Consider the following 72089-nt stretch of genomic DNA (forward strand, 5'->3'; position numbering starts at 1 on the left):
CACACACACACACACACACACACACACACACACACAGAGAGAGAACTGGATCACTGGGCAATGTTTAGAGTTGTCTACTGGTTACTACAACAACAAAGATTCATAGCATATCATTGAACTCCATCTGTTTTACTTCTAAACTATATGTGGCATCCAAGTATTATAAGCCTCATATTAATTCTAGAATCTGGAAGTCTGGAATGATTTAGAGAGTTTCCATTCCTTATTAATCAGTGGTAAAACTGTTATATTGGTTTTATTTGCTATTCTAGAAGGCATGTAGATCTAAAAAATAAATTAAAAAAAAATTAAAAAAGAGTCCAAATCAAAATATCTTGAATTTTAACTAAGTAGATCTAAATGCCACATCAAGACCTGCAACTTCTCCTATCTGTCACCAGAGGTCATGCTTTCCACAATATTATGAATCATCATTTTCATCACGACTGGCTCACATGGAAGCTCCTCTGTCTGAAGGTTTGGGTGGCAGCGAGGGAATGTTGTGAGGCAGCTGATCGGCCACAGTCTTTCCATATTCCACAGCACAAACTCTGACATGAGTGTGACACATTTCTCGTTGCCTTTCCCCTATTGAAATGTCCTCTGGATGACCGCAGTGATGCTAGGTCATTGTCATGGTGAGTAAATTATGAGAATTATGGATGAGAACAAAAATGCTTTGATTGTGAGCACATAAAACATAGAAAAATGACACATGGGAAGTTTTTAAGACGAGGCTTTACTAAAACATTCTGATTGGTCCAGGATTTCATCTCGGTCACTCACTGCATAAGAAAGCAATTATCTGGTAAGGGAAAGTATTTGTTTTGGATTGCAGAGTGGGTGAAGGGGACATATGGAGCAGATAATGAAAGTGAACCGCATAGTAGGCTACTACAGTATGCCACTTTTGTTCCTAAAACGTGGCAAACTTTACCAAAATTAAATGTCGATAACAGAGCATACAGGCACTAAGATAATCTCACACAGCTCTAGGTCACAATTAATATCCGTCAAGAAGAGACAACTGTTGGGAAAACATAGCCTACTCATTGGATTCTACTGCCCCCCTTTAGTATGCGTCTACTGCCCCCTTTAGCATCCGAAATAGCATACTTTCCTATCCCTACTATATGGGTAAAAAACAGCATGTGACAAAACTTTTGTCACAAAAGAAGTATTTCCGAATTCACAGTACTCATAAAAGACTAGGCAAGAATGACCTACTTTTTCTGGTGCGATTCTGAAGTGCATCTTTTACTATCCCATTAGGCCTCAGGAGAGGATTTATGAAAGGCAATGAATGTAGTAGGCCTACGTCCAGATTGTATTCATGCTACACACATTTAATACTAGAACATACTTTTTTTTTTTAGCGGTCATGAATAAATTATTCAAAATAAGTACCTACTAAAGACAGTATGCAATTTCATATGCAACCTTTCTTTCTCCTTTGCCGGTGTCCTGACTCCTGACTTGAATCCTATTCCTACCATAGACCATAAAAAATTATTCCTACCCGTCAAAGTGCCCTACCTGGGCTTACTGATAATTACAGATCTCACATCAATATTTAATATTTATTGGAAAAATATATGCATTGTTTTAAGAGTAGGTTTAGGGAGGTATGGATGTTAATAAAGCCTCAAACCACATAAATATGACGCTGGTAGCTCAGCCTTATAGGTAGCATTTTTCTTTGTCGAATTGTGCTACCTACTGTTTTAATGGGAGGTAGCCAAATCTGACAAAGTAGGACAAGTCGATAGAACACCTGCTTGCAGAACTTTGGAGTCCCACAATTACACAACGATAAAATCTATCCTATTCATTATATCGACATTTTGGGTAATAATAATAATAATATGTATTTTTTTTAGCAACAATTACCAGCAACTGCTATATTTGGAAGACCATGCACAACACTACAATGTGTCCATCACACAGGCTGAAAATTGGATTGATATAATCTTCAGGTTGTTTACTGAGGTCAGCAGTGGCATGGTGCACAGCAGAAGAGAAGATTATAACTGTAACTCAGTTCTGGATGGGCCGTGATGATCGTACTTGCTGCCCATATTTGGATTTATTTCTAGGCAGATTTGCAAATAACAAGAAATAACTGATCACACTGATTTTTGCATGTGGTTATATTGTTTCCATCGAGAGGACTTGCAACGAGTTATGGAAATGAGCAATCAGACATCACTTTGCCAGTTAGAGTAGGTAAGTCAAATCCAGTGGTTAGTTAATTAGTTAAGTATTGGTAATGCTAGACTGCGGTTTTTAACACTGACAACAATAACACTAAAATGAATCGTACATTAGGTACATATATTAGCAAATCTAGGTAATGAATGTCATTGGTTGTTGTTTGTACTACTGTCAGCTTTTTTTACTTGTTCACAATTAAAATGATTTACTTGTTCATTTCTGTATTTCAGCTGTGATGGTCATAGTAAACTCAAGTAGCAGCACAAACATACTTGGATAATCACTTTTAAAGTCCTGTAAGTTTCATTTGGACTCTGTTTTGATTAAGATACCCAGTATAATGTTGGACATTCAGTAATGGTTGTATTTTTGGGTGAACATGATAATAGTAATGTTTTATTTTGATAATGCTGAGGTGACCAGCCTAAGCATTACTGAATTATACTGTACTCTTAACAGGATTTCAGCAATCCTCTCCCTTCAAATCCTACACCACTAATAACCAGCACAAATGTATAGATTTAATCTTATGCACTTTCTTCATTAATGCATTTTTGCTGTTCTGAAAGCATTTTTACCACATACAATGCTAATTAGTTTACAGTCAGTTTACCTATGTTTATTTTTCTTAGTTTGCTGTTGCTGATGGAATGATTGACATTAAGGGCATTTCTCATGTGACAGTGAAGGAGCTCCACTGTGTGCCAACCCACCAGCTACGTGGCTGACCCGTTACTTTGCAATGCAACGTTCATCCAGTGCCTTTCACAGCTTACTTCCAGCATTGGCCACCAGAGGACTCCAAACCCCTGACCAAAGACCCAATTTCTCTAATAATCATAAACATACCTATTTATGTTTCTGGCTACTGTGGTCCACTGTAAGCCTTCTGTGCCTCTTCCCTGCCACCTCTGCTGCCACTGTAAGGATTGGGGTGGTGGGGCCTTGGTCATGTGACCCCCTCTTTACCAAAGCCCAGCCCGGCGTGGCTGCGCGGTTAGCTGTGGAGCACATCAACAAGGACCCCTTCCTCTCACAGGGCATCACGTTCGATTATGTCATCCTGGAGGAGGACTGTGAGACATCTCAGTCTTTTGCCCGTTTTCTTGGTTACTATAAACAGGCATCTGGGTTTATAGGTCCAGTTAACCCAGGCTACTGTGAAGCTGCTTCTCTCTTAGGAAAGAGTTGGAATAAGGCAGTGTTTTCCTGGTCTTGTATTGGAAATGAGCTGGAAGACACCCGCAGTCACCCTACGTTCGCCCGAACCATGCCCCTCCCCTCCCTTGTGCTGCTGAGCTTCATGCACCACTTTAGTTGGGCACATGTTGGCATAATTTCATCAGCTGAGGATGTCTGGGTGGAGGCGGGTTTAAGGCTGGCCAATGCCCTGCGTGGTCATGGAATGCCTGTTGGCATTGTGGCATCTGTTCGTAATGACCACACCAGCGTGCGTAATACCCTGGTCAAGGTCAAGAAAGTGCCGGAGCTTCGTTGTGAGTTTAAAACACTGCTAATGTCAGATTATGTATTGATAATGTATCTGCTCTCATGTTAAACTGTAACATTTACTATTGTTTTGGACACACTAGTTCCATGTTATTCCATAATTTACACTCCAAATGAGTTTACTTCACAACTTTGCTTTGATACTGATACTTTCTCATTATTTACACTACTTTTCAAAAGGTAAGTCGGTAAGATTTTTTTAATGTGTTTGAAAGAAGTCTCTTATGCTCACCAAGGTGGCATTTATTTGATCAGAAATACAGTAAAAACATTAATACTGTGAAACATTGTAATAAAAAAAAAGTTTTCTATTTTTACATATTTTAAAATGTAATATATTCCAGTAATGGTAAAGCTGAATTTTCAGCATCATTTCTCCAGTGTCACAAGGTCCTTCAGAAATCATTCTAATATGCTGATTTGCTGTTCAAGACACATTGAAATTCTTTTTTCAGGATTCTTTGATGAATAGAAACATTTTATACATTTGAAATAGAAATCTGTAACATTATAAATGTACATAATATCACTTTTGATCAATTTAATGTGTCTTTGCTGAATAAAAGTATACATTTCTTTAAAAATTTAAAAAAAAAAAATCTTTCTGACCCTAAACTTTTGAATGGTAGTGTAAAGTGAGATCCAAATGTCTAAGACCACTAGTGAAAGGCTTCTATTTATTTATTAATTAATTTAATATAAAACTTTTAACTACAAATTATATTTGAATTTGATTTAATCAATTATAGATTAGAATAATAAATATATATATATTTGTCAGCAGTTTTACTGAAAAGAAGTTCACATGAAAAATTTGCTCCTTTCTTGATTAGCATTACCCTAAAAACAGTTTATCATAAAAGTCTTTGGGGGACAAACATATATTCAGTGTAATCTCAGACAGTTGGATCCCACTGTATTAATATAATGATATAAAATAATATACAATACGATTTTACAAATGATTGCTTGTTTTCCACTGTGTGATTTGCTGATCTCTTCTTCTCAATGCTTTTGTTTGCAGTGGTCATCCTCGTTATGCACTCGGTGTTGATTGGTGGAGGAACCCAGAAGATGCTATTGGAGACAGCTCATGACATGCGGATGACCGACGGCTCGTTGGTGTTTATATCTTACGATACTCTCTTTTACAGACTGCCCTACCATCACATTACCCAGCCATCCCTGCGCTACAACAGCAAGCTGCTACGAGCCTACGATGCCGTGCTCACCATCACTATTGAGTCCCCAAAGGAACAGTCTTTCTACCAAGTTTTTGAAAAGGCCCAGGAGCAAGGAGAGCTGCCCAGGCACCTTAAACCACAGCAGGTACAAAGATGCTTTACAATGGGGCGTTAAACGGTTTCAAAACTATGCTAATAGCTAATGCAAAACCTTCACATTCTACAGGTGTCCCCATTGTTTGGCACAATCTACTCCTCCATCGTGTTCATGGCTCATGCTGTGCAAAGTGTCAGGGCTTCCGGTCAATGGATGTCTGGGGGGAACATCGCCCAAAATGCCCGAAACCTGCTATTCAAAGGTGTTAGCCTACAAGCAAACTCTTCTGACTTTGGCATGCTGGACTATGTGGTGCTGGACACAGATGGCTTTTCTTGGGAGTTGAAGCCTACATATCGTATAGAGATGCAGACAGATATGGTGCGCTTTCTGGGTCGGCCGATTCATTTTCCTCATGCCGGGCCTCCGAAAACTGATTCCAGCTGCTGGTTTACACGTGGGATCATCTGCCGTGGAGGTGAGTGTGTATGTACATGATACCGTGTTCACTAACACATCGAAATGCATGCATTTTATGTCATATGTAACAATCACCCTTTGTGTTACAGGTGTGAATCTTTTCAATATAGTTTTAATCTTCCTGTCTGGTTTTCTGTTCTTCTTCTTCTCGATTGGCTGTTCTTACTGCATCAGGTAGGCCTATTCATCAACGAATTATAACCTACATTTATCATAAAGTTTGTTTTCAGAGTGTGTAGACTGCAACAGTTTCTTTACAATATTTCTAAACTTTCTCTATAGGCGTAAAATTAATACGATCCGACTGGTGCGGGGACCGAACAAAATTTTACTGACTTTAAATGACGTCACTTTCATCAACCCCTCCCTGAGCAATAAGGTCAGTAACACATACATGTGCACACAAACAAACAAACATTCACATGCTCTGATAATTAATAATTTAACCCCCCATAAAAACAGAAGCTGAGCTTGGATGACAGCAAGGCCAGTGACACGAGAATGAGCAATTCAGAGCGAAGCCTCAAGTCTCCGTTCTCTAGCCAATCGCCAGCCACGCATGAAAATTCAAATATCGTCATTTATGAGGTAAAAGAACAACTCAATAAGTTATCCAAAATGGCTGATTTTCCTTCTTACTTTAAAATGAGTTCAAGATAGAGTGTTGATTTAACATTCTCATCCGAAATATCCCTCCCCAGTCCACATAGACCATTTATGAAAACAAAGCTGCAAATACGAGTCGACATCATTAGAAAGTGTCACGGTTACGATCATGTTGTAACCATTAACCGTGACCGCCCACATTTACATATCAATGTGATTTCAGTATTCAGCAGCTTGAACAACCTTGTTGAACAACAGTGTGAACTACACTACCGTTTAAAAGTTTAGGGTCAGTAAAATGATTTAAAAAAAATATATATATTTTTTTTTCAGCAAGGATGCATTAAATTGTTTAAAAGTGACAGTAAAGGCATTTACATTGTTACAAAAGATTGATAATAATAATAAAGAAATGCTTCTTGTGCACCAGCATATTAGAATGATTTCTGAAGGATCATGTGACACCGAAGACTGGAGAAAATTCAGCTTTGCCATCATAGGAATAAATACATTTACATTTTAGAATATATAAAAATAGAAGAAAAAAAACGTACCGACCCCAAAGTTTTGAACAGTATTATGCATGGAGATTATTCAATCACAAAAGAGGTCATTTACATATAGAAATCTTAAAAATCAAAACAGCATTATTTTCTAAGGGCCATATGAGTGGTTAAAAATGGTCATGTAAAACTAGATTATGACTTCATGTTTAAGTAGACTTCATAGAAAATTTTGTGGAACACTTGTAAGTCTTCTTTAATGTATACTACTTTGAACATTTACAATGTTTCTCATCCGGCAGGGTGATTGGGCATGGCTGAAACGGCTTCCGTATGGAAACTTCCGGAGCATCACTCCTAAAACCTGCGATGTTTTTGAACTGGTTGGTTTTGCCACTGATTTTACATAGTCAAACTTTAGGTGTAGTACTCTTTCTGTTGGTAGAACCACATTCTGTGTTCTCTGTTATTGATTATTACAAATTATCATACAATTGTTCTTTATACTCCAGATGAACGATTTGAGGCACGAGAATATTAACACCTTTCTAGGCTTCTTCCACGACTGCGGAGTCTTTGCCATAGTAACAGAGTACTGTTCGCGTGGCAGCTTGGAAGATCTGTTGGTCAACGACGATGTCAAACTGGACTGGATGTTCAAGTCCTCTCTCATTCTGGACCTCATCAAGGTACTCTTAACTAAGAATGTGATTAGTTGAATTTTTTTATTACGAAAATTGCCTTAACATTGAAATAAAGCAAGCACACATTTATAATGTCTTCTGAATTTATACCTAAATCGTGTCACAAAAAGAGACAATGAATTATAATATGAATATTATATATACATTACCAGTCAAAAGTTTGGAAACACTACTATTTTTAATGCTTTTGAAAGAAGTCTCTTATGCTCATCAAGCCTGCAGTTAAAAAAAAAAAAAAAAAAAAAAAAAACTGTAATATTATGAAATATTATTACAATTTAAAATAATGGTTCTCTTTTTTAATATACTTTAAAATGTAATTTATTTTTGTGATGCAAAGCTGAATTTTCATCAGCAAGTACTCCAGTCTTTGGTGTCTTATGATCCTTCAGAAATCATTCTAATATGATGATTTGATACTCAGTTATTATCAATGATGGAAACAGTTGTGCTGTTTAATATATTTTTTTGGAATACTTTTTTCAGGATTCATTGATGAGTAAAACGTTAACAGCATTTATTCATAAAAACAGCATTTATTCAAAATAAAAACATTTCTAACAATATAAATCGTTACCATCACCTTTTATCAATTTAACGCATTCTTGTTGAATTAAAGTACTAATTTCTTAAAAAAATAATAGTTATTGTTCCCAAACTTTTGAACGGTAGTGTATATTGTTACAAAAGATTTCTATTCTAAATAAATACAGTTCTTTTTAACTTTTTATTCATCAAATAATCCTGAAAAAAGTATCTCAGGTTATAAAAAAATATTAAGCAGCACAACTGTTTCCAACATTGATCATAAATCAGCATATTAGAATGATTTCTGAAGGATCATAAGACACCAAAGACTGGAGAACTTGCTGATGAAAATTCAGCTTTGCATCACAAAAATAAATTACATTTTAAAGTATATTAAAAAAGAGAACCATTATTTTAAATTGTAATAATATTTCATAATATTACTGTTTTTTTTTTTTTTTTTTTTTTTTTTAACTGCAGGCTTGATGAGCATAAGAGACTTCTTTCAAAAGCATTAAAAATAGTAATGTTTCCAAACTTTTGACTGGTACTGTGTATATATATATATATATATATATATATATATATATATATATATATATATATATATATATATATATATATATATATATAAAAATATATATATATATATAAAAATATATATATATATATATATATATATATATATATATTTTTTTTTTATATATATATATATATATATATATATATACACATAATTATATGTATTTTATATATATATAAACTTTTTGTCTACTGAAATTTCTTGGAAAGATATTTTTGCAGTGTTTCGTCAGCAGAACAATCCAGAAACACTCTATGTCTATAGAATGTCTATCCCTCACAGCCTCGCTTTCATTCTCGTTAGAAATCAAAAATGGCACTGCTGTGAATAAGGTCTATAACATAGTCTGACAGGAGAGGAAAGTTTGTTTTTCTGAGATGAGAGACTTTTTATTTCGTAACAAGTTACGAAAATAACATTAGAATAATGACACTGACATATAACCTGATAACATCTCATCTGACCGCAGATACTGAATCAGGACAATGCGTTTTTTGCATGGGGACACTCTGTACTTAAACTGAGGATGACAGAAGAGTCAACAGCTTTCATGCACGTCTTTCAAAATAAAAGTCTTGATTCAGAAAAAAAATATGTTGTTTCTTTGACTGGACACTCCACGACCCACTTTTAGCTCACGACCCACCAGTTGAGATACACTGCTCTAGTGTGTACATTTTTGTTGCATAAATTAATTTGCAGTTACATAACATGTATGCTTGTGTGTGTGTTTATGACTGGCATGCAGGGTATGAAATACCTACACCATAGGGACATTTGTCATGGAAGGCTTAAATCCAGGAACTGTGTGGTTGATGGGCGTTTTGTGCTCAAAATCACAGACTATGGCTACAATGAGGTGTTGGAATCTCAAAAGTTTCCTTATGTTGAACCGCCAGCTGAAGGTAAGGTTTATTGTGAGTCTTTTCTTATTATTTCTATGCATTTCCATATTCTTTTTCTTCTCCATAGCATGTTAATGGATTTTTTTAACCCCAATAGACCTGTTGTGGACCTCCCCTGAGATACTGAGAGGGTCCCACCCTGGTTTGTATGGCACTCACCATGGTGATGTGTACAGTTTCGCAATCATCATGCAAGAGGTGGTTATGCGAGGGCCTCCGTTCTGTATGCTGGAGCAGTCTTGTGATGGTAAAGTCACATGACACCACCATCTATACCAGGGTTTTTTATTTTTTTCAAACTTTTTGATGACACAGACACACAATTATGATGATCCCCTTTCAAGGCCCCCCTTCCTTAAATATAAAAGCTGCTGTATGTTATCATGCATAAATATTTTATAAATGTTTGTAAAATATCTGGAAAATATTTGCTTTCAAATAATTTAACACTGTATTAATGTACAAGTTATAGTAATACTGTACCTGTACTGTAACTATTATTTGACTGTATTGTTGTGTGAAGTTATTATAGTTATTTTACAATGTGTAAGTCTTTAATATATCTGGATCATGCAGAAATCATCCAGAAGGTCCGGAAGCCTCCTCCAATGTGCCGGCCCATCGTGTCTGCGGACCACGCTCCGATGGAGTGCATTCAGCTCATGAAGAATTGCTGGAACGAACAGCCAGAGAAAAGACCCACATTTGAAGAAATCTTTGACCAGGTGAACATCAGCAACACTGCCAGACCATCACCGTAAAGTCACATGATATTATTTCTATTCTCTCATAGAAATCAACAGTTCTGTAAAAAATAAATCCAGAAATTCATTGTATAAAAAATGCTTTGACAGTACTTCTAGTATGGCCTGTATATTTTACAACTAATCATATATTTCATTTCACTTACCAGAATCTCTTTTTTACTGATAACCACCATAGTTTTACAGGTGGTAAAATAGTATCAGAGTTCATCATAAGTGGTCTGTCCATAAAATACTCATACAACATCAAGATAACACACAACACTAAAAGAAGGCCATAAACATTAACTAAACAACATGAAATATAACACAAATCACCCTCTAATGTACACGATTCATAACAAAAATGAGAAGAAACATCTTTTCTTAAATAAAATGTAATCATATATGTAATGTCACATAGGAACTTCTGGGAATGTCCTTTTGTTTTTCACTGAAAAATTACATGGTAATTCATAGTTTTTACTTCCAAAAACAATAAATTAGACAGTATTTTACAGTAAAATTACATATGATGCAATGTTCAACATTTTACATTTTTTATATGGTAAGTTAACTTCCATTTTTCTGTAAAATTACAAATATTTTTACAGAGCAATTGTTAAAGGTTATAAGATTAAAAACAGAGATTACTGACATAGGTTCCTGAATAACTACAATGCAATGGAGACAAATAGCAGAATGCTTTGGTAAGCTGTTGGGATCACTTTAGAGCTCAGTATTCTTATATTCTCTGCCTTTCTCTGTATCCCTCTTATCTCTCTACAGTTCAAGAATGTTAATAAAGGGAAAAAGACCAACATCATAGACTCCATGTTGCGAATGTTGGAGCAGTATTCCTCCAACCTGGAGGAGTTGATCAGGGAAAGGACAGAGGAGCTGGAAATAGAGAAACAAAAGACTGAGAAACTCCTCACACAAATGTTGCCCCCGTAAGTGACCCATACACAGTCACAGTAATGACTTTACCATCACACTAAGAAATAATTAGGGAACCACTTTCATTCCCTTATTTGAGTAAACTTGTGCAGTTTTAAAGTGTCTTTTGTTCTCGTTACCTAATCCTCTGTAGGTCAGTGGCAGAGGCTCTGAAGCTGGGCACTACAGTTGAACCCGAGCATTTTGACAGTGTCAGTCTCTATTTCAGTGATATTGTTGGCTTCACCACAATCTCAGCCAACAGTGAGCCTATTGAGGTGGTTGACCTCCTCAATGACCTTTACACAACATTTGACGCTGTAATCGGCAATCATGATGTCTATAAGGTAACTTGCATTTATGAAATAGCTTTTTTTATTGTTTAATCACTGTATAAGCAAATGTGTTTGCTTTCACAGAGATTTCCTTTGTTTTGTTGTAACCATGTAACATTATTGTCATGAATATCATAATCTTGCAATTTACTATGTCTCTGTCTCCATTGCGTGCAGGTGGAGACCATTGGTGATGCTTACATGGTGGCATCAGGTGTGCCCGTGCCCAATGGAAACCGACATGCAGCCGAGATTGCAAACATGGCCCTGGACATCCTGAGTGCTGTTGGTACCTTCAAAATGAGGCATATGCCTGATGTACCGGTCCGCATCCGAATAGGACTTCACTCAGGTCAGGCGGATCCATGCCATTTGGTTTAAGATGAAATGTAAAAAATGTTGAACATTTCATTTACGTTATATATGCTTTCTTATTAGGTCCCTGTGTGGCTGGTGTAGTGGGTTTGACCATGCCGCGGTACTGTCTGTTCGGGGACACGGTTACCACTGCTTCTAGAATGGAGTCTACTGGATTGCGTAAGCATGTGACACTTGGACTGTTTCTAATTTCTAAGTACGCAAAGATCGGACTTGCGTTCTCGCGGAGACCAGTCTTGCCAGGGTAGCTTAAAAGAACGAGCTCGGAAGGACACAGAACGCATCTTTGTGAGAATTGAGATGCGCTGTGATCTTGTTGTTCATCTGACTGTTCAGCAGTGGGACAGCACCATCCAATGCAAAATGAATAAAACATAACATCACAGATGTCATAACCTATTAAAATATGTACTTACTTTCTTTTTGAATTTACATTAGTATTTGTGTAAATGAGTATGTATATTTAATGTTACGCTTTGTCAACTTTAAGATTCTTTTAAATATGCCAATTAAAAAGTACTACAGGCTTTCTCTAGGCATTCATAACTTTATTAAAATGATGCCAGATAAAACGACAAATGTTTACTTTCACGAGCCATCACGTATTTGCAAGCTTTCAGCGGGAAACTCTTTGAGAGTGAGAACCATGAGAACAAACTTACTGGCTTCCGTACGTCGTCCGCCCACAATGACTTCTGGGATTTTTAATGGTTCGATTCTCTTAAGTCTGCACTCATTGCATCCTCGATATCAAGAACACATCTGGGTACTTTCATGCATTCTCTGTTCTTGGATTCTTGAGTATTGGAATTGAACTTTGACGCTTGATGATGATGTAGTACAAGAACACAAGGACGCAAGATATATTATCTTACGCTTATAGGGTTAGTTCCCCCAAAAATGACATTTTTGTCATTAATTACTCACCCTCATGTCGTTTCAAACCCTTAAGACCTTCGTTCATCTTCGGAACACAAATTAAGATATTTTTGATGAAATCTGTGAGCTTTCTGAAATTATATTAGGCAGCAACATCATTGCAACTTTCAAGGCCCAGAAAGGTAGTAAAGACATCGTTAAAATAGTCAATGTGACTACAGTGGTTCAACCTTAATGTTATGAAGCGACATCAGAACAGTAGGGGTGGGGGAAAAAATCGATTCTTAGATGCATCGCGATGCGGACGTGGACGATTCTGAATCGATTCACAAACGTCAAAAATAGATTTTTTAAATGTTTTTTTTTCTCTAACAACGTAATATTGACGGAACGCAAAAGGTGGAACTCAGGGGACGTGCAGTGCCCGGACAGCCTGTTGCGTGCACATAACAGAGACGCATGATGGCTGAGCGCGAAATTCGAACGGCACCCTCTTCGTTAAAAGCTAACGTATGGAAAATTGGCAATTTCATTGTGACCTATTTTATATTTTTTGTATGAGAGCTGCTTTCTGTATTGTTTAGTTTTCACATCAATATGCTGTAAACCGATCTGTTATATGTACGTTATACGTAGGTTTACTGTACTGCCCTCCAGTCACAGTGTGTATCAGTGCAATGCCAGTCACAAAAAGTTACATTCTGACTGATGTTCATTCACTTTTTTTGTATAAGCTGTTTTTGATTGTGGTATACAGCAAAAATTTCAAGTCATAACTCTTTATTATTTAGTTGTGTATAAGAGCGGCTTTGTATGTTACTAATTATTCAGAATAGTCCACAAGCATTCTTTTTTAATGAGAGCTGCTGGTACATAATTCTATATTTTTTAACGAAAGCTGATTTTGATTTTGCTACAGCAAAATGTTTATTTATTTTTTTGTCTGAAGGATTATATTGCTCTTTGCACATAACAGGAGGATGTTGGTTAGAAGTTCATTATTAAAGGGATAGTTCACCCAAAAATGAAAATTCTGTCATCATTTACTCACCCTCAAGTTGTTCCAAACCTGTATGAGTTTCTTTGTTCTGCTGAACACAAAGGAAGATATTTGGAAGAACGTTTGTAATCAACAGATCTCGGTCCCCATTGACTTCCATAGTAGGAAAAATATATACTATGGTAGTCAATGGGGACCGAGATCTGTTTGGTTACAAACGTTCTTCCAAATATCTTCCTTTGTGTTCAGCAGAACAAAGAAACTCATACAGGTTTGGAACAACTTGAGGGTGAGTAAACAATGATAGAATTTTCATTTTGGGGTGAACTATCCCTTTAAATGCTAGAGATTCAGAATATGCTGAAGTTTGTATTCATTTACTACAAGTATGCTGCTAGTACAGGCACACATTTATTTTCCTGTTGGTTCTTTGCAATGTTGGGACATATGCTGGCAAATGTAATCTTACAGTTGACTTGCCAAATTTGGTTTATTAACCAAATTAATATAGAAAGTATTGGAAGTAAATTCTTTATGGGTCATCATAAATACTTTGCTTTAAAAGTACCAAGTGGTCACACAAAAAAAAGGTGCATCGATAATCGTTTTAGCATTGCATCGCAGCCCTCTGAATCGTAATCGAATCGAATCGCGAGGTGCCTAGAGATTCCCACCCCTACAGAACAGCGGCTCATTATTGGCTGGCTCCTGCGTCGGCATCACACATATGTGTCGTGGTGCTCACGTGAAAAGCGTCGGCCAATAGTGAGGCGGTATTCTGACGTAGAACCCGGAAGCGCTGCACTGTGTTTACTACGTGATCAGCGTAGCAGACTGACATGGAGGAGAAGAGATTGTTGAATAAAGTCGTTATTTTTGTTTGTTTTTTTCTGTACAAAAAGTATTCTCGTCGCTTCATAACGTTAAGGTTGAACCACTGTAGTCACATGGACTATTTTAACGATGTCTTTACTACCTTTCTGGGCCTTGAAAGTTGCAATGACGTTCCTGCCTACGGCTGGTTCAGAGACCTCACGGATTTCATTAAAAAATATCTTCACTTGTGTTCTGAAGATAAACTAAGGTCTTACAGGTTTGGAACGACATGAGGGTGAGTAATTAATGACATAATTTAAATTTTTGGGTGATTTAACCTTTCAAAAACAGCTTTAGTTTCACCATGAACAATTCTGTTTCTGTATTTCAAAGATCAGTCATGTATGTCTCATTAAATTAAAGTGATTAAAATTATTAACATCTCTATAATCAATGAAATTCAGTGACTGTATTCAATTGTATAATTTCCTTTGACTAGCAAGGAAATTGTTCTTAAAGTGCTAATTACATAAAAAAAGACACTTAAAGTTTGTGTGTTTGCAGCGTACAGAATCCATGTCCATTCCAGTACAGTGAAGATCCTGATGGAGATGAAATTGGGGTACAAAGTAGAGCTGAGAGCCAGAACAGAACTCAAGGTGAGTTCATCTGTAGGACAAACCAAAACATTTCATATGCTTTGTTTCACAATTACTTGTTTATACACTACTTCAAAAGTTTGGAGTCAGTTTTTTTTTTTTTTTTAAAGAAATTAATATTTTTATTTCGCAAGGACACATTAAATTGATCAATTGACAGTAAAGACATTTACAATGTTACAAAAGATTTTTATTTTAAACAAATGCTGTTCTTTTGAACTTCCTATTTATCAAAGAGGCCTGGAAATGTTTTCTCGCAGCAGCACAAGAAGTTTTCAACATTGATTAGAAATGTTTCTTGAGGATCAAATCAGAATATTAGAATGAATATCTGAAGAATCATGTGACACTGAAGACTGGAGTAATGATGCTGAAAATTCAGCTTTGCCATCACAGGAATAAATTACATTTTAAAATATATTGAAATTGAAAATAGCTATTTTAAATTGTAATAATATTTCACAGTATTACTGTTTTTACTGTGCTTTTAATCAAATAACTTCAGCCTTAGTGAGCATAAGATACTTCTTTCAAGAACATTTAAAAAATCTTACTAACCCCAAACTTTTGAATGGTATGTTATGGTGCATTATATACTACAATGGTTCGGTGATGGTAAAACCATGTAAATATGTAGTTGTTGTAAATCAGGCATTTTTCCCAAAATGGCAGCTGTATGGTATAATGTGCCAGTAATTAAAAGTGATATTAAGGTTTGTCTCCAAATGCGGTAAATTCTCGTACTTTTCTTTTACTAGTAAAAATAATTCTTGAGTGAGCCAGTTGATGGGTTTAGATCGACAGGTCATCTGAATGGATTGGATTTGCTCTGTTCTCCACAGGGCAAGGGCATAGAAGAAACCTACTGGCTCACCGGGAGGGAAAACTTCACCAAACCGCTCCCTGTGCCGCCCGTACTCAAGTCAGGGTAAGCGGAGGCCTTTCCGTGGCCTGTGTCCTGCAGTCTGTGTGTGTGTGTCTTCTGTTTATTTTCTCCAATGTATTTTTCAGGCAAATGGCTCATGGCTTGCAGATGGAGGAGATAGCCGCATACAAGAAGCGGAAAGCAGAAGCACAGCTTGCAAAGAAGAAAAACTGAGGTAATGTTATGCATGGAGAATGTATAACATTACTCAATGTGGCACAGGGAGTTGAGGGAGGTGGGGAGGACGAAAGGACAGGGGGTAAAGAGTCACTGCGGGAAGCTACTGCCAATTTTTCCCATTTTGGTTGGGTTCATTCTCCAATCATACACAAGACTCAGTTCTTCTACTTTCAAGTAATGTTTCTCAGATGATACTACATTATCCTACTGCTTTATCTTTCCACTATTTCAATTTTTTTCTGTTCATTTCTACAATTGTCAGTTTATACATTTGTACATGAAGTTTTTTAATGTAAAGTTTACTTTTAATGTAGTAGATTTTTTACTAAAGTAACCCTTAAATCAAAATGAAATTGTCTGTGTGTGTGATTTGGTGATGTCATCATTTCTGGTAACTTTGTACACCCTCATAGACATTTTTGGTCTTAAAGATTTGTGACTTGCCTAAGATAGTGGTTATTAAAGCTCTCTCCTTCCAGATTGGATGGCACTCTTCAGATATGGATAGCCGGCTTTTCAAAATGGATCGTCGGCTATGTTTGGCATGCTGTTATGTTTCTGTTTGTGTGTTCTGTCATGCTCTGAATGTCTTGTGTGTTCTCAGTGTTTCATGTAACATGTTTTAACATAGACCAAAACAAAGTATATATATATATATATTCACAAGTTACAGTGTTTACAGTGCTTTTCCAAGTGATAAATTGAAAGGTTTTTTGCATTATTGTTAATTATTGCTAATGTAGATAATCAAAGTCCCCCTGTAGTCAATAATTGTATCACTTAAAACTCATCTTTGATTTTTTCCTTGAAAAAAAATTCTTCATGCCTTAAAATAGCTTGAATGTAACTCTACACCCTTGCCTCATTTAGTATACATGCTTTTATGAATATGCAAATTAGCCCCGCCTCCATTCGCTCAGACCAGCTCAGCGATCCACTCGTTGACAATCACACGTTGACGTGATTGGTTACAAGGTAGTTTGTGACGTCAGAAACACCAGCTATTTCAAACTGCATTTTTGAGACTGTCTTTGGTAAACTGCAATTTTAAGGAGAAAATACGCAGGAATGGTGTTGACTTATGACTTTGCACAAGGTTTGTCTTAAAGCATTAAAAACACCACATAGACATATAAACCACTTTAAAAACTTGATTTTCACCACAGGGGGACTTTAATGTTAACAAATTGAACCACTTTTTTATATATATATAGATATATATATATATAGATAACAGATATATAACAGTTAAATTAAGTTGATATTAATGTATTCTTAAATATACTTTCTGCTGTTTTTGTGGAACAAAAGTTTTTGACGGACAGTCAAAAACATGTGATGTCATTTGGTGATGTTTTAGATACACTAAGGTGTGATCCTTCTTTGTTTTTCTATGTTACAGAAATGAATCCAAAGATTTTAAGGTGCTGCTTAAGAAGGCGGTGAAGAAGATCTCCACTGTGCGTCAGGTGGCTCAGCTCACCCTATCCGATGAGGGCAATGTCTTGATCCACCATCACTGATGACCTTTTACCTTTGCCTTTTTGAACCCACACCTGTACGCAGAATGAAGTGGAATGTGAAGAAATGGAAAACAAGTTAAAAGAGCACCAAAACATTCTTTGCTTGTTTTCAGTCTGTTTTTCGTTTAAAAACACCTAATGAAGCAAGCTTGAGTGTACAGTTTACTGAACAGGGACTTCTCTTAGTTATGGTAGAAAGTCAGACTTTTTGGTAAAACCAGTGCCCTAAGTGGGCTGGTGCGCACTATATTTTATTATACTATATTTTAATCTGTAGCGTACCCTCACTTTTTCTTGCGTACCGGCACTTCTCCCATGTTGCTGTTACTGTGACCACAATTCCAACCGTTGGGAGTACCTGCACTTTTTTTTTCTCTCACTAGAACATTAGAACATTTGCTTTGAAGAAGCTTTCAACATATCGAACCATACTGAACCTATATGGCTGTTCACCGTCCTATAAGATAAACCTTTCATTTGGAGTCTTGGTGGTTCACCTCACTTAACATGTACAGCTTTAGGAAACACAAGCTACATTTCTGTCCCATTTCTCTATTCTCTACATGAACAACCTTTATGAAATGAACCAAAGTCTCACAAGAAGCTAAATTTACCCTGTGGGAATCCACCGCTCAGCGAAAGAATGGCGTCAGGTCCGGCTCAAAGACTTAACACATAACAAATCAATTCACACCATTCACTCTCGGATTATCCCTCTTAGAAAACATGTCTGTGACTGAAGAAAATAGTAAATATAGTATTGAGAGAAATTAGAAAATCCCACATAATTGTGCTACCAGTATTAATATGGTGCATATGGGCCTGTGATGATTCGAATATTATAATTTTAGATAGTACAAGTGTTCATGTGTTCCAGGGAATAACTACAGTGGCAATTTAAATGATATGATTTTTATGAGTTTTTGTTTTTTGTTTTTGGAAGTGTTTTCTACATAGATGGTCAGTTAGCATAATCTATAATAATAGGAAAACCAGGTTAGACAGAATATCAAAATATGTATTACAATGCATGAATCCATATTGTGGTTTTAGAAGCAGGATTAGCGTATGTATACCGCTAAACAGTTTTGTGTCGGTGAGATTTTTTTTAATAAATAAAAATAGTAATATTAAGAAATAAACTGTTTTCTGTTTTAAATAATAGTCTTCAGCGTCACATGATCCTTCAGAAATCATTCTAATATGCTGATTTGCTGCTCAAGGAACACTTATTATTATCAATGTTGAAACCAGTTGTGATGCTTAATATTTTTTAGGACATATTTTATTTTCACTTTTCTTTGATGAATACAATGTTAAAAAACTGCATTTATTTGAAATGGAATAATAGTATACATATTGTTAAAAAAAAAAAATATATATATATATATATATATATATATATATATATATATATATATATATATATTCTGATCCCAAACTTTTGAATGGTAGTGTATATATGTGTAGACAAATACTACTATTTCATTAAAAAAATTATTGAAATAAATTCCACATGTACTGTAAAAATAAAAATAATATCTGAAAATATCAGGTGTCATTTTTTTTTTTAATTAGCTATAGTTTAATACTGAATGTGCTAATGTGCGTGTACTGTATTTTAATGTCTTGAAATACTTTGCAGTCACACTGTAGTCAAAGAAATACAGTATAACAGTGCCCTCTTGTTATTATTTCAGTAAACGCAGCAGATGGCGACCTACATTATCATGCCCTATGTGGATTATCCAGTACATAAGACTGCAGAGCCACTAGGTCACCCCTAACCAGATTACCTTTTTTCAAAACCTGTTCAAAAACTCACAGCAAGATTACCCAATACTTTATAGATCGTGATTCTTAATAATTATTAACTGTATCTTCCTATTCTCTCAATGTAATTGTCATGTCTTTGGATGGCTGTTTTTCAAAATCAGTCTGAGTAATTTATATTTTCAATAATACATTTTGTTATTTCAGAAGTCACACTGTTCTTCTGGTGTTTTTCAGAGTCAGTAGAAAGGTCTCTTTAATGTTATTGGACCTGTGACCTTAATTGTCTATGTCCTCTAGTGCCTTAAGGACTGTTGCAAGGTACATGTGGATATGGTTCATTGAACAAGCATGAAAAACATTGTTCAAACCCTTTTCAATAAAGATATATAAAGCTTATGTGGATTTCATAAAATTAGCTTGCCTCAAAAACAGTTCATAACTTTTCTAATAAACATGTTTACTCCTGGTCATTGTAAAAAGATGAGACTATATATAAAATAATAATTGTAATTGATAGCAATTTTTAAAGGCTAGTAGAAAGTCAGAATATGAATTCTCCAAACAATGTCATTTATACTAAACAGTCTTAATGATTCGGTATTGATTTTTTTGTTATGAAACTTTGCTATCATGAAACTTTACTGTTATTAATCTCTCTGCCTCTGACTGACAGTTTTGATGTGATATTCAAGATGAAGATGTTACGAGTATATTTCCCACACAAATGTGAAGCAATTTAAATTTACAAGAACATTCTAGTCTCAACACACACTTACAAAACACCTTTAATTGCCAGTAGGTAGTGTAACACGAGTGGCTTGTAAGTTAGTACATTACAAATACGGACTTCTTGTGTAGAAAATACCAATCACCGGCAAAATACAATAATAATGGGAAAAAAGGACGTATTCATTGGTGTTTGGCAAACACGTAACAAAGGTAATTACACAATCGGCTGCAGTAAGTAGAAAACTAGCAAGTGATACGCAATGCATTACGAAAGGGATAAACAACACCGACGACAGGGAACCATGAAAACGCCTGTGATAGGACGAACGACCCTTCAGCCAAACGCTACAGCCAATGAATGCTCGATATCCTATGACGCAAACAGCTTTGCATCAAATCATTGGACAAAACTCTATCAATCATCAGACGTCATTTTGCCAGTTCAATGAAACTCCGAGTGAAGCCATTGGTCAGTCACATTGACGTATAACCGAAAAGATCCAGCGTGATTGGCCGTAGCAGCTTTCAATCACACGTTTCGCTCAATCGGGCGCCTCCTCCCACCCACAAGCGAATGACGCAGGAGTCATGTGTTGTTTGTGCTGTGCTCCGTAGTGTACACACAGGGCGCGAGGAGCAGATTGGTAGCCCGCTAGGAGGATCTACCGATAATAGATCGGGTAAATGTGGTCATGTTGCAGTTGCTGGCATTGAGTTCTAGGAGCATTGACTGGGATATCTGCTTTTCATGTGGCGGCCGAGAGAAGCTCAACACTGAAAAGACTTCAGCGCGCCGCTTGAGACACGGTTCCCCCCAAACAAACATGGGGTCTCGGTCTATAAGTATGAGGTAAAGTGACCTTTAATCTCCTATCTGATGGCAAATTTCGCTAACTACCAAGAAGGCAAAGCCGCTATGTTGATGCTGGAAACGCAACAGCGGGCTATCGGGACTAACGGTAAACCTGCAACGGCGAACGGCGACATCTCTGTCGGGGAACCCCCTTCCGTACTGGACGTCGGCGGCGCTGCTTTTCATCAACCGAGTGATCAACATCAACAGCACCTGGAATCACCGGCGAGGAAAGGATCCACGTCCTCGTTTAACCGGGCGTACGAGGACTCTGCTGCGAGCAACACACACGCTACCTCAGCTTCTCCAGCTGTGAACACCAGCTCTGCTGTGTCTGACGAAATTAGGAAGTGCGGTTATCTGAGAAAGCAGAAACACGGCCATAAGAGGTTTTTCGTCTTGCGGGGGTCGAGTCAACTGGGGCCGAGCAGACTGGAATACTATGACAGCGAGAAGAAATTCCGAAACAGCCTGCGCTCGAGCGCCGCTGCCGCCGCCTCAGCTGGCGCCTCTCCCCCCAAAAGAGTGATCTATCTCTACCAGTGTTTCACTGTGAATAAAAGGGCAGATTCAAAGAATAAACACCTCATTGCTCTGTATACTAAGGATGAATACTTTGCGATTGTTGCTGAGAATGAGCAGGAGCAGGAGGAGTGGTACCAGGCGCTCAGCGAGCTTATGAGTGAGGGGAAGAGGGGCCACCTGGACGCGGAAGAGATTGACGATGGATACGGTACTGTGACCCCAGGGACTGACTTTAAGGAAGTGTGGCAGGTGACTGTTAAACCAAAGGGCTTGGGCCAGACGAAGAATCTAACTGGCGTGTATAGGCTCTGTCTCTCTGCCAAGAGCATCCACCTGGTGAAGCTGAACTCTGAGACGCCTTGCGTGAACTTGCAGCTGATGAATATCAGACGCTGTGGCCATTCGGAGAGCTTCTTTTTTATTGAGGTTGGCCGCTCTTCTTCTATAGGACCTGGGGAGGTTTGGATGCAGGTGGATGATTCTGTGGTGGCTCAAAACATGCATGAGACCATTTTAGAGACCATGAAGGCGCTGAAGGCATTTACTGAGTTCAGGCCCAGAAGCAAAAGCCAGTCTTCTGGCACCAACCCGATGGGCTTTATCACCACGCGGCGACATTTGGGCAATCTGCCGCCCAGCCAGACAGGGCTCCAGCGGAGGTCTCGGACAGAGTCTGTGGTGGGCACTCCATCTAGCAGGAAGAGCAGTGGAGCGAACGGATACCGATTCCGCACCTCCAGCGAGGGAGAGAGCACAATGAACCGTCCCTTTCGCTCTGTGACAGGTAGCCTTATTCATCTCAACACAGCCCGTGCTAACCTGAGCCGGCAGGAAAGTAGCAGTGGGGCCGGGGGCCGCTACATTCGTGCCCCACCGGGCTCCTCTTATCATGCCCGTTCAGCCTCGCTGCCAGTGTCACACTTCCCTTCAACCACCAGTCCGATCAGCATGTCTAGCAGCAGCGGGCATGGCTCTGTGTCAGACACCATCACTCGCCCCTCCAGCGCATCCATTTGTGGATCCCCAAGCGATGGAGGTTTCAACTCATCTGACGAGTATGGCTCCAGCCCTGGAGACTTCCGCTACTTCAGAGTACGCAGCAACACCCCCGACTCCCTGGGAAATACACCACCCATCCGTGAGGAGCACTGCCTCAATGACTACATGGCTATGGGCTGGAATCGTGACGTGTTCGGAACGAGCGCGGCTGAGGCGACCCGAGATGAGAGTGCTGATGAAGATTCGCGCCCGGGGTCTTTAAGGAGGCGGACGGCCTCCATCTCCAGGCAGGTTGGGGGTGCAAGTGCTGCTGGAGTAGCTGTTTATCAAAAGATGACCCAGACCACCTTCTCGCTGGACGAGGCTGTGGCTGAGAGTAGCTCTTGGAGCGGCAGTGCCCAGACTGTCTCTACCTCCTCCTCCCTCTGCTCTGACTACAGCTCCAGTTCTGAACACAGCCAGGACCGGCCCCCTAGCCTACGGCCTGCTGACGCTCCTAAGGATGATGGGTACATGCCCATGATGGCAGGTGTGCTGCCCTCCAATAGTGATTCAGACTACATGCCTATGCAACCAAATATCTTCCTCTCTGCCTCTCCACAAATCCAAAGGTCTGCTTTAAATGTTCCTCAGCACACAGACTCTCAAGGCTATATGATGATGCTCCCAGGTAGGAGTGGGGCTGCTGACTCCCCCCTCCCCTCCAGCCCTGACATTAGCAGACGAGCAGAGGCACAGAGAGTCTCTGACTGTCCCAAGAATGCAGAATACATGGATATGTCTCAGAGCAGCTCCACAGCTAATGCTCAAAAGGTTTCCACAGATAATTATTATGCCTTGACCACTCCTGGTGTCCCCAAGTCCTACAGTCCATATTTCTCTCTCCCTCGCTCATACAAAGCGCCATCCAGAGACCAGGTTGAGCATGATGATTATGTCCCTATGAGTTCCCCAGCGAAACCAGTCTACATCTCCCCCACAGCCACCCCAGATCGCAGTAGCAGGTGCCCACCTTCTGAGTCCTCTCAGCATAATAGCTACACGGACCGCCGTGCCGTTCGGCCGAACCGTCTGCCCCTAGGAAGGCGAAGTCACGGCTCTCTGAGAGCATGTGAAGCGGCAGTGCGGCCTTCCAGCCCTGGAGAATACATGAATATTGAATTTGGGGATCGGCCCACATATACTGCCTGCCCGTTGTCTGCTGAAGGTTCTCCATCAACCCTCAGTATCAACCGGGAGCAGCGTAAGTCCCCTCTGCCGCAGGACTACATGACTGTCGAGGTGGCTGGACTTCCACCTAAGAGTCGGTCCCCTCGGCCCTCTCTGGTTGCCCCCTGGAATCCTCCTTCATATATCCGGCCCTCCTCATCCTCCCACTGCAGCGGGCTCATGGTGGGTAAGCCTGACGACTACACAGAAATGTCCTTTGGGCCTGAGGATGAGTCGAAGAGCCCTACAGCCATGCTTGAGCACCTGTGTGTTCTGGAGCAACAGTTTTTCCCCTTCAGCCCCCCGACTGAGCCCAAAGTTGTCCGTGCTGATCCCCAGGGCAGGCGGAGACACAGTTCGGAGACCTTTGTCACGTCTTCGGGAGCGTCAGGTGGAAGTGGCTCGGACACCAATGGCACCGTACCTAGCAATGTTGGGGCTCAGCAGGTGGGCCGCAACAAGGGACACAATTTTGACTGCGTTTGGATTGATAGCATGACATCCAGTAGTGATGTAATGCTGGGAACCACATCAGATAGAGCAAATGCCCCCTCTGTGAGGTCTGCAAGAACTATAACTGTGGAACACCAGAATGGCCTGAACTACATCGCCCTAGACCTGAGAGGAGATCTCCGGCCTGGGAACGCTCATGATGCGCTTCCCTTGCCATCCTCCAGCGCTCCTCCCCCAGAGAACGGTGCCTATGCCAGCATAGATTTAATGAAATCTGAGGAGTTTACTGCAGTGTCTAAAGGTTAGCAATCTTTAATTTGACTCTTAATTGTTTTTCTTGACACAGTCATGTCTCTTAAAATCATGTCTCATTCCTTTATGAACAGACTTTCCATCCATACTGCATTACGATCTATAAAAAATATTTTTTAGTAAATTAAAAGGGTTAGTTTACCCCAAAAATCTGATATGCTTTATTAATTTACTCACCCGTGTGTCGTTCCAAACCTGTATGAGTTTCTGTCTTCGGTGGAACACAAAATATAGTCAAGAAAAAAGAAAAAAAATCTCCATGCAATGAAAGTCCAATGATGTTTGGTCCCTTTTGACTTCAATTGATGGGGCAAAACAGACTTTAAAATATATTTTTTGAGTGTGTAACAGAAGAAAGTAAGGCGTAGAGGTTTGGAATGACATAAGGTTGAGTAAATGACAGAATCTGTCATTTTTGGACAAACTATACAAAACTTAATTGTAATGGCCCCCCTCCTCTTGCCATCTTCTCCTTTTCCAACTCATTTGCCCAAAATGTTTCTTTTTTTTTTTTAATATCCACTTTGTTTAGGGACTGCTATGTACTTGGCTGAGTGTGTGTTGCAGCAGGGGGAGTGAGAGAATGCAGTGAGAGAATGCAGTGTTAGTGAGTCAGTGTTCTCAGCAAGCTCTAGATGACTCATTTGTTTATCGTAGTTGAAGCAGAGATGGATGTATGTGTGTGTGAGAGAAAAGGTTGGTTTAAAGCTTCTGATAACTTTCTAGCTTCTCACCCTCTCTCTTTTTCTCATACCTTTTTTTTTTTTTTTCATTGGCAAACAGCACTTTTGTAGATGCGTGACTCAGGTGATGATACACAGGAAACTTTATTTTCAGGCAGCATTGCCAGCCAACTAGGGCAGCATGATATTGGAAAAAAACCTGACATTGTAATGGTTTGTTTTTCTGTGATATACATTGCAATATGAAAACATTACTTGAATAGCTCTATTTGGGAAGAATTAATCATTCCAGAATGATTGGGTTTATTTTTTTTTTTTTTGTGAATCTGCATAGAAAATAATTACCAAATTACAAGCATAGATAAATACAATAGAACAAAGATACAAAGGAAATAACTGTGCTTTATGTTTTTCAAGGAAGTCTAACAGTATTCAGGTACATAAATTGAAAAATCGAATGTAAAATAACACCGCTTAGTCCTCACTGTATAAATTAAAAATAATTAATCTTTGTTAAAGCTACAAAAGTGATTTTCTTTGTATTTTGTTGATTGATTTGTTGAACATTGCCACAGACAGCAGCAGGAATATTAGGCATGAATCCTATATAATGATACACATCATTTTTCTTTCTCAATTGTTTAGTTCACATAAGCTAGGGGTGTCCAAACTCAGTCCTGTAGGGCCACTGTCCTGCCGAGTTGAGCTCCAACTTGCCTCAACAGACACACCTGTCTGGAAGTTTATAGTATGCCTAGGAAGAAAGATGGGCATTTTGGCATAATTTTGCGTGTGTGTGTCTATTCAAGCACAAATAGACAAGGAGGAGAACAGAATTCAGTGTTTGTATACTGTCTGTGCTGTCTTTGTGTGCCCACAGAAAACAGTGCGCCAGCTCCGAATTGAATTCTCTTTCATGTCTTCTTACACTCGAAAGGTTTAAAATAAGTTTATCATTTGCACGATCCCTATACTTGACATCACACATCCTGCGATGTGACTATCGCGGATACACACATTGCAATATTGATGCTAAAACCAGATATCATGCAGCCCTACCACCAACCATCTACAGATATAGACTGCTGGGTTAAGCTGTAACATTAAGCATAATGCATGGTATGTCATTGGCTGAAGGGTTCGAAATACACTGGCTTGCTTTTGGGGGCACTGCAGGTAGGCTACTATGTTAATAGTCTCCACTAGTTGTTGCTGGCTAATTTCACACAAACACCAAATAGGTCTCCATCTGCCATAACTTTAAACAAACAGGTTGTCCCCACCTAAACTCACACCATCGAGTCAATGTTGAGTAGTGCTCAGATGAAACCCTTAAATGTTATACAGGGAGTTTGACATGCAGATGGTTTACTTGCAGTTGTCTCTGCACATCTTGTTGGTATAAATACATTTACATTGAAACACTTACACACTTCATATTTTTTATTTAGCTAATGTTGTTTGATATACACTATTAATCTATCCATCTATCTATCCCATTTATTTATAGCTATAATGTGACCATTTACGTTGTCTTTCAAAAGTTAGCATATCAGCTCCAACTTGCTACTTGTTTCAAGCTTGTGCATGTTTTGTTGGCTCATCCACTGGTTTCTTTGATGTGGGCTAATAGTCTCAGCATTTTGCAGCATGGGACATGTGCTGCAGGAAATGCATCAGTGTCGAAAAATGTTGTTCTTAAGCCTGCTGTGTTCATCCACCTGGAGAAACTAGGATTCAGTCCAGCCAGTTGTCTTCCTTTAATCTCTCTTTCACTCGTGCGCGCTCTGCTCTTTTTCACCAGTATTATTGAACTCTTTTTCAATATTTTTTAACTTTATTGTACCACAGTAGTGCCATGTTATTCTTTGAGGTACCTTGGAGTACAGTGGTATGTGATTGTGGAAATCATTCAGTGCCAAAGTACTATTTTTCTCTTTGGTGTGCAGTGGTGTTCTGAAGTGAGGAGGCAAAGTCCACAGTGTTATTTCATGTAAATGCATGTTCCAGCTACACGTAATATTGTCACATTTTCCAGGTTAAATAAATAAACATTACTTGCACTATCAAAAAAAATCAATACGCTTCTATTTTGCATTAATGTTCTACAATAGAACAATACTGTTCCATTTTTTTAAAACCAAGTTTAAATCTAATCAAGCAATTAAGCATTGTTACATTTACTCAAAATTAAAAAGTATAAGAACACAGTGAGAACAGATGGAATATTTCATATGTATTTTATTTGCTGCTTTTTTTTATTTCTGTTTAATTATTTTTGATATCCTAAGTTCGTGAGTATTATACTTTATTTTATTTTACTCTTCCCATTAACAGCATTATTTAACTATTCATTCAGATCGCTTTGTGGATGCAGAACATGCATTAATATGAGAGTCTGGATTTATCATGTAAACAATATAATAGGTCAATCAAAGTACGATGGAGGCATTGCCTCCTCTCACATGACTTAGGGGGTCTGGTAAAGGTGCTGTTTGTAAGTTTATGACTGTACTAAAGCATTAAAATACCATAATATCTTTGCAGATATTTAGGAAACATGCTGAGTGACTTCACATATTGTTTCTCTTAAAAACACTAATTACCCGACCTAAAAAGTCTCCGCACCCATCTGAAAATCTCTGAGCATATTAAAACGTGATATCAACTCATCATAAATCAATAAATCAACTCCTCAACGTAGTGTGTAAGTCTCCTCGTATTCCATTGTAAATTATGCTCGTTCCTGTTGCGTGTCCTCAATCTGGCAACCTGTGTGAGCGTCGAATCTGAGCAGGAGGAGCCATGGGGAATTTGGACGGCAGTACTGCGACTTTCAACTGCGAGCTGTCAATCTCATACTGCACCTTTAAAACTCAATGAGCTCAGAGAGGCAACGCACAAACTCGCATATTCCTTTCATGCTTTACAAAGCGAATGAGAACAACTATACACAGACCTAATTGTAGAAAATTACTTTTTATCTTTTTTTTTCTTCCCTTTTTTCTTTTTTTAAAGTCTTTGACACTTTGTATGCGATCTGCTGTGGCATAAACATAAGAGAAGCCCCCTTGTCAGAATGGGATTTTAACCAAAAAAAATTTATAATTATTTTTTTCTGTATTCGCGGTAACTTTAATTGTTGGTGTTGCTGTTCGACAGTGTCACTTTAGAAAAATTAGTGATTTTTTTTTTATATATATATATAAAAAAATAAATAAAAAAAATTATAGCCTATATATATATCTCTATATATATATCTATATCTATATCTCTCTCTCTATATATATATATATATATATATATATATATATATATATATAATTTTTTTTTTTTTTTTTTTTTTTTTTTTTTTTTTTAATGGTCATATTTCATAATACTTTCATTGTTTTTGTGGATTTCTGTACTGTGGATTTTTTGGGAGTGTGTGGAAGAGGCACTGCCTACCTTGTCTCGGGGGAAATGCTCCTGATTCTGCTGTATCATGGTCATGACTCTGCTCTTGGGTTAAGAACTCAACGTTAGCTGGATCTGTTTTTAAACACTGCTGCTCTGAATGATCTCACCCCACTTCAATTTGTGAGGGAAAACACCAAGTATTTCACTTGCACAGATATCCTTCACTCAAATATTTTTCCACATGTGCAAATGGTTACCTTTTCACACAAATGCAAGTGAAGTTCTTATATTGTTGAGCCCTGGCCAGGGTACTTGAGTACTCCAGAATTTCTCTCCTGATTAGTCTTTATTTCCCCATTTTTCTATCTGTCTAGTATTTGTCTCTCCATCTCTGAATTTCTTTTATAATTTAGCCACTCCAGTAGTGTTGAGGAATCCTCAACCACAGCAGCACGAGCAGCTCAAATCAGCCTCTGACCAAATCAATTCAAAGACCTTAGCCATCGTTCTTATTACTGGTAGTTTTCAAAGGTGCTGTAAGCTGTTTTCAAATGCATTCAATGCCCATACCACCTGACAGATATCTCTGAATGGGCACCTGCCTCTGTGACAGCTCTACACTGGGCAAAGAGTCAAGGAAGTGGCCTGCCCCCTTTTTTTGCCAATAAGAAACACTCTTAAAAACATTGTACAAGTTAAGGTTTAACGAGATGTCTTTGCAGGTGGAGGTTTTGGAAGGAGTTTGTTGAAGTTAGCAAAATGGTGCAACTTGGTGAAATTGCTAAAATTCTGACCTGTTGTGGGCAGGTCAACTTGAGTGTGGCACTGGTATGTTAATAAGGCAATGTTTTGGCTGTGCTGGTACCGGGGTCTGTCTGAATATGGGGTATGCGCGCTCTTTGTAGTGTTGGAATGTAAATTAGCAAATGCATAGCTACACAGGAATGCGTTTTAATCACAACACATAGCGCTTTTCAGAGCTCACTCTTGGACTCACACATCACGAGGTAAACAGCCAAGGTAGCAGAGAACGGGCCAGTTTGTTCTGTACTAAATGGTCAGATCCTCCAATTGAGTGGAGAAATGTTTGAAATGGTTATTTTGGTCTCAGCTGCATATCTAATGTAGTCTTGTCTGATCCTTGGCTGCGTTTCAGTTTAAAGCCTCGTTCTGTTCATTCCCCTTGCAAAGACGTACTGTAATGGTACCATGTTACATTGAAGCTATCAGATAATATTATATCGTATTATATTATTGATGTTATTATGATACTCATGAGTAGAGTACTTATGAATACCATGATCAGGGATGTGATTTCTTTCCCCTCGTATTTATACTTCCATATTTTCCCATAGACTGACCCACATGAAAAAAAAGTTTTTTTTGTGTCTGGTTACTTTACGATCATTGAATTTGCGAAATAGCCTTAAACAATAACTACATAAACTGCAAAATGTTATTTGATTTCATGCACGTATTGCTTCTGACAGTGCTGCGTGAGCTCGCGGCGCCATCTACAGGACACCCGTAGCATGTTAGCCAGTGTTTAAAGCGTCAAATGCGAATAAAATTCAGCATTGAAACGTGTTACTCGCCAGTTGCCTAGTGACTAGTGCCTAATAACTGAATTTTGACACTGCATGGTTGTGAGAATGTGATATGGCTTAGTGCAACCATTGAATTGCCATATATATATATATATATATATATACGTGTGTGTGTATACAGTACTGTGCAAAAGTCTTAGGCATGTTAATATCCCCCCCCAAAAAAAGGTTTTAAGTCAGTTATTTATATCTTTTGCTGTAGTGTGTCAGTAGGAAATATCAGTTTACATTTCCAAACATTCTTTTTGCCATTAATTGTAATAATCCAGTGAGATTTGTGTATGCACAAGGAGTCTGACAACAGCCAGGATGATCTGATCTCACCATCATCGAGTCCGTCTGTGATTACATGAAGAAACAGAAAAAACTGAGACAAACTAAATCCAGAAGAACTGCGGGAACGTCTCCAAGATGCTTGAAGAAACCTTCCTGCAAAGCTACAGTACTGTGAAAAGTACTGGCACTTGTGTTAAAATGCTGTAAAGTGAGAATGCTTTCAAAAATAAAATCACAAATTGAATTTATTTATGATTTAACTTCTATTAACTAATTCAAATCAATATATGGTGTAACGACCCTTTGCGTTTAAAACGGCTTTTGTCCAGGTATAGTTTTTCAGGTAGCTTTGCAGGGGGGGGGATATTAACATGCCTAAGACTTTTGCAGAGTACTGTGTGTGTATATATATATATATATATATATATATTTTATAAACCTGTTGTCAACATAGATAAGGGTTTCCTTCTTTTTTTTGTCTTTAGCTGATCACATGCCTGCATGATTCTGTGTCTAAAAACATGGAAATACCATAGTAATTTTTTAGTTGGTGTCTGTTTGTGAACCTTTTATGAAAATGGCTTTTATTGGCTATATTGCTGCTGGAGCTACAGTAAAGTCTGATCGATCTCAATGTGCATGTATGGCTGGTAATAATAAGTGATAGTTACAAGTTCAACACTGTAACTGTTATATTTTAGTGTTCACTAGGAATCCATTCTATTTTTTTTTTTTTTTTTTTCAGTGAGCTGAATTGATCATATTTGAATGTATTTGGATCAGATTTAGCAGTAGAATTTTATACTCCATTTTGAAAAGCATACTTGATTGACTCTCTAATAGGACTTAATTACAGGTACAGTATTTTCTTTATTAGGCACAGTTTCAGGTGTCGTTGTTGAAATGTGCTATTAGCGGGTGGCATGATTAGTTTGTCCTGTGAGCGAAAATGTGGATACTAGTGGAGTTACCTGGGAATCCCCTTATTTAGATGTGCATATGAACCCCATGAAGTGACGCACTCCATATAGTTTAAAACTGCTTTGAAAGTACAATGTATTTCTTTTTGTACACGTTTTTAATATTGGCAAAATTACTGAGAGCAACCGTTGGATGCAAAAAGAGTCTAAAAGTTTCATGTATTTAATAAAGTGCATTTGTGTTGGGAGATCTCAGTCCTCTGTTGAGAAATGAGCTGTGCTGGGCTAAAGTCCTGCTCAAGAGGCATCATGTCCTTCTGTACATCACATATGCCTATATTTACAGCGTTATTTTGAGAGCCCACCTTATTTACGACCATGGCATGTGCTGGACAGTATTGCTCTTATTGCAGGAAATGAGGACCGCAGGTAACAGGATCCTTTTCCTGTGTTAAATTCTGTTCAAACACGCACAAACTCGCATATTCCTTTCATGCTTTACAAAGCGAATGAGAACAACTATACACAGACCTAATTGTAGAAAATGATTTTTTATCTTTTTTTTTTCCTTTTTTCTTTTTTTTAAAGTCTTTGACACTTTGTATGCAATCTGCTGTGGCATAAACATAAGAGAAGCTCCCTTGTCAGAATGGGATTTTAACCAGAAAAATTGTATAATTATTTTTTTCAGTATTCCGCAAATGACTTGACTTACCATTTAAAAGTTTAGGGTCAGTAAGATTACTTATTTATTATTAGTACTTAACCTTTTAATAATTTAAAGGACACATTACATTGATCAAAAGAGACATTTATAATGTTAGAGATGCTGTTTATAATGCTGTTCTTTTGAGCTATAATAATTAAAGAATCCTGGTTTCCACAAAAATATTAAGCAGCATCGCTGTTTTCAACATTACATTTGATAAGAAATGTTTCTTGAGCAGCAAATCATCATATTATAATGATTTCTGAAGGATCATGTGACACTGAAGACTGGAGTAATGATGCTGAAAATTCAGCTTTGCATCACAGGAATAAATGACATATTAACTATATTCAAATGTAAAAGTTATTTTAAATTGTAATAATATTTCTCTATTTTTGTTTTACTGCATTTTTGATCAAATAAATGAAGCCTTGGTGACACTTCTTTCATGAATCTTACCAACCCGAAACTATTGAACAGAAGTGTACGCTCTTTACTAGGGATATAAAATACAACATATTTAAAAAATCAGCTGTTGAATGAGACTGATCGGTCTTAAAGTAGTCCTGTATAATTAGGCTGTTTTGGGTTCGCCTGACCATGATCAGATGCAGTTTTTAGGGGCTGATTTTGAGGTGATGTATTGCTGTGGACCAATATTGTTTGTCAGTGATTGTGGATGAGTCCGTATCAGCCTTTAGAGTTCAACCCCTATTAGTTTACTGGTACACTGAGTTACTGATCTACGTTAAGACCGACTGAAACTTTGACCCTATACACAAGCAAACAAGTTTCCCCTCCCTAAAGAGACCTTCACCCCATGTTTGTGTGCACAAACATTAGTAGATTCATGTTGGTTTTCTTTAACTATAGACATGCATAAACAAACCTAAGCCTTGTATATCAACCTTTTAAACATCTCGCCAATGTGTTGAGGGTAAATTAGAGCGCATAAGGCAGCGGTGGATTGCAGTGCGTGATGGCGTTTGGCACATGTTGAGGTGTTCTGTTGAGTACTACGTTAGCTATCACATGAGCTTTTTAAAAACCTATGGACCCAAATTAGGGTTGAGAGATGACAGGAATGTTTTAGTCCAGAACATGGTGTGCTTGGCTTGAGAGTCTTATGCACAAACACACACGTGCTCACACCGATTCTTCCTGCTTAATTATTGTATTTATGACTTACTCGACCAGTGTTTATTGTATTTTAATATCCGGAGTGTTCTGGTTACATCAAAGGCGAATCAGAGCCTTCCTAGCAACCACATCATAAACCCCTGTGCGGCAAACTTTATTATCTGTCCCGTCTCTCTCTCTCTCTCTCTCTCTCTCTCTCTCTCTCTCTCTCTCTCTCTCTCTCTCTCTCTCTCTCTCTCTCTCTCTCTCTCTGCATATATATATATAAAATCTGTCTCACTCACTCACTTCACATAGATTCAGCTTCAGTCAGTGTGTGTGTGTAACATGCCTCAGTCCAGCATCAGTGTAGCAAAATACAAGTTGAACTTGTCACTTATTTGGTAACCTATTAGGAATGCATGTTTGGCCAAAAACAATTAAAAATCATAATGGGAAATAATGATATATTACTGTTCATGCTAATAATAACTGGAAGAATTACTTTTTTGTGTGTAATTTACGAGTGATTAATTTGAAATAATACTTTTTTTTTTAATGAAATGTAATACTTTTTTTCAGCAAGGATGCATTAAATGTATCAAAATTGACAGTAACGGTAATATTGATACAAAAGCCTTCTATTGTAAGTAAATTCTGTTCTTTTGAACTTTCTATTCATCAAACAATCATGAAAAAAATTATTACAGTTTTTGTTTTTAATTTAATACGAAATGTTTCTTGAGGAGCAAATCATCATTTTTTCTGAAGGGTCATGTGACACTGAAGACTGGAGTAATGATGCTTAAAATTCAGCGTAGCCATAATTGCATATTTTCAAATAGAAAAGAGTTGTAATTGTAGTAATATTTCACAATATTACTGTTATATCACTGTTTTTACTGTTGGTTTGTTAGTTTGTTTTTTGACCAAATAAAAGCAGCCCTGGGGGTGCATTGATTTCTTTCAAAAACATAAAAAAAATACCCACCACCAAAACTTCTTAATAATAGTGTACATTAATGGACATCTCAGCACATTACATAAAGATTTACTTATTGCAAAGATACATCCACCTTTTGCAGCTTACAGTTTGGTTCATTTACCTGCTTGTCTCTTATTTTAAGACTGTTTCCTGGTATAGGTGGCTTAGACAAGTTTAATCCCACCCATTGTCCTCTCGTATCATGAATTGTGGCCAGTCGCCATGGTGAAACGGAGCGCCCTGCAGCAGTTTAGCTGTTTTCGTTTAGAGAACTTTCCACAGAAGGCGATTTGTGTGTGTGTGTGTGTGTGTGTGTGTGTGTGTGTGTGTGTGTGTGTGTGTGTGTGTGTGTGTGTGTGTTTGGCACATTCAGGTTGGCTGTGATTGGTGTTAGTGGGTCATTCCTGTCAAGGTGAGGCGCTTCAGTGTCTTAATCACATGATTCGGCCCTCTGTGCCAGTGCAGTCCTACTGGACGATTGACATCCACCCTTCATAAGTTCATCTAGTAGTGAAAGAAGAGACTCCCAAAGGGTCAGGGGACAAATCTCACTGTCATTGGCTGGCAGAACAGCACTGTAAATAGGCTGGAGCAGCAATGGTTACTTTGATCATTGTTTCCCCTAATTGAGACATGTAAGGCTGGACGATATGGCCAAAAGATTAATCATGATAAAAGTTTTCATATCAGTCGATATCAATGATCATCACCATAAAGGTCCTTGCACACTGAGCTGAAATTTCACGTTTACACATTGCCTCAAATTTTCGTCCGTCATAAAAAAATTCGAATCGGGATCGATTTTTCTGCGTTTTTCGCATCTGTTGCAAGCATTTTGAGAGGTGTTTTGACAATTCAGAGCCACCGAATGACGACGAATATGAAAAAAACACATACGAAAATTTCGGACTCAGTGTGCAAGGACCTTAAATGTCAAATCTTTAATTCTTTCAAGTTTAAAGGCAGATTTGTGATTATTCTAAGTGGAAGTCGTTGAAACCAGGCAGTTAATTGTAATTTTAAACCACTTTTTATTTTCAGAACATGACAACACTTCACGCTTTTGAGTTCTTTACACTTTTCCAGTCATTTTTACTGTATTCCTAGCCTGACGTCGTCGTACTCAGATTCTAGTCAGAATATGAGTCTGATTCTGCTCCATTGGGCTGTGATTAAGGGGCGTGTTTCAACCGAACCAGCAACCAGGAAAGAAAATGCCTCTGCACTCAGTTGGATAGACCTCCAACCATTCAGAGCAACGGAGGAAGTGACGTATGTTCTCCATTCATCTTTCCGATCGACAAATGCCTTGATCACGGTTCTCTGTTCCTCTTTTAAAATGAATGCGCTCTCGTCGATATCTTCTATGATTCCGCCATCGCGTCTGTTTACACATCTCAATTCTCCAGCGACAGTCATCTTTGTTGTAAACGAATTTAACACAAGTGCTCTTTGGTGACGTGGATGATTACGTTACTGTTGATCATCTGTCCATCATCGTATAAAGCCCGTCCTGAAAATTTGATTGGGCCGAACAGCTCTGGTTCAAGCATAGTTGCTCCACAACGGATCAAGTCCAGACCGAACTTCCCGACCTCAAATGTTGTGGGCGGGGCTAAGTTCGGCTGGCATCCAGGCTACTGTATTCCACTTTTCCAGTATTTAGCCAAAATAAATATCTTAAATGAATTTCTTATTTGCTGCTTCTGCTAACAGGTGATAATTGTTTCAAGTCATGAAACTGGTTTGTGTTGTGACTTTGGCAGGCTGCAATAATAATCATATTACATGTAGTAGTAGTAGTAGTAGTAGTAGTAGTAGTAGTAGTAGTTTGAGCTTTATTCAAATGAACCATTGGTCTTCCATAGTAGCATACATTTAGATCATAACCACAGTTAAAACCACGCATATAGCACTACTATGGTAAAATGTAACTGTTTTCTATGGTATCTGCTAGTATAGTAAGCTCACACTGCGCTGCTGTTTGAACTTTGAACCAATGGGATAAATGGTCCGTGTGGCGCGGTTAAAACGAGTAGCGCTGTTTCGTTCCACTTTTGGCTAATAAACATTATATTGAACATTTACTGAACTCTTGTTATCGCTTTTTATCGAGGACAATTATAACGCAAGAATTATCGCTATCGTTTTATCGCCCAGCCCTAATGGCATGCTTGTAATGTCTGATTGGTATGGAGTTTGGTGCCCATGCAGATGCCATTCACTTTTTAGGACTGTTTGATCTATTCCAGGGAGGTGGTTAATATATAACATTTGGCCTACCAAAAATGGCCACCTTAATCTTGTTTGCAGGTAGGGGTGGTGGTCAGGTTGTGGTTGTCGCTGTGGGGTAATGATTGCACCAAGGTCAGGAGGAACTCTGTGACCTTTGGTACCCCATCGGACCTGCCCTTGAACAATGAACCAGTGGCATTCCTGCCGCTCCAGACGCCGCTGTGCGCACTCATGCCCACATTGCCCTCATGCCCCATTGTTGGGTCAGACAAAGCCCTTTATCAAAGGCACTGTTTGTGTGCACCAGGGTCAAAGCAGGCCACCGTACAACCCCACTGCTCACCAGAGCTGTAAAGGGATAATATAGATGGCAATGGCAGGTGAAGGGCACGTGGTGTTATCCTTAGATGAGACGGGTAGGACATGGTAAAACTGGGTAGAGGATGAGTGCAAAGGGTCATGTAAATGAGATAAAGGTCTTGCTTACAATAGTTTAAAAAGTTTTTTTCACATTCAACAACTTTCAGCATTTTTGGTTTTTCAGTTTTAGATACACAAATGTTGAATTCTTAGAATAAACTTTATTGTATTTTATTGCAAAGGAAACAATGTATTATTGATACATATTTCAACCATAAATATGAAATGTTGCTCTCTTTTTGAAGTTCCCCAAAATTTGTGATGCTGGGTTAACTTCCATATTTAACCACCTGGACACAAGCTTTTTGGTGGATTTATTTATTGTTTGCCCTCACTTGGTTCCTCCTTTCAAACAACCATTGTAATAAAATAATCTGCATGCAAAGCTCACAATCACTATTAGTTGATCTTTTGACACATAAAGTTGTATATAATCAACAATATGCTTACAAGTTTTAGGTTGGTAAATTTGTTTTTAAAAGAAGTCTTATGATCATCAAGGCTGCATTTATTTGATTAAAAATGCAGTATTGTGAAATATTATCAATCCAAAATAACTTTTATTTTATTTTAATATTTTAATATGTAATTTATTCCTGTGATGTCAAAGTTGAATTTTCAACATCATTACTCCAGTCTTCAGAAATCATTCTAATATGCTGATTTGCTACTCAAGAAACATATCTTTTAATTATCAATGTTGAAAACAGTTGTGCTGCTTAATATTTTTTGTGGAAACTAGGATAATTTTTTTCAGGATTCTTTGAATAAAGCGTTCAAAGGAACAGCATTTATTTGAAATAAAAATATTTTGAAACATTGTGAATCTTTACTGTTACTTTTGATTAATCTAATGCATCCTTGCGCAATAAGTGTTCATTGTATTTATCCCCAAAGCCTTTTTTTTTCCCCTTCTAATTATTGGGATTTCATTCATTTTGGACTTTATTGAAAAACTATTGACTAATTAATTAGAAGTTGTTTTTTCCCTCCTCACCTTATCAGTGTAAGCTTCTCATAGATTTACTGTTTGTTTTGATGTGAACTAGGGCTGCACAATATATCGAAATTATCGAAATATCGCAAATGCAATATGCATATCGCAACAGCTTGCAATAACTGTGGTCATGAACAAAAGACAAAGAGAAAATCACTCACATATATATATATATATATATATATATATATATATGTACAGTACCAGTCAAAAGTTTGGAAACATTACTATTTTTAATGCTTTTGCAAGAAGTCTCTTATGCTCATCAAGCCTGCAGTTAAAAAACTAAAAAAAAACTAAAAAAACAGTAATATTATGAAATATTATTACAATTTAAAATAATGGTTCTCTTTTTTAATATACTTTAAAATGTAATTTATTTTTGTGATGCAAAGCTGAATTTTCATCAGCAAGTACTCCAGTCTTTGGTGTCTTATGATCCTTCAGAAATCATTCTAATATGATGATTTGATACTCAGTTATTATCAATGATGGAAACAGTTGTGCTGTTTAATATATTTTTTTGGAATACTTTTTTCAGGATTCATTGATGAGTAAAACGTTAACAGCATTTATTCATAAAAACAGCATTTATTCAAAATAAAAACATTTCTAACAATATAAATTGTACCATCACCTTTTATCAATTTAACGCATCCTTGTTGAATTAAAGTACTAATATCTTTTTTAAAAAAAAGTTATTGTTCCCAAACTTTTGAACGGTAGTGTATATTGTTACAAAAGATTTCTATTCTAAATAAATACAGTTCTTTTTAACTTTTTATTCATCAAATAATCCTGAAAAAAAGTATTATTAAGTAATATTAAGCAGCACAACTGTTTCCAACATTGATCATAAATCATCATATTAGAATGATTTCTGAAGGATCATAAGACACCAAAGACTGGAGTACTTGCTGATGAAAATTCAGCTTTGCATCACAAAAATAAATTACATTTTAAAGTATATTAAAAAAGAGAACCATTATTTTAAATTGTAATAATATTTCATAATATTACTGTTTTTTTAGTTTTTTTGTTGTTTTTAACTGCAGGCTTGATGAGCATAAGAGACTTCTTTCAAAAGCATTAAAAATAGTAGTGTTTCCAAACTTTTGACTGGTACTGTATATATAATTCATACAATGAATTATATATATATATATATAATTCATACAATGAATTACATTTGGTTATCATACAATGAATTACATTTGATTATTCACTTTCTGTTGTTAAATAAACCCAATGTAGGATCACCTGAAACCCTGAACCCCGTGGTTTACACTGATGTTAAAATAACACTTTTTATGCTACAGTAAAACACTGCTGTTCACTTTCAGAACTTGTAGGGATGTTTTCTTGTTACAAAAAGAATGTGAAACGCGTATGTAGGTTATATAGTTTTAAATATATTTTAAAGATGTTTTAAGTAAATTTTACACACTTTAAGCATTATCATATCGCATATCAAACATCGCATTATTTAATGAGTTATTGCATTTTTCTTCAATATCGTGCAGCCCTAATGTGAACCTTGAAATCCATTTTGTTTGTCTTCCCGTTTTAGTCAACCCAATATTATTAAGCTGACTGCAATCAAGTCCAATAAGCTGAGAAAGAGAACTGAATTGCAATGCAGTTGGGCTCTGGCGTTCCTCAGGGCTCTGTTCTTGGCCCGGTTTTGTTTAATCTTTATATGCCCCCTTTGGGTTCTATTTTATCTAGACATTGGGGTATCTTTTCATCTGTATGCTGATGACACACATTTACTTGCCTTTGAAGCGTGATGATAAGCTTGCTTTAAAGCTGATATTGGACTGTTTGGATGAACTAAAACTCTGGCTCGCTAGTAATTTCTTGAGTGTTAATGAGAGCAGGACCTAAATTATCTTGTTTGGGTCAAATGATCGCAGTACTCATGATTTTGATCTCCAAACGCGGTTACCATACAATACCACCTGTGTTCGGAATCTGGGGGTTTTGTTTAATGACAACCTTAAATATGATGAACAGATAAGTCCTGTGGTTAAGTCTGCTAAGAACTTTGAGACTGCTATGCATGCTTTTGTAACATCCCGATTAGATTATTGTAACTATTTATATATTGGTGCCCCTCAGATGTGTATCACATGCTTGCAATTAGCTCAAAATGCCGCAGCACGGCTCAAAGGGAAGTGTAAAAGTGAACACATCACACCGGTTTTGATCTCGCTTCATTGGCTACCGGCTAAATACAGAATTGATTTTAAAGTTTTGTTATTTGTTTTTAAGTTTTTTTTAAGGCTCCACAATACCTATCTGAACTATTACATCTGCCCTCACAGTCAATATCACTCAGATCGGGGGACTCCTATCTGTTCCTAGAACTTTTCTTCAAAATAGGGGTTAAGTTATGGAATAGTGTACCAGCTTTCATCAGATCCGCCAAAACTTTGTCAATTTTTAAATCCAGTTTGAAATCTTATCTTTTTTTCAATTGCTTTCAATATATCTTGAGTATCATTTTTTATATATATATATTACCTTAGTTCATAGGTTTTCCATTTTATTGATCTTTATTTTGCTTTACTGTTTTATGTGTTTTCCATCTTATTGTTAGTTTCCTTGGCTTTTGTAAAGCACTTTGGTCAACACCAGTTGTTTTTAAATGTGCTATATAAATAATATTTTATTGTATTGTATTATCATTCCTGTTATTTTACCTGTATACCTTTCTACCTTTCATGTGTTGGATCACTTAGTGATGATGAGCTGCTCCACCTGTGGTAGTGAACTTTTTTTTAATATGTAGAGAGAAGAAAGGTGAGAAGAATGGCAAGAAAGAGAGACAAATAAATTCAACATTAAAAGATACTGAGACGACAACACAGACATTGTGGTGGGGACTCTAAATTTAGATGCCCGTTTAAATTCATCTGAATCATTCTTGAGTGCAACACTACATTTGCGAATCCGTTTCTTCCAGAAGCTGCCATATAGAGTAGTGAATTGCTCTGCAAGCAAAATGACAAATTGTGAAACAAGTCAGCATACAACATTTGCTGTGAGCTTATATAGCATCCCTGTTGCTTTCTTGATAAGCAAATTGTCGTCTTTTTGGATTCTTCTTTCTTCATGATGAAACCGAGCACCTTGCTACACCGAAGGTGATCTTAATGACACAAATCAGCTCTCCATGCCACCACAGTTCTTCTGGACCAATGACGTCTGTATGAGTTAGTAAGTTCGTAAGTTCATCTACTAGTGAAAGAAGAGACTTCTGCGGGGTCATGGGCAATCCCACTGTCGTAGGCTGGCAGAGTAACTCCTAAAATAGGCCAGGAATTAAAGGGAGGCAAGCAGTGGTTTGGTCATTGTTCCACTTATAGCGGTGGCCTGCTGTGGCATCACACTATGATATGCTTGTGATTTGTGTGTGATGACGCACATGGAGTTTGGTGTTCATGCAGTGACGCAGATGGTCTTGTGCTGCAGTTCACTTTTTAGGACAGAGGACGACTGAATGGGATCTCTTTGATTCTTTGATAAGGTGGTTAATATATAACACATCAATGACAGGCTCAGATTAAAAATGGCCATTTCGGTTTGTTTGCATGAGTAGGGGTAACTACTTGTTGGCTTCCTTTTCTGTCTTAGATAGTTTTTGTTTTTTTGAGGAGGCACCAGTGACAGCCAGTGATATTTCTTCTTATTGTATGGAAAAGAGCATCTTTCTCATTTTGGCAGTGGGGTATAGAGTGACAATGGTGGGTAGATTTGAAAACAAATGATATGTGGAAGATGCAACTAGTTCCCAGCTTCAAAAACCTATTTTAATTTTACTTTCCTCACTCCCTTGTATAATTTTGGTTTCATTTTTCAATTTGTTAGTGCCAGTGTTCCCAGATTGGGCCAATGATTTCCAGCTCAAAAGCTCACCAAAACCCACCCAAAACTTAAAAATTTCTCAATTTAAGTGTGAAAAGTGCCCAATACAGGTGATCGGAATAAGCAGTCATTTCACACGTTAATTCACACACCACATCTAAAATGTGTCATTCATTGATGCATACTGTACGATAATCCAACAACAAAAAACTACCAACAACAAGAATGCGCTTAACTTTGTGTTGCGTTTTAACTTCAGACAGAACGTCTTTCGGTACGTACATATTGTAGAACATAACGCAGAACTTGGTACAGTCAATACGGATTAATCGTTGACGCAACTCTCTTTCAGCAGCTGTTGGGGACGAGTAGAGTACAATCTAGACGGTTTAAAAGTAGCAGATGTCCTGATCAGTGTGGATGGACAGGAGTCGTCCCATTAATCATTCAACTGTGCTCTCAGAGTTAGTTATAGGCCTATTTATAAAGAGCCTTCGAGTCATCTCCCACCACTGGTGTGGTCCACGTTTGGAGAGTTGGGTCACTCTCTCACTCTTTACTAGATATAACTTGCTGTGTATTTATGCCACTTTGGCAAAGCAATCACTTAAATATATACACAGCTACAAGTTATCACGCTAAAAACCCATCAGTCATGAATGATCACGTCTGCCTGCTGATCGCTGATCGGCTAGAGTGTATGCTCGTCTGCGACGTCAACGCCAGCCGACTCTTCGGTTGGCCTGTGTGTTTAGTAACATCACGGTGACTGTTTTTATGGAGTACATGCAAACTTGAGTTTTGTTTATTAACCAATTAGACTATAAAATTTTGATGTTTGAAAACTGCTGAACTGACCCCAAAACAGCCCAAATTTTGTCCACCTGCCCAAACCAATTTTTACCCGCCCAATCTGGCAACACTGGTTAGTGCCATATTCCCTGGCAAACTGCATTGTGGTTTGCTCCAAGGCAGGAAAAACTGAAAACTATTGGAAGCTGAAAGCTGTCATTCTCTCTTTAGGGCATGCAGGACTCAACAATAAGGATGGCCCACTGGCCCGGGGCTAGTTGACCGATCTGTCACTTTCCCCTCTGGGGCAATGATGCGATGCCACTGAAATTGTTACATTCATTGATCTTCTACATTGATTTTTATGCCATGCACTTAAGACTGATTCGGATGGATTTAAACAGGCATAGATAAGGAGTCCCTTAGTCGTCTTAGTATCTTTTACTGTTGTATTTATTTGTCTCTCTTTCTCCCCATCCTTCTCACCTTTCTTCTCTCTCTACATAATACAAAATGTCACATCCACAGGTGGAGCAGTGATCCTGCACTAGAAAGGCAGAAAGGTATAAAGTAAAAACCAGCAATGATAAAGTAAAATGATTTCTACAGGTGATTGTGTTGGGTTATGTGTGAACCCATCTAGGGCACCATATCAGTCAGAATGTTTTTTCAAAATTCTTTCATTTTTGTTCTATGTTATGAGGCCAAGTCCAACATCAATGACATTCCAATAATTCCAATAATTAGAAAAGGCTTAAATATAAAAAGATAAACATAAAAACACTTTAATTCAGCAAGGATGCACTGAATTCATCAAAAGAGAGTAAAGACATTTTATAATGTTATAACATTTTTCTAATTCTAATAAATGCTGTTCTTTTGAACTTAAAAGTGTTCCCACAAAAATAGGAAGCAGCACAAATGGTTTAACATTGATAATAATAAATAAAAAAATCTCTTGAGCACCAAATCAGCATATTAGAATAATTTCTAAAGGATCATGTGACACTGAAGACTTGAGTAATGATGCTAAAAATTCAGCTTTGCCAGCACAGGAATTACATTTTAAAGCAATAAAATATAAAGGTTATTTTAAATAGTAATACTTGCCAATACTACTGTTTTTACAGTATTTTTGGTCAAGTAAATGCAGCTTTAGGGAGCATTAGAGACTTCTTTCAAAAACATTGATTAAACCTCTTACTGACCCCTGATTTTTAAACTGTAGTGTGTATATATTTTAGCAGATATTAAAATGCATTGGTATTTAAACATTTTAGCATTCCTTTGTGGTGGGGCCAGTGAAAATGTTGACAGGGCAATGTTTTTGTTGAGCCTTGGGCTGGATCAGATATTGGATTATATGAAGTTGGTTGATATGTAACATCTGGCCGACCAAAACTGGACATTCTTAAACTTCTAAAACTGGTTACCTTGATCGTGGCCTGCTTTGTGTGTGTGTGGGCAGGAGTGATGGCAACTTCTGTCTGTCCTAAACAAAACTTGAAGACTCATATAATAAACAGAAGACGACACCCATGCTGACTCCAGTAGATGAGGTTTTTAGTGGCTTCTCTCCTGGTAAACTCAGGTTGTGGCCGTCAATGTGGTCGGGAGGAACTCTGGGACCTTTGGTACCCCATCGGACCTGCCCTTGAACAATGAACCAGTGGCATTCCTGCCGCTCCAGACGCCGCTGTGCGGAGAGCTCTGAAAGCGGTGGCATTGTGCCCCCACCACCATTGTTGGGTCAGACAAAGCCCTTTATCAAAGGCACTGTTTGTGTGCACCAGGGTCAAAGCAGGCCACTGTACAACCCCACTGCTCACCAGAGCTGTAAAGGGATAGAGAGATGGCAATGGCAGGTGAAGGGCATGTGGTGTTATCCTGTTAGACGGGTAGGACATGGTAAAACTGGGTAGAGGATGAATGTAAAGATAGTCATGTAAAAGAAAAAAGGTCTCACTTACAATACGCAAGCTGTTACTGTACGCTGATGTATGAACGAACATGACACACTGGACGATCCCCCCCTCCACAAAAAAAACCCCAATTTGCCATCTTTTATCTATAAATTTTTATATTTGAATTTGTTGAATTAAGATATCGTGAAATCTGACCAATTTTTGTCCACCAAAACCTTGAATCTTTTAAAAAGTTCATAAAGACATTGTAATCCATATGAAACAAGCAATTTAATCGAAGTCTTAAAAGAGACACGATAGCTTTATATAATGAGCATATTTAATTTAGGCTTTTATTCACATATAAACATTGAACGCTGCACATAGAGCACATCAAATATGGTAAACAGAAGCTCAACCACACTTGCTTGATCTGCAAGAACGGACTTTTCAGTGGGGTGACCAAAATCTCTCTGGTTTTTAATATCATTTGTTTTTCGAAAAATGACGTGCGGGTGAGTAAATAAGGTAGTTTTTGGGTGAACTAACCCTTTAAACACTCTATATGGCATGTAGAGACTGAACCATCAATACACTGAGTGATACGATTAATTGAAGGGTAGGGATGGTGTCCCATCTTCACTTGGTACATGGGTTAATCCTTTCTCTCTTTTTCTCACTACAGACTAAGGACCTGTCCCATCAAGCTCCTGCAGAGATGCCGGATAACGTGCGAGCCCTAGCACACAACCCTGTGACACAGCAAAAGGATCCTGAGTTTTGCTTTAATGGACTCTTATGGTTATTTTTATTTGTTCGTGTGCTGTCTCAGAGCACATCCATACGTTCTGTCTTGTATGAGTTCAGTGATTTGTATCACAATGTTTTATCCGCTGCATAAAAAGGAGGTTCATCTTACGAAGACACCATAATCCACAAGTCTGGTTTAGACAGGTGCATGCTGTTTACAAGCATCACGCGTATGTACAAATTGTATTTATTTCCCATAAAGATTTCAGGTGCAATTACAGATTTTAGTGTTTATGTTTACCGTTTGCTTAACAGAGAGAACATATATCGGTACAGTACAGACTGCAGATGGGATGTGACTGTACAGCAGTAGGGTTTTTTTTTTTTTTTTTTTTTTTTTACACGAATGCCTCACCTAACGTTTCACGCACATCTTCAGTTTTGGACTGTAGTAGAAACCTCCTCTTTTGTACTATCAACACACTGTTCTTCAGTATCTGTGAGTGTCGTTTCAGTCTGCTTTACCCAGTGCAGGGCCACAGGTGTTTTTCACCGTGCCTTTTTGGCATGTGGCGCAGCCCAAACTTAGCCTTTTCGTATCTGTTCCAGCGTCATCTCCTCTTTGCCAAGTGTGCTGTAGAGAGGGAGGACAAGAGGAAGGGTCTATTCTGGGACTCCCCTGGTGAAATCTGCTGCAGTTGCTAAAATGGCACTCAGATGAGCACAGTTAGTGATTTATATCATCCCAATAAATATAAATTAGTTCTCGAGTTATGTTTTGGTACCCACAGTAAATGAACTGCAAGGGGAGCTCTTCTTCAACTTGGTGAACAAACAGCACAATACGAAGGAACGAAAGCCCTATTTTGTCTGTATGAAACTTTATGCATGCTGTTGGCAAGATCGTAGGATCTCCTTCAATAGACAACATTAAAACAGCCTCAACATTTCATTAATATTTTATTTATAATTAATTCTATTCAATATTTTAGGATTACCAATCAGCTGCTCTTTGTTATCTCATGATACTCTTCTCTGAGTATTGCGGTATGTCCTGTTTTGATCAGGCTGTTCTTTCAGGAAGTGAAGAAGTGGGTACAGTTCATCGAACTGATTTCTGCATTGTTCTCTAATATTTTTTTCAAAGGAGTGATATGCACACGACTCCATCTGGTTCAGACTTTAGGTACAGCCTTCTTTTTTGTTTTTACATTTCCCTGTTGCTACACATTGCTTTAAAAGACAAAATCAAATGTGAAACTTGTCGTGACAAAAAAAGAAAAGAAAAAACTGTGTACGGTACCGGTCTTCATTGTTATTCTGTCAATGGTACGAAAGTGAATTTTGTCGTCTGGTAAAAGGATTCATTCCTCGTGGATTTACCAAAGCAAGTCTTAACTAGCACAGATTGGCCATTAAAGCTCAGCTGTGGTTCTGTGAAAACAAGGTTTTGCTCAATGTCCAAAACTATATCTAAAACCCCAAATTGCCTCGGTGGTAAATGGGACATTGGCATAAAAAAAAGGGTACAGCTTAGTCTTTTTCTTGCTAATGTTAGCATAACATTTGTAATTGTGAGAACGATCTCTAAGAGTTACACTGAAACAAATTATTTTTTGAACATAAAAGCTTTAAATCAGCCACATAAATGTATTTGATATCAGCCTTTTGCTAATGTATGTGATCAAGCTGACTGCTTTTTGCCATGATTTTCATTGATTAGTACAGATGTGCAGTGGTACAGCATTAATATGTTTTACCCCAAATTGTTTGTTTTTGTTTTAATAGCTCAGATCTTTTCTTTTGGAATGTTTTATGAACGGCAATTCTTTCATTTTGGTATCATTTCAAAGTCAAAGAGACGGGAAGTTTGTGCATCCCCCTCATCAGTTTCCGTGTATTTGTCGAACCTCATTAGTATGTTTTGGTACACTTGTCTTCTGTTCGCTATTGTTTTTGAAGTCTAAGCTTGACAGATGGCAAAGTTCAGGTGTGGAGGTCCGATGGAGTCTGAGAAAATTCAAAAAAGGAAAAACTTTTTATGGTTGTGTCCATGTGTGTACATACTGATGCTTTGATTTATTTTTTTCTTCTTTTTTTTCTGCAGTTGATAGACTTTCCTTTTTCCTCTGGTGGGAAAAAGAGAGTGAAAGCAGGCAAATCATTTGAGCATTGCTTAGTGTTTGTATTTATCTTTTTTTTTGCTTTCAATAGAGCTATTGCAATAAAAAAAAGTTCCTGTAACACGTTTCAGTTCCATTTTGTTTTTTGTCTGTGAATGAAAAAAATGTCCACCATTGTTGAAATTGATTGTTTGCTTCGGTAGCATTGGCTGCGTTCCAGTCCAAAAATGTCATGGCCTTCACTCGCTAACTTCCCTCCATCTCGTTCACTCGGATGTGCGTCATTGCTTACGTTGCATGAGTGCCCACTACTGGCAGAACCTTTGAACGTGCAAAGCCCTTGATCACTTAGAATCCACTATGGGGTTGATTTATTATTTATTTTTTTCCCTTATGAAAATTGTTTAATGCAGCATTCTATAAATATATAGGTGTGTTTGAGATGTTTAAATTTAAAAATGAAATATCATTGAGTTGTTTGTGGTGGGGTAAATTAAACGCAATATGCGTTGACGTCACAATCGTGCTGCATTGTGGTATATGGAGCTGCCTGAAGTGTACATATGAAGTAGACAGGGTCTGTCCATATACAGTATCTCACAAAAGTGAGCACACCCCTCACATTTCAGCAAACATTTTAGTATATCTTCTCAAGGGACAATACTATAGAAATGAAACTTGGATATATTTTAGAGTAGTGCTGCTTGTATAGCAGTATATATTCACTGTCCTCTGAAATAACTAAACAATACAGCCATTATTGTCAAAATAGCTGGCAACAAATGTGAGTACACCCTAACTGATAAAAGCTGTACGTCGTTTAACCATGCAAAGCCACATGTCCTATTCATCATGTTCATGTTTTTGTCTGCTTGACAGGACCATACAAATTGTTGTATCTTGTATTAGAGCAGGTCAAATTTGTGCCTTGAGTACTATTCTCTCACACTGACCACTGGATGTTTAACATGGCACCTCATGGCAAACAACTCTCTAAGGATTTGAGAATTAGAATTGGTGCTCTCCACAAAGATGGCCTAGGCTATAAGAAGATAGGTAACTCCCTGAAACTGAGTTACAGTACAGGCCAGGGTCATACAGAGGTTTTCCAAGACGGGTTCCACTTTGAACAGGCCTCTGGAGGGTCAATCAAAGAAGTCGAGTCCTCGTGCTGTGCGTCAGGTGCAGAAGCTGGCTTCAAAAGACAGACGCATGAGTGCTGCCAGCATTGCTTAAAGGGTTAGTTCACCCAAAAATTAAAATTCTGTCAGTAATTACTCACCCTCATGTTGTTCCAACCGCGTAAGACCTTCGTTCATCTTCGGAACACAAATTAAGCTATTTTTGATGAAATCTGAGCCATGTTTCACTCCTCCATAGGCTTCTATGTGACCGAAACTTGCTGGCCCAGAAAAGTTATTAAAGAGATCGTTAATATAGTCCAAGTGACTCCAGTGGCTCAATCTTAAGTTTATCATGCGACGAGAATACTTTTTGTGCGCAAAAACAAACAAAAATAACGACTTTATTCCACTATTCATTTCCTTCTCTCTGGACCTCTAGTTGGTTCGCGTAGTGTTTTTGCGCAGCGCGTCTGTGTTACACGTCACCACGTAGGCTCACTATTGGTCGACGCCGGTCATGTGTGTGTTGCGTGATGACGTGCAACACAGACGCGCAGCGCAAACACACTACGAGGCCCAGAGAGAAGGAAATGAAAAGTGGAATAAAGTCGTTATTTTTGTTTGTTTTTGTGCACAAAAAGTATTCTCGTCGCATGATAAACTTAATGTAGTGCCACTGTAGTTACTTGGACTATTTTAACGATGTTTTAATAACTATTCTGGGCCGGTGAGTTTCGGTCACACTGGAAGCCTATGGAGGAGTCAAAATTCTGTCAGATTTCATCAAAAATATCTTAATTTGTGTTCCGAAGATGAACGAAAGACTTACATGGTTGGAACAACATGAGGGTGAGTAATTACTGACAGAATTTTCATTTTTGGGTGAACTAACCCTTTAAGACGTTGCAGAAGCAGAAGGTCAGCTTGTCAGTGCTCAGACCATACGCCGCACACTGCAACAAGTCGGTTTGCGTGGCCGTCGTTCCAGAAGAAAGCCTCTTCTGAAGCTGGCTCACAAGAAAGCCCGCTAATAGTTTGCTGAAAGCAGCCTGTCCAAGAGCATGAATTACTGGAACCATGTCCTGTGGTCTGATGAGACTAAGATAAACTTGTTTGGCTGCTCTGGTGAGGAGTACCAAGAACATTGTGTCTTGCCTACAGTCGAACATGGTGGTGGTAGCATCATGGTCTGGGGCTGCATGAGTGCTCCTGGTACTGGGGAGCTGTATGTACTGCAATACTGCAACATTCTAATGCAGAACATGATGCCCTCCCTTCAGAAACTGGGCCGAACGGCATCATAACGACCCCAAACACACCGTCAAGATGACAACTGCCTTGCTGAGGAAGCTGAAGGTGAAGGTGATGGAGTGGGCAAGTATTTCTCCAGACCTGACACCTATTGAGCACCTGTGGGGCGTCCTCAAGCGGAGAGTGGAGAGGCGCCATGTGTCTAACATCCAGCAGCTCCGTGATGTCCTTATAGAGGAGTGGAAGAGGATCCCAGCAACAACCTGTGCAGCTCTGGTGAATTCCATGCGTAGGAGGATTAAGGCAGTGCTAGATAACAATGGTGCTCACAAAAAATATTGACACTTTGGACACCGTTTTGACATGTTCACTTAGGGTGTATTCACTTTTGTTGCCAGCTATTTTGACAATAATGGCTGTATGTTGAGTTATTTTCAGAGGACAGTGAATATATACTTCTATATAAGCAGCACATTGACTACACTTAAATATATCCAAGTTTCATTTCTATAGTATTGTCCCTTGAGAAGATGTACTAAAATGTTTGCTGAAATGTGAGGGGTGTACTCACTTTTGTGAGATACTAACTTCCCTTGTCCACTTCATGAAGTGGAATGCACTTCAAAATGGCGGCAGGGATTCCCCCGAGGGGAAGTGCTTTGGGAAGTTTGCAAGTGCGTGTCTAAAAGTGGACTGGAACGCAGCCACTGAGTGACCCTTCTTTCTCACTACCACTTCAACATTACTTGGACATATTTGCCAGGATTATTAGTGAAGACAGAAACTCTAAGGAGAATTTGGCATTGTTTGATATGGTTTAATATTATAAGATGATGCAATAATAGTGGTTCTCAGTTTTGTTTCTTGTTTTATTCAGACTACTACATTTACATTTACATTTAGTCATTTAGCAGACGCTTTTATCCAAAGCGACTTACAAATTGGGACTAAATTAAGCGAGTCATCATGAAGAGGCAAAAAACAACAACAACGCAGGAAGTGCTCAAAAAGTGCTCAAAAGTGCTACTACTTTTTTATTGATTGCATGATTAGATGTTTTTCTCGCAATGGCAGTCAAATATTCATAATTCATTGATTCTCCCTACTACTATATCTTTTCCTTTCTAAAAACGCCTACTGCTTGTATCCGTTCAGAAGGTCTTCCAGGTTTGTGGAATTGCACAAACACTGACCAGCCGCTGGTCATGTGACTATCACTGAAAACTGAGCAAAACACAGCAAGTGATCATTGGATTTACAGAAATCATTTCACTTTTAACAAGTGTTTTCTAAACTTTGCATGTATAATCAGCTCCTGATTAACACATTAATTATTATTAGAATTATCACTCAGTTTTGGTGAGTTATTTAACCATGCATTAATGTTTTTGGAAGGCTTTTGTCTTTCAAACACATTAAAATGCACAAATTCAGTCATTTCATATTGACATGTAATGCAGGGATTCCACAACTTTTTTGTCAGCTTAAATTTCTTTGACCGAATATATTTACTTGAAGTACCCCCTGAGATTTTAATTTGTAAGTTAGGTAAACAATAAAATTGTCAAAAAAAGAAGAAATAATCCAAGTCCATGGTTCTCTGATGTCAGTTAATGGTCACATGGCATGCAGGCAAATAATATATATATATATATATATATATATATATATATATATATATATATATATATAATATTTATTTATTTATTTTTAATCTTTAGTAGTGTTTAATTTTTATTGTTATTTTATTTTTTATGATTGAATTATTAATAGCTTTTCATTAACCTCACCAACCCCAGTCTGGAAAACCATGACATAATGCAATATTTAATGCACTTCATATTGTTTATAACAAAGAATGGAATATATTATCTTTCTCTTTGTATTTTTATATCAATAGGGTACAAGATTATTCTACTTAAATCAATGCGATAATCAAGTTAGGTTAAATGTAATCCAAAAGTAGTCAGATTATATTACCTTAAATATGTAAATGTAAGGGATTACGTTACTAACTAAAATTGTTGTCATGTAATTGTAATCAGTAACCAATTACAAAGTGTAAGTAATGTACCCAGATATATATAACTGTGTGTGTGTGAAATTAATATTGCCAAATCTGCTCACAATCTCAACTGGGTGCTGGACGATTACTCTTTAAATTATAACATTCGATATTGTGATGTTTCCAGCAGGCCAAATGAAATTTCTAAATGAACAGGAACAATAGTAAATGTTCATTAAAAACAAAATCAGGTAAATTTAGGAAATAATCAGGCTCCAAAACTGTTGGGTGATGTCCAACATTGTCCATTGTGAATAATGAATATCTCATGCAGAAAGAATTTTTTCTACATTTCTGAACTGTAGTTCAACTTCATGGACTTCAGTCAGACAAGCACACACATGTATTCGTCACTAGGTGCACACCATAACACACCCCACCCCCTCCCATACGTCTGGGTGCGTTCAGCATGCTTATGCCAGTAAGCAGTGTCAGTAAGTAGCTTGGGGAAATTAAAGCGGATAACTGACTATTGCAAGTGAACTTTTCAGTGGGGGGTCAACTACTTTCCCAGAACTCCGAGCTTATTTGCCCATGAACATGTAGCAAGACACTTAAACTGGGAAACTATTATCCCCTTAAGGAGCTCAGACCACTGCAGAAATCCACCCACATTCATAGTAATGTCTAGGGAATGGTGCTGTCCTTATACACACAGTGGCCATGTCATCCACTGTTGCTCCGCCATAATGACGCTCTTAATTGGATTCTCAGTATTTAAAGGTAAGCTTTTTTGGCAATGCTTGCTAACGTACAGGATTAATCCACTCTGTCTGGCACCTTACACCTTCATTGTCAGCAGGATGCAATAATATTATTTGATGTGAAATGCCAGGTCCAAATATCATGGTTAAACCTACTATTGTCATCACGTAAGATCATACACCCCTTCATGAATGTCTAATTCAGTACTTTATTATGAAAAAGAGCATATGAAAAAAATTTAAACCAGATATTCTATACTTGCCGTTTAAGTTTCAATTTGGCTTCCATACAGACTGTCGATAGGTGACGAGAAGATTAGCTGCATCTGAAATCACATACTTCCCTACGATATATAGATGTAAAAGAGTATATCACAGTATTCATAAATCAGTACCCGGATGAATTAATACTTCCGGCGAGATTCTGAAGTGTGTTCAGAACACTTTACTATCCAATGAGGCCAAGAGTATGCGATTTTGGACACAGCCATTGTCTTTATTAGTGAGTCATTGAATCGTTGACTCAATCGTTTTGTTCAAAAACACTAATTGAGGGGAAAAAAAGCATGGATGCATCCAAATATTCTTTATTATATACTATAGTAGACAAAAAATACTATAGTATTTGTCCGATGGACACTTTAATATCCCATGAGGCCACGGGCAAGTTGTGAATGGCAGCGAAGTGATGCTGTAAGTCACATGACAATGACAACATGACACATGTATGCTACACACAGTCAGACTATAGTACTACAGTCAGGTTCCGAAAGTAAAAATCACTTTTTTTTTTTCTCCATAGTGAAATTGATAAAGCACTGCGAATCAGTCTCCGTACATTCTCAAACTACACTGTTTTCACACGTAATTCGTAATGCTTCATATACAGACCCTTTCCAAAAAATTAGAGTATCATGGAAAAGTTTATTTATTTCCATAATTCCATTCAAAACGTTAAACTTCCATAGATTATAGATTCAGGGCCCACAACTTAAACGATTTCAAGTATTTAGTTGTTTATTTGTACATAATTTGGGCTTCCAGCTCATAAAACCCACGAAAACAGGATTTCAAAAAAATTAGAATATTACATGAAATCACACAGTAATAACACAGTGATACCATGGTCATTGAACCAGGTTTGGGTTATTTTGGCAGTGTGGGCAGGTGCAAATCCTGCTGGAAAATGAAGTCAGCATCTCCATAAAGCTTGTCTGCTGAAGGAAGCATGAAGTGCTCTGAAAATGTCCTGGTAGACGGCTGCGTTGAGTGGACAGCACAGTGGACCAACACCAGCCGATGACCAACACAGACTGTGGAAACTTCACACTGGACTTCAAGCATCTTGGATTGTGTGCCTCTCCATTCTTCCTCCAGACTCTGGGACCTCGGTTTCCAAATCAGATGCAAAATTTGCTCTCATCAGAAAAGAGGACTTTGGTCCACTGTGCTTTATTAAATCCAGAGTCAACGCAGCCGTCTACCAGGACATTTTCAGAGCACTTCATGCTTCCTTCATTTTCCAGCAGGATTTGCACCTGCCCACACTGCCAAAAGAACCAAAACCTGGTTCAATGACCATGGTATCACTGTGTAATTACTGTGTGATTTCATGTAATATTCATATTTTTCGAAATCCTGTTTTCGTGGGTTTTATGAGCTGGAAGCCCAAATTATGTACAAATAAACAAGTAAATACTTGAAATCGTTTAAGTTGTGGGCCCTGAATCTAAATAAACTTTTCCATGATATTCAAATTTTTTGGAAAGGGTCTGTAGTTCTTCGCCTCATTCACAGCCTTGTCTTTTTGCCCAGTTTTCAAATACTTCAATTCAAAGTTTGTAATGATGTGATTCATCTTGTCGCTGGTCAGTTTGGTTCATGGCTTAACAATTTGAACAATTTAAGACTTTTTTTTTTTTTTGTAAATCCCAATGAGAAAAAAATGAGTGTGGAAGATACAGAGGAACCAAGGCCCCTAGAAAAGTGGACAGGCCCTGTTGCACTCTATGTAGAGCGTACTTTTTTAAATCACTAATTAAGTACTCACTCAAAAGAAGTACCTCCTCAGAAAGTATGCGATTTTAGAACTCAGCCTTTGCTATGATGCTTGAAGATGTGTGATAGTTCATTTTACTTTGGCTTTATTCTGAACTATTTTCGTTGGTGGAAGTAAAAAGTCAAAGTTATCGGTAATATTGTAAGTTACTTCTGCAACCTTGTACAGCTGTGGTGCTGATATTAAGAGCAACAGCAGCACTCCCGCTCATGTGATTTCGCTTAATTTCGTTTGAATGACGGATCCGTTTTTAAAAGAGTGCGTCAGTGCAGTTTCCCAAAGCATTTCTTACAACCCTTGCTGGAATGTAGTCTTGGCTTCACCACTGCAGAAGGGGAATCCTCCTCTGACAGACGTGTGTGCGTCATTAGGAGCTGAGGTTTCTCAATTCATTCCGGTAGCATTTACAGTATGTGCACAAATGTAGGTTGCATTAGGGCTCAGACTGCATGTGGATCATGAGCTCAGTGGCAGCATGTAAAGGTTTACGTCAAATTCTTCTGTGGCCAGAGTATCCAACTCAATTAAGGGATGTAGCATTTGCCAATAGGCGCTCATGTTTCAAAACAAACTCGAGCAGTGATTCCTTTTTAAAGCTCATTAAGGAAAAGGATATTCTCTATATCATGCAGGTCATCTGATATGCACATAAAGGGAGAATTACCTGGAAATAAAGCATTGACGTGTCTCGTTCCCTCCTTCCAAAGACACAAATATAATCCAGACTCTTGACTTTAATGGCTAACTTAAGGCATGTCTATTTCAGAGTTATAGGCCTATATAACTGTATGTTTTGGATACATGTTTATGACACAGCCAGCCATTAAACGTTGCTATCTGTCTATTATTGTCCATCAATGTTAAAAACAAAAGCATCTTTTCATAAGAAAGGACCTGCTTTCAAATCACAATTCTTTGACTCAGTTGCACAAAAAGTGAAATTTCGGTCCAAGCTTTGATCATTCAGAACCACTGTTGACCCTTTTCTTTGGTTCTTTCTAGAAAAAACACAACTTAAGTAGTTTTTGTAAAGAGCTTGGCTTGACCTTTGCCCCTTGGTGCTGTTGTTGGCTGGAACAAAGATCATTATCTCAGTGGCAATAGGATTCACTGTCATCTGCTCACTGATCCTATTGAGAGCTTAGCTGTTGCCAAATATCAACACTCAGTTTGTCAACTAAATCTTATATGGACTATTTAGGTCCTAATAACCACTCCTAAGCTCAAAGCTTAGTCATTAACCAATCTGTCCAGGATAACAAGCACATTGTTAGAATCAGAAAGAGCCGGATGGAAGGAGGGAGGGTGATACTAACAAGAAAATTACAAATGGATACATCCACTTAATCATGTGATCGAATCATCATGCATTACTACACAAAAGCAGAGTGGCTGCAAATCTGCAAAACCTTGTTGAACTGTATGTCCATCTAATTGGCATAGATGTCTGTCAGGGAAAAGACAGCGGATTGGTGCAGCCCTACAGTCCATGTGACTCAGTTCTCCCTCTAGTGGTCAAACACAGTGGTGTGCAGTGGTGTTCTGAAATGAGGAGGCAAAGTCCTCTGTTTGTTTTTTTTTAAATCAAATGTAAATCATGTCCCAGTTACACTTAATGCTGTCACATTCTCCTGGTTAAACATTACACAAAAAAAAGAGAAACCAAATAACGTTCTATTTTGAATTTTTACATTAACTATGTAATTTTCTATTCATTAAAACCAAGTATAAATCTCATCAAGTTAGTGTTTTATGTTTATTCCAAAATAATAACTAAAGGCTGTAACAGTTTAAACAATGTATTTTATGTGTCAAGTCACCTTCACTTATATAGCGCTTTTTACAATACAGATTGTTTCAAAGCAGCTTTACAGTGATAATAGGAAATGAATGCAACAAAGATTGTTTTGGCTGTACAGCAGCTCTAGAAGAAAGTCATTGTCTAGCTTAAGTAAGCTTTTAATTGATTAATTTCCGTTGTAAAACTCATTAGTTGTTTACTTAGGGGCCGCTTACACAACACTGTTTTCAACTGAAAACAAAACTTTTAAATGCGTTCTGGCTGTTCATTTACACGACAACGCGTTTTGAAAGCGATACCGTTATCATCTCTGTGTAAACTTCAAAAACTTGAATCTGTGAAAACGCAGCCACATGCGCGTTATGTGTTTAGTCTATAGGCATGCACATTTGAATGTGTATGTGCGCAGATGTGTTGTCTTTCTTTACAAAGTGACATTGCCAATTACTTGTCTCACATGCATAATAGTTTTTTTAGTTGATGCGTTTGAACAGGAATCATTTTGTTACGTTTTTCATCTACGTACGAACGTTTTGTCGTTATTTCGTCACGTCGATGTGTTGTGGTCATGTCTAAGCGCAGGTCCATCATCTGATCTGGATACGGCTCGGATTCGGCTGACTACAGTAAACCATGGGATAAACAGAGAGACTAGCATTAGCGTAGATGCCATTCTTCTTATGATGTAACGGGTACATCGGGTGTTATTGGAAGTGTTTCCAGTACATGATTTGAATTATAGAAATTGATAATGTGCTATGTGTATGCCAGGTTAAAGAGATGTGTTTTTAGTCTAGATTTAAACTGACAGAGTGTGTCTGTGCTAGGAAGAAAAGTGCTAAATAGGAAAAGGATCTACCGCCCGCAGTTGATTTTGATTTTCTAGGTATTATCAACTGGCTGGAATTTTGAGATCACAATAGATGTGAATGACTATAATGCTTTAAAGGGATACTCCACTTTTTTTGGAAATAGGCTCATTTTACAACTCCCCCAGAGTTAAACAGTGGAGTTTTACCGTTTTCGAATCCATTCAGCCGATCTCCGGGTCTGGCGGTACCACTTTTAGCATAGCTTAGCATAGATCATTGAATCGGACAGGACCATTAGCATCTCTCTCAAAAAAAATGACCAAAGAGTTTCGATATTTTTCCTATTTAAAACTTGACTCTTCTGTAGTTCACACGTGTACTAAGACCGACGGAAAATGAAAAGTTGCGATTTTCTAGGCTGATATGGCTAGGAACTATACTCTCATTCCTGCGTAATAATCAAGAAACTTTGCTGCCGTACCATGGGTCCAGCAGGCGTAATGATATGACGCAGCGCCTGAAAATAGTCCCCAGCTCAGTAGACTATAGGGTCGACTATTTTCAGGCGCTGCGTCATATCATTACGCCTGCTGGACCCATGGTACGGCAGCAAAGTTTCTTGATTATTACGCAGGAATGAGACTCTTGTCCGATTCAATGATCTATGCTAAGCTATGCTAAAAGTGGTACCGCCAGACCCGGAGATCGGCTGAATGGATTCGAAAACGGTAAAACTCAACTGTTTAACTCTGAGGGAGTTGTAAAATGAGCCTATTTCCAAAAAAAGTGGAGTATCCCTTTAAGAAACTCAGAAATTGTGAACTGATGTTCAACTTTTTTTGAATCATCGGTCATCAAGCTCGGTAAACACTGGTCACAGACACAAAGATGTATCTTTAATTTCACCAAACTGATTGCTCACAAAAAAATATATAGTCATATTTTCAGGCCATTTCAAGTTTGATTTGATGTGACATTAAACATTTTAGCCAATTCCATAACACTGCTTTTCTTACTTTCTAAGTTCCCATTAACTTCCCATTTTATTTATCGCACAAACTAATCATATCCAATCATTGCCTCCTCTCATGTTTTTTTCCCCTTCATTCTCAATTATCCCCCACCAAACCGCTTTAGGGGGTCTGTAAAAACTCAACGGGGAGGAGGCAAGACAGACGTAGCCTCTTGCTGTAACTATAACCACTGGTGTCGCACAGTGTTATTTAAGAAAGATGAGTGATTTATACACCTTTCAATGTTACATTTTGTAATATTTTCATTGTTTTATTTTTGTAATATTTCTCATCCAATTGGTTTGGGGAGGCACTGCCTTCCTTGCCTCCTCAGAGGAAATGATCCTAGTCCACCATCATAAAGCTATTTTTTGTTCCCATGTATCAATAATTGATGCTGTGGATAAGGAAACTGACTGACTGCAAAGAAAATACAACACTTTTGTAATTAGTATACCATTGCATTGTAATTTGTAAAATAATCCCACTCTAAAAAAGTTCACCTTGTTTGTTTCTTTTATTTCAGTCATTTAAGTTTATAACAACTTCTGGATACTAAACATAAAAGAGGGAAATTATTTTGAAATACACATTGTTTCACCCCATGATGACTTGCAAGAGGTTCACTGTTTTCGATTAGATAAATCACTGTCGGTCAGCAAATTTGAACTACAAATAACTATAATATAATACGCCAAAATGTTGTTTATGTTCAAATTTTCTGAGAGACAGTTGTTCATCTAATCTAAAACAGTGATACACCACACTGTGGTGTAATATAACTAATAAGAACCAAAGAAAGGTTTACAAATTCATAACGCTAGTATTTGATGGGTTTTCACAGAATTTTCCTTGCTGTTTAAATGAAATCAGAAGGGAGGAGAGATCTGTAAAAACAATTACATTTACTTGACAACTACTGAATGAAAAAAATATCCTCCTACAGCCAAATCAAGTTTCTGGATATACACTTTCTTTTTAATATATATATATATATATATATTTATAAAATACTGTTTCATTTAAAGAAAGTTCTTTGTACAAATGTCAGTGTAAATGAATGTGGAGCTAATATGTCAATAGAAGTGAGTGAGCATCTGACAAAGAACCCAGAAATTCATTAAAAATATCCATTTTGTTTTATACTAAAAAGGTGTTTTACACAATATACACATTTTATTACTTACAAAAAGAGATAAATGACACATTTCTAAAAAGTCCTGATACAGCATTGTTAGTACCACCAACAAAGAAGAAAAAGTGATTGGAGAAAAATGATAGCCTTTAAAAAAGCAGTCCCATTAATGTAACGCTTCAGTGCATTTCGTCTCTTTGATGTTCAAAGTGCCGATTTGGTAACATGGAGACAATTCCACTCAAAAAAAAAAAAAAAAGCGAGAGCATTTCTCCCAAAAAATGTACCATTTGTGTACCAACATCAAAATTTTATAGGAAAATATTACATGAAAAGAATCTCTAGAAAATCTCATAGGAAAAAGAGAAAAATATCTAATGCACATTGTGTCACAACTGCCATGGCACCTTGCTGGATCTGTATTTTTCTTTTGAGGTACTTCTTTGAAAAATGAAAAAAGACTAATAAATTCATTTCTTTTGTTCAGTTTCTTTTGCTGTGTCGCACAGTAGCACCATAGAGTTAAACGTGAAGACACTGCACCAATGAAACCCCACTGGTGATCAGCATGATGGCCGCAGTCGTTGTAGATGACGGCTGATCCTCAACAACCGACTGCACAAAAGTCACTACGTTACGTCCTCTTCATACACACAATACAGCGGCTCACACGGGTCTGCAAGTTTCCAGCTTTCAGTGTCTCTGACTGTGGCTTTCTGTTTGGGCAAAGAAAGAACAATACTCCATTGATAGGCGTCTTTTCATTTTAAGGACCCAGTTTTTCAAGAATGTTTTTGTACTTTTCAATGAAATTTTACCTGAACATTTCATTCACGTCCACAGTGGCCAGCCAGTAGCTGTACGAGTTGGTGTAATAATTGCAGGTTCCTCGACCGTGGCACTCGATGAACGGAGAGGAGCGGAACTCCTCCAGACAGGAGCCGGGAGAGGCGAGAGCCTGACCCGAACCCTCGGCACCTGCACTGGTGTGCTGTGACACAGACAAAATCAATGCCAGTCAACGGCAAATAAGGATGTCTGAGATGTTAACAAGGAGGTGTCTTTGTATTCATGCTCTTTTCATTTCAACAAAAACTTATCAAGTGGTGTTATAGGTAAAAAGTACTATGCCTTAAAATCCTTATCTTTAATCCTTATCAAATAATGACTGGAAAAGTCATTCCAGAGTGAAGACAAAATATACACTACCACTAGGGTTGCAAAGGGGCGGAAAATTTTCGGTAAATTTCCGGAAAGTTTACGGTAAATTTCCACGGGAAGTTAAGCTGGGGAATTTGGGAAATATTCTTTACCACGGCAACCGCTTATGCGTCCACTCTGAAAGTAACTACACATAAGAGACGGATAGATACATTATTTAAGGTTATTTCTATTCGTTAGAATATTGATATATGAACTTGTTGTCAAGTAAGCCCCGTTGCGAGCATTTGCGTCTCTCTAAACTTTCAGTGTGCTGCACTGCTCTAGTTGACTTCTGCACCTTCCCCCCCGAAAATATCACGTTCATTTTGAAAACGTAATTCCTTTTGTGGATCCTCTTGGTCATTCTTCATGTTTCTTTGACAAATATCAGTGTCTCAGTCTCACGCACGCTGCACGTGAGTTAACCACGCCTTATTTACATGTCGCGGTATACACGGAATAAAAAAAATCTGGTACGGTTGACATTTTCTTCCGCGGTAACGATATATACCGTCATACCGCCCAGCCCTACTTATGTGGTAAATAAAGTTATGCTATCTTATTTAGCATCTAACTTATCAGCTTGCTATCTACTAGATGAATACATTTGAATGTGATATTTGCAATTTAAACATTTTATAAATATATTCCCCATAATATCATCAAAACTTACTTCAATTTGTTTAGTCCAAAGGCTCAAATGTGTGCCTTCAATAGTCTTGTGCTTTGGGCTTCTGTACATGTGATGGAGGCATGCACAGTGCCAGCAGGGGGTGTGGTCTCAATAGCCATGCAGTAAGCAGTGTGCTATGTGCATGTGATTGAGGAATGGCATGGATATTCAAGTGTATTTGAATGGCATCTGTTTGTTTTAGTCAAGATTATGCTAAAATATACTTTCCTCAACTATATTTAAGTTCCCTATGAAGAGCAAACCCTCAACTTTGAAAATTCCCAGTTTATTCCCGTTTATTCCCATAAATTCCAGTTAATTCCCTTAAATTCCCATTAATTCCCATGGAAAGTTTCCATCTTTGAAAATTCCCAGAATTTTGCAACCCTAACTACCACTGCAAAATAAATTACTAGTTCTGAAGAACAGAACTTAAAATATTTCATTTGAATTATTTTACTTATTTTAATCTATGGACACTTAAGTTTCTGTAAATCCAAAAAAGTTTTTAAAACAAAAGTCATTATAGTAGATGTACCAGAGGAAAGAGGAAGTCCCCTACATTGGGGACTTCACATATTGTTATGGACAAAGGGGGTGTTGCAGTCAAAAAGGTTGAGAACGTCTTGTCTAAAAGTTGATGGTTCTCTTGTCACATTTCAAGTTCCCCAAGAGTGGTACTGTACATACCATCATGAAGGAGTAACCGATCCAGAGAATTCCCCAGTTCAGCGGGCAGGATGGCACTTGAATGGTCTGGCTGTGTATAGCAATCACCATGGCTGGAGCTTCACACACAGAACACCTACACATGCACACACATGTTGTATTTTCATGTTTTATGGGGACTTTCCATAGACAAGGATTTATGTACAATACAAACTGTTTATTCTAACACCTTACACTAACCCTACCCCTAAACCTACTCATCACAGAAAACTTTCTGCATTTTTACATTTTCAAAGAACATCACTTTGTATGATGTATAAGCTGGTTTCCTCAAAAATTACTAGTATTACTAAGTTTGTGGGGACATTTGGTCCCCAAACCCCCTTAATGCTCTGCCATGACGCTTTAAGCTTGACGTCAACTAGTTGCTGATCATGGCCTAAAGAGGGCGCAACAGGATAACAAATCTTTGAAGTCCACTTTTACGCTCTGTTTCCATCAGTTAATATGACAAATAAATCTGAAACATTGCTCAAAATTGCTCAGGTAAATGCATGTTTTTAACAGCTTATTGTACACGTAAATTAATCGCCATTCTAAACTAATGTGTGCTGCATTTTAACGCACATTCATAGCTCACACATCATGTGCATATTGCGCACACAGAAACATTCAATAGCACACTGTTCTGTGATTTATCAATAAAATAGCTCAGAAACTGAAAAGTTCTAGCATATTTTTCTTAGTAACTAAAACCCACAGCTTCACTGTATTAGTAGAGAGACGCTGCCAGGTAGAATTAATTCACACACAATTGCTCTCTCACTAATGCATTCATATAAATATTATGTAGGAGCAATAGCCTTGTGGGCAGCACATATGCCATAGCTGTACACAATGCGACCCGCATTCAAGTCTCAGTTCGAGGTTCAGGCTTCTCAAGCAAGATCAAAGTTTGTTCATTAATGATGTCATAGCGACTACAAAGTCGTTCAACCCCTCACACACACACACACACACACACACAAAGCAATGCATTCAGGTCCCACTGAACCACCTAATCATCATCTGTTAGAGTGACCTTCTCTTACCGACTGATGTAAGGTTTGATGGCTTCTCCAGTGATGAGTGCCATGCTCATGGGCATGGGCTGGGGTGTGGATAGCCAATAGGAGTAGTCATTACGGGACGCGAAGTTGCAAACATTATTGATGTTACAGAACATGAAAGGCATTGTGCTGAAACGACGTAGACAACTACCAGCCGTACCTGATGTTTTTTTAAAATGGAGAAAACGACACAATAGTAATGATCGATGTGATGCGAGAAAAAACATGATACATGCGTGTGCTCTGTGCCTTTTAGGGCTACTCACCCAGGTCCTGTCCATGCGCCCTCTCGTTGCCTTGCACATAGAGTAAAGAGTAGCCATCATAGATAAGGCCTGTGCCATCTGGACATTGTGGCACGTCTGTGGTCTGACTGTGGCGAGTGATCAGAAAACCATGTGCTCCAGTAGGTACTGAGATACCAGGAGGGCCCGGAACCCCATCTGCACCAGGAGGGCCGGGATAACCACGCAGACCTGTACACAATTACATCATGGTGATTCTGAGGCTGATACATGGAATTGGAGAAAATTCAGGCACTGTTTATAAAGCCCCCTGCTGCCACCAATATCAAGGACGATCCTTAAAGGGATAGTTTTGCACAAAAATGAAAATTCTGTCATAATTTATTCACACTCATGTCATTCTAAACCCATAAGACTTTGGTTAATCTTTTAAAACACAAATCAATATATTTTTTTTATTAAACCTGAAAGGTTTCTGTCCCTCCATTGAAAGTCCAGGTAACCAAAACATACAAGATCCAACATACAGCATAAAAGCTCATAAAGGCATTGTAAAACTAATCTATATGAATCGAGCGGTTTAATCCAAAGCTTCTGATGAGATATGATCGCTTAATATAATGAACAGACCAATGAGGTTTGTTCTAGCGCACAATGCATGCTCTATATGCACGTGTGTTTATGTGAATAAAAGGCTCAATTCAATCTGTTCATCATATTAAGCGGTCATTTGTCTTCACAAGACTAGGATTAAACTGCTTGATTCATATAGATTCATTTTATATGCCTTAATAAGCTTTTTGGATCTTCTCAGTTTTGGTTAGCTGGACTTTCAGTGGACGGACAGAAACCTCACAGGATGAAGCAAATTCTGATGGGTTTGGAATGACATGATGGTGAGTGATAAATCTTTTGGCTTTAATTGGACAAGACAGCAGAGATGTGCCAAGTGTTTGAAAATGACCTGAGCTGGATCTGAACTCGGGTAGGCGACATATTGGACCCTAACATTACCTGTTTGTCCAGCTGATCCTGTATCTCCCTTCCTTCCAGGTGGGCCGCTAAATCCTGGAGTTCCCATTTGACCTGGGTCACCAGGGTTGCCAGGTGAACCTAGAGGATGAAGGGACATCAGACATGAGGAGGAAGAAGACCAGACCAGGTCCTATAGTCTTGACCAGCCTTTGCAGGTAAAGAATCTTTATTATCTGTATTGTCTAGTCTCAATGTAACCACTAACCTGAAAGACCCTGTAATCCCGGGGGTCCTACTGGGCCTCTGCTGCCTTGTGGTCCAGGTCGTCCAGGTGGACCAGGCTCGCCCTTCACAACAATAGCCGATGGAGCAATGCCTGGATCACCAGGAAGTCCTGTGTAAGTAAAGAGGAGAGTAAGTATTAGTGAACGCATTTTTATCAGATTTGTAAAGGGAAAATCATCCATGTTTCAAAATGACACACCTCTAGCTCCAGGGTCCCCACGTTGTCCTGGGTTGCCATCAGCTCCAGCAGGGCCAGGCTGTCCTTTAGGTCCTATAACATGCAGAAGTTACGTGGATAAGAAGAGACTTTTATAAATAAGACTTAAAAACAAGCTTTAACATACAATTTATTATTTAATCATTCTGATGTTCCAAACATATATGCTGTTATTTCTTTTGTGAAACACAAAAGGACAATTATTAAGAATGATCATGTGTTTCTTTATATATATTATATCCTGTACACTACCATTCAAAAGTTGGTAAGATTTATGTTAATGTTTTTGAAAGAAGTGTCTTATGCTCACCAAGGCTGCATTTATTTGATCAAAATAAAACGCATGTGTCGTGGTGCTCACATGGCCAGCGTCGGCCAATAATGAACCGGCGCTCTGACATATAACCTGAAAGCGCTGCACTGTGTTTACAACGTGATCAGCGTAGCAGACTGACATGGAGGAGAAGAGATTGTTGAATAAAGTCATTACTTTTGTTTGTTTTTTGCACACAAAAAGTATTCTTGTCGCTTCATAACATTAAAGTTGAACCACTGTAGTCACATGGACTATTTTAACGATGTCTTTACTACCTTTCTGGGCCTTGAAAGTTGCAATGACGTTGCCGCCTACGGCTGGTTCAGAAACCTCACGGATTTCATCAAAAAATATCTTCATTTGTTACAAAGATGAAAGAAGGTGTAACAGGTTTGAAACTACATGAGGGTTAGTAATTAATAACAGAAATTTAATTTTTGGGTGTACTAACCCTTTAATGCATGCAGCTATTAATTTCTCTAAAACAAAAATCTTGCTGACCTCAAACTTTAGAATAGTAGTGCATATTGAATAATGTTGCATAATGAACAGATCGAAATTTAAAGTGGGATTCAGTGCAGAATCATCCCCTCTGCTGTTGCACTCAAGTGTCATTCTCCATACAGCATATTAGAACTGGCGTACACACATAAGACATGCAAGAAATATGTCACTGCGCTTCATACGCCATTTTTAGAGTAAATAATGACATACATTTTTAATTTGTGGGTAAACAATTCCTTCAATGGTTATAGAAGGATAACTGACCTGGGAATCCAGGAACACCTTGAGGTCCAAAATCTCCTTTCAGGCCACTAGGCCCTGGATTTCCTGAAGTACCCTTGTCAAAAGAAAATAACAAACATCATTATCTAACTGAATATAATAAATATAAATGAATAAATAAATTAACAACTATTTATATGATTTGAAATCATTTTATTATGTGAGCAGAAAGACTCTTAAGTTTACTAAAATGGTTTAATAGTCATCATCCAAAAACAGATCAGAATCATTTATTCCACAGGGCAGTGCAATAAAACAAAATGTCCTCTTGTCTTCTTTTTAGCAAAATCACATAAAATCTCAGAACCCACATTAACCAAATGCAATGTTTCCACAAAAATGTTTCAACAAATGCAAAATATATGAATCCCTTTGCTAACAATAATAAAACCTTCTCATTAGAACACATTTATAATAGTTACCGGAAAGCCAGGAGTACCGCTATCTCCTTTCTGTCCTGGTGCACCAGATATCCCAGGGATTCCAGGCGAGCCCTTCTCACCCTTCACTCCTCCACTACCTGTCGGTCCACGAGGACCCTCAGGGCCAGGAGGACCTTCACATTCACAGAACAGAAATCAGTTCCTCAGAATCAGATCAAAACAGCATGCATCTCATATCATGAAACCATTGTCAATATTATTCAAACAAGCAATGTGTGCATGTTTATCATGTATATTGTTGTTGTATATAGTGTGCTGAATGGTTCTGGGATGGTCTATGAGAAGGAGAAGGTACAAAAGAGCGATCAACTAAAGACTCAGAACTATATTCCTAGAATTGGATAGGGATATGAAAGTTAAACATAAAAAAAAAAAACATGAACATGAACCATCCCAGTCCCACCTACGGTAAATCATCTAATGACTAACGGAGGTGCACAGAGTATGACACACAGGTGAGTATCAAACCAAGTTGTCTAACCTGCAGGACCTATAGTGGGGTCAAAGGTCAACGGGTTCCCAAAAGTCCAATAAGAGGAGAAGCAAAGAACAAGATAAAGGTTTTAAAAAAGGAGCACAGCAGCACAAGTATACGATGTGGTAAGGAACAGAAAAGTTTAGAAATGTTTACAATTCTGACGTATTGGTTGTTTTTACTTCCAGTTGCTTTACAGAAGGCATTACTGAAGAAACAACTTAGCATATTTGACATATCATTTATATTACCATTGAAAAGTATAGGGCTAGTAAGATGAAAGAAGCAAATTAACACTTTCATTCAGCAAGGTTGCATTCAACTGATCAAAAGTGACAAATGATTTCTGAAGGATCATGTGACACTGAAGACTGGCTGATGAAAATTCAGATTTGCCATCACAGGAATAAATTGCATTTACCAGTTATTTTAAAATGTAACACTATTACTGTTTTACTGTATTTTTGATCAAATAAATGCAGCCTTGGTGAGCATAAGAGACTTCTTTTCAAAACATTAAAAAATATGACAGACCCCAAACTTCTGAATAGTAGTGCACATGCACATCCTCATTATACATGCTCAACATGGAATAAAGCTGTTAAGATTGTTAATCACAATCTGAATAATCAAGACATGCACATTCTTTCCCTTCTGTTTTCTTCAGGAAATACTTGCTCTTAGAATTTTGGATTTAACATATAAATAAATGGGATAAAACATTTACATGAGACATTCATTATCGTATTATGAGCAAATATTCTTGTGCATGTAAATTATATCATTGTGCAAAATCTAATAATCTGCTCAAATACAGGTAGCAAATGCAAACTGTGGTAATACTACTTTTTAGAAGTAGGTTTATTGTGCATGCTGACATAAATCAGTAATTGTATAAATCTTTTATAGCATAGCATAGTATAATTGACTAAATGTCTAGACACATAATACAGATGAATTACAAATTATTAATAGGTAGATTCAATTTAAATTCTTTCTAACACAGAGTTATGTATTGAAGCATGAAAAAAAAATTTGTAGCATGAAGAAGCTGACCTTCTGGGCCTGCAAAGATCCCATGTCGTCAGGAGGAGCAGAACCATGCCGCAAGAAACAGGAAATGCATATAATACCCAGAATGCACCTGGGTAAAATAAGCCTAATAGACACTAGCCAAAATGGTCTCCTTCTTCCATCAACTTTAAAAGCTTTTGGTAAGATACTTATCAAACAGCTCTGATTTCAATTTTATATGAACTGTTTTAAAAAATATCAGCAGAATTCATGAAAGTTTTTGCTCTTTTACACCAAGGTGGAGATCATTTTAGATAGTCCTGCAATGGCTTTCAATTTCTTTCAAATCAGCACATCTCCCATGCAAAAGTGCCAGATGACCACTAAATTTGGTCACAGACATAGACAGCATCCTGTGGAGGACACTGCAGCTTCCACTGCTGAAGGGACGGGACGGGTGGAAGTGAAAACACACAAGGGTGAATGGATGGGTGAACAGCTAACCGTGGATAGAGGAAGCAGACACTGTGTGTAATCCTCATAGGGCCCCGACTGGGCAACTGTGAAACACTGACAGCAAAAAAACCTCTGCATGCATGCAACTCCTTCACTTCTCTCGAACACATGACAAACTGGCACACAATTAAGGAAGGGAGTGAGGAGAATAGAATATCACTTGCAGTGAAGAGGATGCAAAAAGTGTGTCTTGTGCTCCTTGATCTGAGAGTGTATTTGTGATAGTGACATGGATGTGGCATAATCATGATTGCCTGTGTAATATTCCATGCAAATCAGTCAAACAAACAAAATCAAAGCCAGTATGCCCTCTGGTTCACAATTAAAATATTACTTTTGCTGATGAAGTGGTTCCCAAACAGGGGTACTTTCACCTGATTTGAATTTTTCTAAGATAAATCTATAAAACACGTTTATGACATGTAGATACAAATGTGTGTTAATGCATTCAGTTCCTGAATGTGTAAGTTGTCAATTACCAGACAAATATCATTATCTTCTCTTGTATAAGTGTCCATGATAGTCAGATAGCCTAATCTAAATTGATGGGTTTGTAAGCAGAAAACAACAAACACTGTGGTAAAGCACGGTATTAATTAATAGGAATATGCAGCGAAGACATTATTTGTGTCTATATTTCCTGGGATTACAAAATCATGTGGTTTTTTGGCCGATTTAAGTACTGATTAAAAACACTTGGTTGATCTTTTTTATTTTTACAAATTTGTTTTAAGAGTTTGTTCTTTTTTAATTAGATATTCTACTCCAGGCTACTCTACATAAAAATAAATGAACAAATGCAAATATCAGCTTGATGTGATAATTTTGACTCATGACATTGTGAAACCAACAGGGCAGAGCTGGCCAAAAGGGATGAGATGTTTAACTTACCCGATCTTCCGGGGGGACCAGGTGTGCCTTGGATACCTTTAGGCCCCTGCGCAGGCAGGCCTGGAGGCCCAGGTGGTCCTGCAGTGCCAATCTGACCAGGCAATCCAGGGAATCCCGGGTCACCTTTCGGACCAGGAAATCCAGGACTTCCGGGAGAACCCGGAAAACCAGGGTCTCCTTTAAGCCCTGCGACATAAGAAAACAGTAAATCATGTTAAATCTGTTATGAAAATTATAACGAGGAACTGTTCGAATTCTTCTGGTGTAAAAATGAAGATACATGAACAAAACTCTCAGCATTTCACCTGGTGAACCGGGAAAACCGGGCGGGCCTGGGCCACCAAGGCCGGGAGCACCTGGGTAAAACGTTAAAAAGAAATGATTCCAAATACTGTACATATGCTACACTGAGCATATCTTGCGTACTTTGATTTCCTCTGGATTCAGACTAACCTGGTTCACCCTTTTGTCCCGCAGGTCCTGGAATACCATCACGACCAGCAAGACCTTTATCACCAGGATTGCCGGCTGGTCCAGGTCGTCCAGGATCTCCTGGTCTTCCAGGTGCTCCACTAAGACCAGGAGGGCCTGTAACACCATCCAAACCTTTAGCGCCAGGAATGCCAGGTGCCCCTTGGAATCCTGGGAGTCCCGGATCACCCTTTGGTCCAGGGCTACCAGTCAAGCCTGTAGGTCCTGGAAGGCCAGCTTGGCCTTTCAGCCCAGGGTTTCCAGGGTATCCTGGAGAGCCTGGTTCACCCTGGGAATTTCAAAGCATTTAATAGCATTAAATATTAAAAGGTAATATTCTCAATGCTGAAGTAGTAGACAATATGTTTTTACCTTTGGCCCAGGATTTCCTGGTAATCCAAATCCTGGTGTGCCAGGATCACCTTTGGGTCCCGGGAACCCTGGTGATCCTGGGGATCCAGGCTGGCCTGATCGGCCAGGTTGGCCAGGGGTTCCTTTCATTCCAGTAATTCCTATAACAAAGAAGACTAGCTCAGTCTAGCTTCAAGGTTTCAAAGCTACTGAAACATAACAAAGGTTTTGGTTTAGAGCCATATGGGAGTGAGGATCTGACCTGGAAATCCCATCTCTCCCATGCTACCCTTCAGTCCTGGGGCTCCTGGAGACCCTGGAGTTCCTGGGACACCAGAATCACCTTTGGGGCCTAAACATGAATACAAAATAAATTTAACTGGTCAACAAAACCCCATTCACTAGTCTATATACTTTGCAGTACACGACAGAAGACTGCTTGATTGAAGATGCTTTTGATGGCTCAAATTCAAATATGTGTAGTTGTTTGCTTTACCTGGGGACCCTGGTAGTCCTGGCCTTCCATCTTGCCCAGGGAAACCAGATTCTCCAGGGATACCGGAAACACCCTTTGCTCCTGGTGGTCCGCTTAAACCTATATGACAAACAAAGAGAGTCGTAGAGTCACCAAAATACATGAGGAGATTAAATGTTACCTTTTGTTAAACTTTGAGTATAGAAAAACATATGTTGAGGAGGGACCCTCAAATATGTACTGATGACAAGTAACAGAAAATGCATATAATAACCAGAATGTACCCGGTCAAATAAAGCCTAATAGACACTAGCCAAAATGGTCTCCTTCTTCATCAACTTTTAAAGCTTTTGGTAGGCTACTTATCATCCAAGCTCTGATATCAATTTCATATTAATGGATATTAAAAGATATTAAATAAAGATATAGATATTAAAAACATATCTATTTTATATGAAGCTCTGCAGAAACCCATTTTAGGCCATTTTAGACAGTCCCACAATGGCTTTTAATTTCTTTCTTTATATATATTAGGAAGGGAGTCCATCACAAGGGGATCCTCATATTTTGGGATCCTTGACATCACCAAAAAGGCCATGATGGTGTGATCAAGGTAGCAGCTAACAGACTTGTCTCACCTGGAACTCCGGGTTCTCCTTTTTGTCCTTTATATAGCTCTTGAGGTGACATTTGGCCAGGTGGGCCTGGAATGCCTGGTTCACCTCTGTCTCCCTTAAATCCACTGGAACCTGTGCTTCCTGGTCGTCCTGGGACACCATCATCTCCTGCAGGGGAGCAAAGCACAATCATATTTCACTCTATGAGAGACTTTATGAAATTGTTTCAGAAATGTGAGCTGAAGCACAAAATGGTATTAGACCTTTTGGTCCTGGAAAGCCTGGTCTGCCAGGGTTGCCAGGGCCACCAGGAGGTCCTGGAGCACCCATGCCACCCATGTCACCTTTAGGCCCTGTAATAATGATATAGGATTAGTAGAGAAGGACCAGAATAAAGAAATAAGATATATATTGTATACATTCAATAAATGCAGTTAAAATTGCGAATATTAGTAGATATTGATGGCGTCATCAAAGATGGCGGCGCGAGTACATCGCGAGGCTCGCGGTCTCTCCAGATTCTGTAATTTAGCAGTATTTTTCTTGCTCATTTCGGGTCTGTTCGTCCAGAACAGTTGTGCCTTAACATCGTACACCCAAGGTGAGCTTTTGGATATTGGTTTGCGAATTTCCGACAGTTTTATGGACAACCTTCGACTCCTTCCTGAGATCGCCAGATCACCCGAGGCTATGCACTCTGCCCGGCCGGGCGGAAGTGCTCGCAGGCGCCGGCGAGATCGTAAACAAAGGCGGGGGAAGCGCGGAGGACTAAGAGCTAAGCTAAAGCTAACACCACACCGGCTCTCTTTACCCAGCATTTTCCTTGCCAATGTACGGTCGCTGTTGAACAAAATGGAGGAGATTCGACTCAACATCACATACAGCAAGAGACTTTTGAACTGTAATGTTCTAATTTTCACGGAAACATGGTTAAACAGCGGAATACCGGACAACGCTATTGAGCTAGCGGGACGCCATACATTCCGGGCGGATAGAACATTAGATGGCTCCGGTAAGACCAGAGGTGGTGGATTGTGCATTTACATTAACAAAGCTTGG

At 38.2% G+C, this 72089-nt stretch overlaps 3 protein-coding genes across 5 annotated transcripts in view; 2 read left to right on the forward strand and 1 right to left on the reverse strand.

The window, feature by feature from the left end:
• The first annotated feature begins 509 nt into the window (after positions 1-509).
• Positions 510-18822, forward strand: gc2 (guanylyl cyclase 2). Of its 3 annotated transcripts, XM_084403686.1 has the most exons (21): positions 1993-2226; positions 2445-2510; positions 2847-3710; positions 4748-5052; positions 5134-5482; positions 5574-5658; positions 5767-5863; positions 5947-6072; positions 6896-6976; positions 7106-7282; positions 9157-9313; positions 9411-9560; positions 9890-10038; positions 10846-11009; positions 11150-11342; positions 11508-11682; positions 11769-11867; positions 14968-15062; positions 15905-15990; positions 16074-16162; positions 17570-18822. In XM_084403686.1, the coding sequence occupies exons 3-20, from the start codon at positions 2957-2959 to the stop codon at positions 16159-16161; spliced, it is 3330 nt and encodes a 1109-aa protein (XP_084259812.1). In that variant the 5' UTR covers positions 1993-2226; positions 2445-2510; positions 2847-2956; the 3' UTR covers position 16162; positions 17570-18822. The 3 variants fall into 3 exon arrangements, with proteins under 3 accessions (XP_084259811.1, XP_084259812.1, XP_084259810.1); XM_084403685.1 differs by lacking the exons at positions 1993-2226; positions 16074-16162 and adding an exon at positions 510-638 and having other exon boundaries at positions 5950-6072; positions 17570-17815; XM_084403684.1 differs by lacking the exon at positions 16074-16162 and having other exon boundaries at positions 17570-17815.
• Positions 18823-20799: 1977 nt separating this feature from the next.
• irs4b (insulin receptor substrate 4b) lies at positions 20800-47456 on the forward strand. Its single transcript, XM_084404135.1, has 2 exons — positions 20800-24535; positions 45148-47456. Exons 1-2 carry the CDS (start codon positions 21073-21075, stop codon positions 45150-45152), a joined length of 3468 nt encoding a protein of 1155 aa, XP_084260261.1. The 5' UTR covers positions 20800-21072; the 3' UTR covers positions 45153-47456.
• Positions 47457-57923: 10467 nt separating this feature from the next.
• Positions 57924-72089, reverse strand: part of col4a5 (collagen, type IV, alpha 5 (Alport syndrome)) — a 60581-nt gene continuing 46415 nt past the window's right edge. The window contains exons 32-49 of the mRNA XM_084405805.1: positions 71294-71383; positions 71052-71198; positions 70435-70533; positions 70201-70290; positions 69960-70099; positions 69570-69876; positions 69422-69472; positions 69117-69302; positions 66200-66333; positions 65760-65832; positions 64658-64729; positions 64439-64567; positions 64213-64311; positions 63220-63429; positions 62936-63113; positions 61866-61980; positions 60118-60290; positions 57924-60015 (exon numbers count right to left, since the gene is read on the reverse strand). Of these exons, the coding sequence (XP_084261931.1) occupies positions 59934-60015; positions 60118-60290; positions 61866-61980; positions 62936-63113; positions 63220-63429; positions 64213-64311; positions 64439-64567; positions 64658-64729; positions 65760-65832; positions 66200-66333; positions 69117-69302; positions 69422-69472; positions 69570-69876; positions 69960-70099; positions 70201-70290; positions 70435-70533; positions 71052-71198; positions 71294-71383 (2375 nt within the window). The 3' untranslated portion in view covers positions 57924-59933. The remainder of the gene's footprint in view (positions 60016-60117; positions 60291-61865; positions 61981-62935; positions 63114-63219; positions 63430-64212; positions 64312-64438; positions 64568-64657; positions 64730-65759; positions 65833-66199; positions 66334-69116; positions 69303-69421; positions 69473-69569; positions 69877-69959; positions 70100-70200; positions 70291-70434; positions 70534-71051; positions 71199-71293; positions 71384-72089) is intronic.

This window comes from Rutilus rutilus (assembly GCF_951802725.1).
Source record: "Rutilus rutilus genome assembly, chromosome: 3".
NCBI lineage: Eukaryota > Metazoa > Chordata > Actinopteri > Cypriniformes > Leuciscidae > Rutilus > Rutilus rutilus.

Excerpts from the sequence above, each read along its gene's own strand:
- gc2 (XM_084403684.1), top strand. The coding sequence starts at position 2,957 with ATGCAACGTTCATCCAGTGCCTTTCACAGCTTACTTCCAGCATTGGCC. Across the intron at positions 5,483-5,573 it reads TGGGATCATCTGCCGTGGAG|GTGTGAATCTTTTCAATATA; the intron begins GTGAGTGTGTAT and ends TTTGTGTTACAG. Across the intron at positions 5,659-5,766 it reads GGCTGTTCTTACTGCATCAG|GCGTAAAATTAATACGATCC; the intron begins GTAGGCCTATTC and ends CTTTCTCTATAG.
- irs4b (XM_084404135.1), top strand. The coding sequence starts at position 21,073 with ATGGCAAATTTCGCTAACTACCAAGAAGGCAAAGCCGCTATGTTGATG.